Below are 72,089 nucleotides of genomic sequence, written 5' to 3'. Positions count from 1 at the left end.
TTTTCATTGAAAAATCACATTATACCACAAATATTGGGTTTATAGGAGTTTTCACATCATCACAAGTCTTATTTTCCAGTTCCAGACCTCAGAATTTCCACATTTTAGAAATACTGTGGTCAATCTGCTTCCCTTGCAGCCACATGTCTACTCGCAAGTGTGACATACATAGGTCTTGCTTCTTAATATGCTACTGACATAATTATCTCGGACAGTCCTTTGCTCCACAAATACTAAAAGTGAATGAATGACAAGCCACTCCAAATTGTACTGGTTGCTATATTATTAGAGTTAAAAATAATAAATGAAAGAATAAATGAATGATCATGCATTCAGGATACATTTTTGTAATAACTGGAGGAGCAAGAGTTGGATATTAAACAGTGTTATAGATGTGGCAGCATCGTTGCCATCGAGCTCACCCCCTTCCTGAAAACTCTTGCTTCCTGCTTCCAGGTCCTCACATGCCTGGTGTTCTCTGGTCTCTCCTTTCTTAGTGCCACCCCCCAACTTTGTGGGGGTTCTCTTTTACCTAACAATGGAGTGAACCAGGCTTCTTCTCCACATTCATGTATTAATAATTACCTAAGCACCTGCCTTACGAGGAACCCTAGAAATGACTGGAAGAATAAGAAAGTATCACTGTTCTCAGTGGGAAAGCAAGACCAAACAACTTCAGTACGATGTGGTTGTGATGTTACTCAAAACACTGTCAAGAAGAACTAGGAGAGCACCCAATGAGAGGGGTAGAGGTAGCAGAGGAGTGACTTCATGGCAGGGGATGCTCAGGAGCTTGCCAAACAAATTAGTCAAGAACAAGCATTCTGGATGACGGGAACAGCCTGTGCATGACATGTTCAGGAAATGGAAATAGTTTCCTCTTGTTGGAACAAAATACATGGAGGGCAAGTAGAGAGAAACAAAATTTAACCAGGGGGCATGGCACTGGGAAAGAAATTTTTGAGTGACATGAGCCATTCTTAATCTCAGAAGTGCCGCTTTGCCATTATGTCAAGAAAATTTTGGAGAGCAGTGAGGCTGATGTTAATGAGACCAATTCAGGGGTCATTTAAGAAGTCTAGGTGATATGAGAGGAGTGGAGAAGTAATGCACTTAGTCCTAAATATGAAATAATAATAATACCACACAATTCTTATATAGTGACTGAGACAAGCTAGGTGTTGGGCTAAGCACTCCATGCATATCTCCCAAACCCTCAGACAGCGCCATGCTCTATGTACCACTATTATCCCATTATACAGATGAAGGCTCTGAGGCAACAGTCCATGAGTAATGTGTCCAAGCTAACAAAGCTCTGCCTACCAGAGTCAGAATTCGAATCCTGGGTGTCATACTGCAAAGTCCTTGCTCTTACCCACCACACCATGCGAAAGTGGGAGATCTGAGTGCACAGGGTCAAGAAGCAGCAGTGCAGGGTTCAGAGGCACAGACCTGAGAGGGCCTGCTCTGATCCTCACCTGAAACAGTGATCCTCTTCCTGAGCTTCAGTTGAAACTCTAAAATCTTAAATTCTTAAAATGGATTTTTGCAAGATTACCACACGGAATAAGATAATGTATGTAAACTAGACCACCATACCTAGCACAAAGAAAGCACGGGTATAAATTGTAGTTCTCATTCTACAGAACATTCCCTACATTCTCCATATAGGTGCTCTTCACCAAGGCAGCAGAAATGGGTAGAGAGGTAAGGAGAAGCAGGGGTGGGCAGGACTTAGGGGACACAGGATGGTAATTTTGGGATATTTTCTATTCGTGAAAAGTATTTTCAAGGCAGGAACTAGATTATATTTCTTTTATTTCTGGCAGTTTCTGGCAAATACTAGTTTGTCAAATATGTGTAGTAGGGTTATAAATTTATTTTTGGGGGGGTTATAAATGTAATTCATAATTCAGTATTAATACACAAAGGAAAAGAAGTAATTCCTTTATTTTATCTATAGCTGAACTGTTCCCCTCACAAGCTCTCCTCCACAGGTTAATAGTGAAAAGCATTCAATATTGCTATTATCCAACATAAAGCTTAGTTGGATGCAATAGTTTAAACAATCCTTTCAGGGAATGCTGAGTCTCTTTTATAAAAATAATAATCTCTGCCTTTCCCATTGTTGCCCTGCTCCTCTTACCTCCCTTCTTTCTCTACCTAAAATAGCACACAGGTGTATGCTTCACGTCAGGATAAGCCCACTCAACACAAGACTGCCGGGAAGCAAGCAACAAGACAACAGACTCTTCAATATTCTCCAAAGCACTCGTTCTAAAGATAGGTCTGTTCACGTCCTGCAAGGCTGCTGTTCCTCCCTCCCCCCTTCCCCTCTCCCTGCCCCCTGTGTCTGAGGGTGCAGTCCTTCTTTGTCCATCCATCTCTACTTTGTGTGTTGGGATCAGCCATCATACTGGCTAAACTTCAAGGCCAAAAGAAAACTAAAAATTTCTCCCAACTAGTTAATAACACATCTCTTATTAAAGTTTAGACAACCCTGGATGTTACATGTAGCAGAAGCTGTATTCAAAGGTCTGTCAAATCCAGTTATATAAAATTTATCATAGAAATTTGGAAATAATTTATCTTTGGAATACAGAAGATTAAAATCTTAAAATGTAAAATAAATGGAAAGCGATCAAGTTATACCTAATCAATAAAAAATATGACTAGTTTTGAGGGGTTTGATGTGAGTTCTATGCATGTTGCAAAATGGTCTGCAAGAAAATTATATATAACTAGTTCTTTTCTTGAGGCAGAGCTATATGCATGTTTGTCTGAAATTAGCAATAAACTTTAAATCACACAAACTCTTAGGTTTGGGTCTGACATTTATAGGATATGGGAAGTCTTTAAGAAACACTTTATTTCTAAGTCAATATCCTGCTTGGTAGTTTCATCTTTTGAAGATGAAAATTGATTTTTCACAACACTGCAAATAGGCCATCCCCCTGCCCCATTACTATGAAGTGCCAGAAACACAGGCAAAACCCCAATCAACTGGCCACAGGCAGCCTCATGGTTCACCAATTCAGCATGATCTACGCAGGATGCCATGGTAAGGTGACTTTTCCAATGTTTTTAAACAATTTTTTAAAAGACAGGTAAATAGTACTTTTGTTACAAGCTGTCATAGTTATTTTACCTGAATTTTTATTTCAGACAACAAGGAAAAAGAATTGTCTCAGATCTATCACAAAAAAAACCCAGCGTGTTTACTTGTGACAAGCTCATTTCTCTATAAGGACTGAAGGATTAATAGTCATTGGGTCAAGTTTGAAAGCTGTTATTTAATTTATGAGCTTCCCCCCCCCACCAAAAAAAAAAGAAAAGAAAAATCAAAACAGAAGAATAAAAAGTATTTTTCTGTACCATTTTACTCTCATTGGAAGAATTGAGGAGATACAGCAAATGAAAATGTTGGGATATTTCCCACAATATGATACATGGAGTTTTTGAGAAGAAATGTGGCTCAGTATAGTCTAAGGACTCTCTGTCCCTGCCCTGCTGATGTTGGGTACTTACATGATTATACCAGAGATGTTCCACTTACAGTTGAGAGGTAGAAAGCCACAAACAAACAAACAAACAAACAAATTACTCTCTCCCTAACAATGAAAAATAGGGCAAATTAAGCTACAGAATCATAACTTTTCTAACCAGAGAGCTGACATCACAAAGCAACACAAGTCAATTGAATACAAAAGAATGACAAATTTTTCCAAAGAAAGATGGGACAAACTGTTCTGCCATTGATAAGGTATGGGGAAACCTGGTATGACAAAAGTAGCTTTGATTTCATAAATTTTTAAGGACAGAGTATGCATTAGCATGGCAGCTTAGAAAATTAGGAGCCCCAGACATGAGGACCCACACCCTCTTGCAAGTCTCCACTGTGTGACCATGAACAAAACGAAGGGCAGGATCAAGGAGCAAGAGCAGTGGCAGAAGTGTCAGGAAGTCAATGAATGCCACTTGGGACAACACAAGATTCCATCCATTTCCTCAGACCATTCTCTCACATGAAGCAAAAACTTTAAGGTATGAGGGCCACGGGAGGCAGGAAACCCTCTTGTCCCCATAGCACAGTCAAGATTCCAATGCTTATGGGGGAAAGATAAAAGCAAAAAGCCCTCTGTTCCCAGGGGAGGGGTTGAAAGGAGCAGGAAATTCTCTCCCACCCATTGCCTTGATAAGGAGATGGAGTGGAGGCACAGGGATGCTGAGAAAACCCTACTCCCAGGCTCAAGTTCAGAGAACCTTGCTGAAAATGGAGATGGGACATAAGAACCAGACCCCTCCCACCATGCATCCAACTCCTATCCCATCCCCAATTCTATTGGCTCCACCATAAACCTTGGGCCTAGTAATAAGCAATTATAGTCTACTTCTGGAGAAAGGACCAGAATGGCCCAGGTATGAAGGAGCTGTCCAATCTGAGGACAGAGCAGGAGCATTATCAAAAACCCTTCAGCACTGCAGGGTCTACTCTAAGCACAAGATAAGAGTAACCCACTGTTGGAAAAATTTGAAGTCCATAGAGCAATCATGGTTAACTACAGCAAAGACAAAACCGAAACCAACTCAACTATAGACTAGACTGACTCAGCCACAGTGATGAGGAAAACAACTTTTGTTCTTCAGAGTTGCTGCCTAGGTATTTTATAGTACAATAACCCTGCTCACCCTCAGAGTCTGGACATTTCAATAAGGACTTGATTTTAGGATATATGCTCTAAATTTCCACTTTAGTTTTCCTGGGGCAGCTTTTAAAATAGCTATTTAGAGTTAAGCCCACAAAAAGTTAGTGACTTTTACCCCAAACTATCTTTAAGTGATAGATTCTTCTATCCTGCTCTCAACCTCCTGCTCATCCATCTAGGACAGAGGATTGACCTTCTCCTGGCTCACTGCACACTCATTCCTCATTTTTGGAATCTGTAAGCAACGAATCTTATAAATTTACTCCCTTTATGTGGGTGTATTGAAACTGTGCCTTCAATCAAACTGAGTGTAGGGTTTTCACTTCCCCAAAGTGGGAGCTTGGATGCTAAGGGAACTAACTACTTGCTGACCTCGTGTGGGTGGCTTGTGCCTTTTCATTCACCTGGTCATAATCCGCAAAATCTTAATTAAACACACCAGCTCCGGCTTCTTAACACAACCATCCACAATAATGGCTTGACAAAACAAGAGGTGTATCCATTTCTGGATGTTATACTACCCAGTCTCTTCTGGTCTTCAATACAATGTCTGACATTCAATCAAAAATAATGAGGCACACAAGAAAGCAAGAAAAAAAGATGACTAAATAAGTCTTTGTCTTTATTAAGTTCCTGCTTAGGGGAGAAGACTATTAGTCAATAGCTAAAATGGATTATAACAAAGTACTATATTAGAAATATCTCCAAGTGTATTAGAAGTAGTACACATATAGGGAAATGAGTAATTATTTCTGCCTAGAGGGAGGTACCAGGGAAAGCAAATAAGAGACATTAAGTGAGAATTTGCCATGAGGACAGAAGGAATGAGCCTTTCAGTAGAGAAATTGCTGTGTGAAGGCACGGATGAATGAAGAGGACATGAAATATTGGCAATTTCACAGTTAGGCCAGTAGAGCCTCAGGGGAAAACAGTTCTCACATTGTTTGCTGCTTTCCTTATGGTGTCTGTGAATGTATATTAGTATACAATGCTAATTGTTCTCTGCAAACAGGAAAACAAATTGACTATATGCTGGGGGTGAAGTGATTCCTTACCACCAGAGTGGCCCCTAGAAGAATGATTTTTGAGCAGCCTCTGGTTCATTCATAAGCTGGTATTAGAAAGGTTGGGTTTTCTTGCCACTGGTGATTGCTGATATTTAATTGAAAAAGATACTCTTAAGTGATACTCAATGAAGCTCACTCAGCATCCCAAAGACAGACTATTCTCCTCCCTACAAAAAATTCATATTAGCATACATTTGAATAAATTTCTTACATTTCTCTAGTCACAGGAAATATACAAACATTTTTCTCCTTTATCTTTCTTATTGAAAAGTTGAATTAAGACAACCGTATGGCTTGTAACACTTCTCATTAATGGTAATTAGCTTCTGTATTTGAACAACATAAACATTCACATGTGTGTTTTAGAGAGATATAAAAATTATAACCTTTTGGAAATCACCCAAAGCTAAACTGTGAAAGCTTTTGATTACAAAGTACATTGAGGAAATGGCGCAATTGCACAAAACTTTCAATACAATTGGCTTAAATTGATTTTCAGTATGGAATTTAAACTCTCATAATATAGTTAGTGCAGTTTATTTATAGGCTGTCACTGAGCCGTTTGGGAAGCTACACAAATGCTATGTAATTAATCTTTTCGCTGCTCTCCATTTTTTCTGTGAGAAAGTTGACTCCCTTGGTGTAGATATACCCTCTACACAGATTAGGACAGAATGTGTAGATTCCACAGGGGCAGGGGTGCTGTGGAATATTTAAATCTCCATTGGTGGGGCATCTGGGTGGCTCAGTGGTTGAGCATCTGCCTTTGGCTCAGGTTGTGATCCTGGGGTCCTGGGATCACGTTCCACATCAGGCTCCCCGGAGGGAGCCTGCTTCTCCTCTGCCTAGGTCTCTGCCTCTCTCTTTGTGTCTCTTATGAATAAACAAATCTTTTAAAAAAATAAATCTCCATTGGTATCATTGATATTTCCTTCTTTCATCTAGATAGATAAGGATCAGGAACTCCAGAATCTGTACTAAATACTCGTTTCCTTATATATTCGTTGCAATCTTGCATTCCTTTATTTAAACCTGTGCCAAATAAGATGGAAATGCAACATGGTCAGGGAACACAGACTATATGCATATCCCTGCTTCTCAGACCTGCAGATACATTCCCAGGTGTGCAAAGTCGGCTGAGAGTTCGAGCACTAGGATAAGCATGAAGCATCTTTCTGGATCATTCATTTCCCTCAAGTATTTTTTGAGAAAACATTTTTTTTTGTAAATAAATGTAGTTACATCATGAGTTATAATGCAAATTAGAATTAGAATATTTGTATGATAAAACAAATGGTCTTCACCTTTGCCCGAGAATACCACTAGGCTCCTTGTTTATGCTCTTCTCCCATAAGAGGGACCATAGTGAATACTGTAAGAAATTCTGATAATTGCTGAGGTGAGTTAACAAAAGATGTATAGAAATCTAGAGGTATGGTTGTAGATAATAGGAGGCAGTTCTATGATAGTCATGATTCTTTAAGAGATCACAAGCATGAAGAAATGCATTAAACAAAAACTCAGCTACCATGAACTGCCCAACAAAGGAAGTGATGAGGCTTGAATTTCTGCTCAGCCTATGGTTTCTCCGGAGTCCCAGAACCACATGCCCTCAACAGAATGGATCAGATATCTTTTCTAAATGTTCTACATTCAATACCACCACCTTTAAAATGGGCATTCCAGGAAAAAAAAAAAATCCACAGTTCAATAAAAACAGCCCAAATAGGAAAAACAAACAAGCAAACAAATGAAACCCTGTCTATAAAATTTGTTTGAGCTGCCTTGAGGTCCAGATATTCTGATACCTGTTTTCCCACTCTAGATTGTGATGTGGCTCCCTGCCCCCCCCCCCCCGCCCCCCCCCCCGCAATGTCAACTATCTGACTCTCTGGCCTAGTTTTCAGAACATCCTTTGACACCAATGACCTCTCTCTACCACTGGCCTGTGATGCTGACTCTAGGCAGCATGTGACACCCGCCCCCCCCCCCCCCCCCCCGCCGACCATCTGCTCAGATACAGGTGGTGGAACTCCAGCTTGCTCTTTCCACAAGAGGACTTAGGGTGTTGAGCAAGACTCTCTTGCCTCTATAGATGGCCTGCCTCCACCTTCTTACCACTCTTCCTTCACTGAAGCTGCCCTGTGCTAAAGGCTGACTGCCCTCTGAGCTATGTCACCGTTGGGAAGTGCAGAAAACAGAATACCACAGGGGTCAGAATCAAAGAGAAGCCAGGCCTACTCCCAGCTTTCTGCTGTAGATGAACCTACTTCTCCAGTGTTCTCTGTGATCCAGGTAAACTAACCATCGTCCTTTCTGTAATTGAAAGAAGAGAAAAGGACACTTCTAAAAACTTCACATCAAGGTTATACCTTCTGGCAACAACACTACTACTAAAGCTGGTTAAACCATCAATTCCTTGAGGTTTCTATATATCTCTGGGCCTACTTTGCCTTTGCTCAAACTAACAGAGCTCTATTATTTTTCTACTTCAGTACATTGTGAGAATTGCTTAACCTTGGAATAAAAATTCATGAGGTGGTAGAGAGACAGCATTCATCAGAGGTGCCTGCGAAGGACATGCTTTGGGGGCCTTCCTGTTCCTTCCCCTAACTTTTTTTGCATTTAGCTCAGCAGGCAAGAAAATCATGGGGAAAAAATTTCTTTTACTGTAGAGCAGACTTAAGAGACACCCCCAGGCTTTGTATGCAATGCCTGATTCTGACAGTTTCTCCCTGCACACTCAGTGGGGGAGTGTGGCAGTCACAGCCCTTTCCCTTCCATGCTCAACATAGTATACAATACATAAAGCACTCTTCAGAAAATTACCTCTTCCAAGGTCCTAAATGATACCCTGGTGCCCTGTAAGAGTTGATTTCCATCACTGTAAAAATTAATTCACCTCATATAGTAAGCAATCTACTTCTTGAGAGTAATTTTGTTATAGGATCAAAGCCAATACTTGGCAAAAAGGGGAGATGTCTCTTGTGAACTCCACCACAAATGGTTCTTGAAGCAGTAAGGTTTTTTTTGTTTGTTTGTTTACTTCAGATACTATTTCAAAAATGACAATCATTATTATAGAATATTTTCAAACAGTTAATAAAAAGGAAACAAAGTCAATTTCTTGTAGGTGGCATATGAAAAGACTTTTGCTCATCTTTTTAATCACCGAGGACGAATGATATTTGGGAGGTGCAAATCAGAATGGGGGGGGGGGAGCTGAAGAAGAAGGGATAAATGTTCTGTCAGAGTGATTGGTGACCAAAAAAACAAAAAACATTGGCAGCCCTGGTGGCGCAGCGGATTAGCGCCTCCTGCAGCCCAGGGTGTGATCCTGGAGACCCTTATAGAGTCTCACGTCGGGCTCCCTGCATGGAGCCTGTCTTCTCCCTCTGCCTGTGTCTCTGTGTCTCTGTGTCTCTCTCTCCCTCTCTCTCTCTGTGTGTCTCTCATGAATAAATAAATAAAATCTTAAAAAAGATAAACAAACAAAAACATTGGAAAACCAATGAGTCTGTTAGAAAGGTAGAATTTGAGTCTTGACCAGAGGGCATTCATCTCCTTTGCTTTATGTAAACTCAGCCACTTCACCTCAACATCAGAGAACTTAGCTGGAAGATATCAGAACTGTCCAACTAGGGGGGCATAAAACCTGGGAAATGTCATAAGCACCTGTGGGAAAGATCGCTTGTAGGTTTTGGAAGGAGATTCAATCAAACATTCATTTCAGTTTCTCTAGAAGGCATATTCATTCACTTATTCTTTGACAGTCTTAGTAGAGCATTTCCTTTGTGCCAGGTCCTGTAGTAGGCTAGGAGGACATAAAGATGTGAGAGATAAGTCAGGGAGCAGGGCTGTGTCATAAAGGGCCTTACATGCCAAGATGAGAAGTTTGGATTTTCGTGTAAGAACAATGGAAATCATGAATGTTTTAGGTAAAAAAAAAAAAAAAAAAGATATAATATGGTTTGCCTTTTAAAATACAACAGAGAGATGTTGTAGGGAGGCGGAATTGGAAATAGCTCGTCACAAGTCCATCACTTTGGCAATAGGAAGATGTGTCCTAGAAATAGGTGAGACTAAGATTCAAGTTAAGTTCAATAAAAAGAGAAATTTTTATTGAAATTTTTCCTTTTTTCCCTTTTCCTTGAAAACCTCAACATTTGACTTTTTTCCCTTCTTTTTCCTTCTGTTCTCCCCCCCCCCCCCTTTTTAAATGGTAGAATCAATAAGTGTTTGGCTTAATATAAGAGAAATGTAAGCTTACCATAAAAACTGTTAAAATATACCAGTGTAGGAAAAAAAATGTAAAACTCTTCCTCCCTGTTGTAGTCTCATGCTGGGCAGATAATTATTTATAGTTTCGTGTATCCAGGATTTTAGTTTTATGAACACAAAAGAAGAAAAATATAAATTAATAATAGTGATTTGGTAAATGATCATCAGCTTGAAAAGGAAACTTGAAATATAAATAATGATCCACAATACGAAAAGAATTCAGTACTAGGTGGATATGGAAAAGGACATATGTAGGTAATCTTATTCAAAGTGTGCCTATAAGACCACCTGAGTAATTCCTGTTTTTTTGTGCATCCCAGTGAATCTCCAAGAATGGAGCCCCAAAATCTGCATTATAACGGACTTCCCAAGTGATCCCAGAGCACACTTAACTCAAGAACCACTAGCTCAAAGTATGTAACTTTTGTCTTAAACAGTGAACAATTATACATCTTTAAAATGGATAGATGTCACTTTAAAAATCTTTAATTTCCTTTTTAATTGTAGGAAAAGTGTTTTTTCTAATGGTTTATAGCCACCAGAACATGTTTGGAAGAAATAGTCATTGTCTTCCTCCTCTGCTCCATTGCAGAGGGACCTCAATTAGTCAACACTCCTGGCCTCTCTCTCTCTCTCCTCACTTACTCTTTCAAGGGAAGAAAGAGGAACTTAGCTGATTGGGAATCAGGAGGGAAGCGGCTGGCTACTTTCCCCCCAGTCCTGCCTGGCACTTTCTTTGGGATACCCTGCTGCAGTGTGGTTTTCTTCCAATTCCCTCCATGCCACAGGCTAAGTCAGAAAGTCTATGGGGAAGCCCAATGTCACTGGAGAGCTAGTTCATGTCCTTCACTTTTCCTTTCAGCAGTAACAAAGCAGACATTTAAGTCCACTTTCTATCTGACTTCTGTATCTGTCATCCGGCTCCTAATCAAGTAGGAGGGGCGCTATGTGCTGCTTTCACTGAACTTCAGTGCCATCTCAGTGGGTCATGGAGACTCGCCCTGCTCAGAGCCACTTAATGCCTATGCTATTCAGCTTATTTTAGTGCTATCTTCTTTTAGTGTTAAGTGGAGTCAGTTAAGTTCTACCAATGCACAAAAGTAAAAATACAGGCTTTTGTTTTGAAAGACAAAACTGTTAACTCACTCTGTAGTTATAGAAGATCATTTCTTAGATCTCAAAGTCCCGGATTAAAAAGGAAGGGATTCTCAAGGTATTTCAATAAATATTTCTGAATAATTCAGAAGGTGGAAGGAATGTGAAGAAGGAAGTGAGGAGAGAGAGCTCTAGCTCACTTTTTTGCCTTTCGATCTGTCATAAACACTAGTTTGGCTGAGAAGGATGTGAAAGTAGCATTGAATTTGGGTGATACACTGGTTCAGCCACTACCCAATACTCTAGGTAACCTTCAGCAAGTCACCAAACACTCAAATACTCCTGGACCTCAGTTTTGCCCAAAGGTCTTGGATCACAGCTGCTTTGTTATTTCTTCCACTATTTAACTACTTCCTGCTTCTGTGGGCTTGTGCAGGAGTCCTCACTGACAGAAGGCTATCCCCTTATTTTTCTTTGAATATAGGATAATTTTTAAATACTAAACTTTTCTCATATCAAGAGAGACTATAACTTCTCCAAAAGACCAACGACAGCAGAGGGTCTGCAAAATGTAGTCAATGAACATGTATTATGAAAAAAGACCTATCAAATGCAAACATGTTTTCTATAAAATGGCAACGTCCTGGGTGTTACAAGCTCTAGATCATGAACCAAGTGGTCTGAACTTTGGTGTGTTTTTTGTGTTTTTCTTTTGTTTAGAGAGAGAGTGTATGTGCACATGCTCAGGTGCAGGGTAGCGGGGGGGGGGGGGGTAGGCAGAGGGAGAGAGACAGACTTCCAATTCCAAGCAGGCTCCACACTCAGTGCAGAGCCCAGAGATATGACTCCATCTTACAACCCTGACATCATGACCTGAGCTGAAATCAAGAGTCAAACTTCTAACCAACTGAGCCACCTGTGTGCCCCAGGTTTCATTTTTTATATCAATTTATGGCTTAACTTTGAAACAGATACCTAGCATTCCTGGTAGTCAGAATAACAGTTTATACAAGTGAGATACAGTCATCTATGGGAATCAACAAATCGTTCTAACCTATTCCTATGAGTAGGGTAGAATAGAAATAAAATTGAGATAGGGGTTTTTGGGTGAATTACTTTGTCTCTAAGCTGTTTCTCACGTGTAAAATGAAAAAAAAAATTGGATGTGAATCCCTTTCACATTCCTTGTTTAAAAGTCTAGGACACAAGCATTATCTCCAAACAGAATTAGTCAGTTGTTTTCCTGTATCTCTTTGATGCTAGCATGTGTGGGTGTTGGAGCAGAAGTGGGAGGTTAACTTTGTAAAGCTAACATCCCAGAATTGCTTTCAAAATACAATTAAGTTGCTTGCAGAAACCTTCCAGTTGAAATCAAAGTACACTTAGAAGATATAAGATACATAAGATAGTATTATGCTTTAGTTAGATAAAATGGCCATGAAATAGTATTGTGCACTTTAATAACCAGGATTTTGAAAATTCTTAAAGTTCATAATAACTGATGAGAGAAGCTTTCAAAAATGTGTCCTCCCTGCTCCAGTAATGTGTCTTGAATTTCTGCATGAAAATGCTCGTTTCTTTGCCCCCAGGTACCAAAGATATGTCTTGTCAGCTTAAAAGATGGTTGGTGCAGAACTCAGAGTGAGCCCCCGGTGTTTATTTAAATAGAGCTTTTGATTCTCAAGCAATTAGCCACTCATGACTTATGACACTGTAACTGATGTCATCAGAGCAGCTAATTAAGTGTAATTATGCACAAGACACTCCATGATGCAAGGGACTCAAAGCTCAAACATATTTCCTGGTTTCTGGATACCACCAAGTTAATAATTTGGCTGAAATTCATCACAGTCTGATCATGAATCTGGCAATGACCCCTTTGAAGAACGCAACCTGCCATTTTTCCAAAAAGTTTAATTTAGTATCCCTAGCCTTTCCTTCGCTTTCTGCAATATTTCCTACACCCTTAATTAAATGAATCAGCTCTGCTACAGCCACTAGTTTAGAGTGATTAACAAAAATAGGCCAGTAGGTTTGTTTTGAGCTTATTTCTATTTCAGCCTAAAGCACAGGAAGTCTTGGGTAATGAGCAGCTGCTGAGAATTAGACTTGCCTGCCTTGATCAAGACTGTGGTGAGTACGCAAGGTGATCGCATGACATCTTGCTCTGTGTGTTCCAGACGTGGCTGGGAAATGCAAAAGGGGAATGCAAATGGGAGCACAGGGCTAGGGGAGGAGCTCAGATTTGAGGATGAAGCAGATCTACATTCAGATCCCTACCCTACTGCCTACTAGCTGTGAGACCTCTGACGGGGAGCTGAGCCCTCGGGAGGACAGTGTTCCTTGTCTGTAATTACAGATGATAATTCCTGCTTCAAAGAGTCATCGTGAAGATTTAATGAAAGAAACTGGTAGGATAAATAGTAAGCTCTCTATTAATGCCAGGCCCCTTCTCCCTATAACCCCTACCCTCTTGCAGGACTTTCCATTGCTGCTTGCATCCTGTCCTTCCCTTGTTCCTTTCCTTCCTCCCTCTGCTCCTGCCTTCAAATACTTAGGACCAGTAGAGAAGTCAAGTAATTAGTACTTTTACTACAATAAGTACATGGGTGGGTGGTTAGGGGTTAAGGAGAGGGGCAAGTAATTGGAAGGCATATTTAATCCAGTTCCAGAGCAAAACTTAGAGTGACCTGGGGGCCAGCAGTCAGTGATGACACGTGGATAACAGAGCTGGTATGTGAGGAGAGCATCATGTGCAAAGGCCCACAAGCCAGAGAAAGCCCAGAACTGCCAGTAGTTCTGTCCGGCTAGAGGCAAGGTACAAAAATGTTGCAGGAAGTAGGCAGAAGCTAGATCTTGAAGTACTCTCTAGACCTCGTTGCAGAATTGAAACTCTACCCAGAGGGCAACTAGGGGTGACTGCAGGGTTTTGAGTGGAGAAGAGACAGGATACACTTTGCGTTTGAGAAAGATGGTGGGTGACATACAGGGATTACTCAAGAAAATGAGGCCTGACAGGAGGCCTTTGAAGTACTCCAGGGAAAATATGACGGCAGCTGGACCCAGAGTCATTAGAATTTTTTATTATCCCTTCTTTAAATGAAGAACAGCGCTTGGGAACTTCTGTGAAGTGTCTAGCTAGTCAGATGGGCTTGCCACCTTTCTCACCTTGCTGGGTGCTATTTATAAGCATGTGCAGTTGCCAGTAGCATGGCTATATTTTCTTTTGTGACTCACAGTATTGAAGCTAGAGTTCTGGTCCAGCTGTTGAGTGCTGTGGAGCCAGCTACCCTCCTAGATGGTGACCGATGGCTCATTTCTGTGCCAAGAGAGAGCCTCCCTGACAGAACCACCCTCACAACAAACAAAGCACGTGTAACAACAGACTCGACTAGACTTCTCAAGAATCTATTCTATTATAGGTATGACTGTGCACTGTGAGTGTGTGAAGGGAAAGAATGTTTCACAAAATATAACCTTCCCACTTAAATGACCTTCCCTAGTGACTCCTGCGAGGACTTGGGAAGACCTATTAGCGTTTAATAAAACATGCCGCATCAATGTAGTTGAAGGGCAAAGTGCTCAAAGAATTCTAATGTCTTAAGAAATGCGCCAACCCTGACACTCTTATGAGAAAGTCAGTCATTTTAGAAGCAATTACTCTAAATTATAATTTTATGAAACTTCAAATTAGAAGGAATTGCTCTTTGGATGTAAAAAAAATAAAGAATTTTATACTTAATTTAAAAAATAACTTGCAAATAAAAGAACGTTTTCTTTGAGTTAATGGGGAAAAGGGGATTGCTTGGCATGTAGAACTGATGTTTAAAAATGTGCTCTTACATCCACATAAGTACAGTAACCGCTGTTATTCCGAGAAGCATAAGTGAATAGCAGGGGGCATCATTTTAACACTGGCAATTTTAAAAATTATTTGGGCTCATGGTATTTCTTTGCCAGAGAGCAATGAAGTGTGAAACCAATCCAGTGAAACTAGATAGATTGGGACACCACTACTTACATATTTTTACCAAGCATTCAACACGCAGACACCATCTGAACTCTATGGTTCAAGATCATAAATCCTCCTGTGAGGCTCGTTTGTTAATATTTGGGCTCATTTATCATCTCAGAGGACAACCACAAAGGAAAACACAATTGAATACAGTCGATCCATAATACTCACGTGTTTGCATTGAAACCTAATTTAAACAAAAAGAAACTTCCCTGTATTTTCTTCCGACTCCACCTCCATGCCCCCATAGGCCTTAAGAATGCAAATATATTTATAAAAGAGTTTCTACTTTTGTTCTCTTTTTCTTGCCTCTGACCATTTTATTAGGCTACCATTTGCCAATTAGCTATCACACATCATTTCCTGTGAGAAGTGCTTTATAAATAGGATCCCACCCAGTTGCAACAATGCTATGAAGTAGGTTGCTGCTGGGACTACTCTAACAGTATGACAGACTGGATGGCTTAAAACAGAAGTTATTTATCATTTATCTTTTCAATTTGTTTTCACTGGGGCTGTCCAGTGTGAATTTTCTCACAGTTCTGGAGGCGAAGAGTCCCAGATCAGGGCTTGATTCCTTCCAAGGGCTATGAGGATAGGATCTGTTTCAGGCCTTTCTCTTTGGCTTGTATTGGCCATCTTCTCCCTGTGTCTTCCCCTTGTCCATGTCAGAGTCTAAATTTCCTCATCTTCTAAGGTCATTCCTATTGATGAGAGTCCATCCTAATGTCTTTTTTTTTAACTTAAGCTCCTCTATAAAGACCCTGTCTCCAAATACAGTCATGTTCTGGGGTACTAGGCTTAGGACTACAACATACGAATTTTGTAGGGGACACAATTCAGCCATAGGTATTCTATTCTATTATATTCCCATTTTACAGCTGAGGAAATTTGGGCTTAGAAAGTCTGAGGCCAGAAAGGGAGTAAATTGTGAGGTGAATATCCTCTGGAGTCTGTCTGATTCCAGACAGTAAGCTCTTAATCCACCACCTGAAATAGCTCTCCAGCCCTGACCCCACCCTATGTCATATCTTGCCCCCTGGCCCATCCCTGGCCTCACCACTGGTATGAAAGTGTGTCATCTGATGAAGCAATACTGAAAATATTTTTCTGCCAGAATTAAGGAGAAATGTAAACAAAGGCACCTTAAATGCTTCTATTCATTATCTACTTAACATGGGATGATAATAAGCACCTTAGAAGCAGAATGTAAGAGAACTTAACCTTGTCATCTAGGAGCTTTCAATTACTGATGAACACCACTAATGCAAACAAGTTGAAAAGATGAATGATATAAAGCTGAGTAAATGTCTATATTAACTAGATAATGAAAGGATTTCCATTAAACAAGAGCAAAGAGATAGGTAGAGCCAGAAGGAAGCTGAGGGAGTTCCATATTTAGATTAGGCTGGTCTGAAGGAAATCTTCATCTCTCTTCCTATTATTCAAGAACAACTGTGGGAAGAGTTTCAGGGACCTCCAAAAATACCCAGTTTTTTCTCAATTTATTTTTTTAAAGCCTATTATATATTTTTGCATATTTTGTTCATGTTCACCTTCAGCAGGATGTTACTGTTACAAATTTTGTAAACATGGTCAAAACAAAATGGCATATTCACAGAAAACTTTAATTACTTCAGTCATGAAAATGAAGTCAAACATCAACTCTTTAAAAAGTTTGATTCTGAATTAAAACGTCAAAATTAGCTGAAACAACATCTTTCTAAGTGTTTTGGTCATTTAAAAGCAAATCAGAAGACATCTGCAATATCCTTACCAATATATAATCACTGGAAAATGATTGTTAGCATCATAGATATGTGAATAACACCTCTTTAATGAGTAAAACTTGTATTTCTCAAGTGATGCAACATTAGCCACAAGGTTTCTGGCTGAAGCTGGCTTTAAAGTGAAATTTGTACACAATCAAATGTTTCCATATCTATCAGAAGTTGATTTGGACAAAGTGAAAGGCTGATTGAACACATACCTTAACATCAATAAATTGTGTAGACCTCTCTCAGTCCCAACTGTGGGGTCATCCTCAGGGGTATGGAAAGTCAGAGAAAGCCATCCTTTAGCCTTGTCCCAATGAGTTACTCATATTGAAAATCTTAATTTTAGCCTATGTTTAGGGACAATGAACTTGATGTTGTTCTCCTCCCTTTCTTCCATGAAGATTTGTCTAAAGTGAAGCGTCATTGGTCCAAGTCACACCTATTATCATATAATAAAAATTTCTTATAATGTAAAACTTGTCAAGGAAGTATGGGTGTACAGGCCCACGTGTTTTAACGCATTCAAACCTAGCAAATAGCTTCAAGTTCAGGTGTACGAAGGAATATGATACATAGCTATGGAAAAAATAAAATCCAGAAACAAATATCCAGAAGCAATCTTCCATGCATTTCTGGGTAAGATTATATGCAGTAAAAAATTCAGCCCACTAAATGGCCTAACAATGGGTTCTTATCTTTGGAAACCATAGTGTTGCCCTCAAACAGTAATATATTTTCACCATTTCTCCCAATCCTACTGAAAAGCACAGTGACACAATTCCAATGCATATGTAAATAATTACTAAGCAGCAGATAATTATGCCCAAATCAATAGCTGGACAGCTGGGTTACTCTATGTCAAAACCCAGGCAATTCAATGAAAGCTCCCCTGAGAAATATTCTTGGTTGTTATGGTGAATTTTGCTGTTACTTTTGCATTTTGATTGATTAATACACAATGCACCTTGGCATATTTTCTATTTGGAATGCAAAATGCTAGTAACACATGAGAAGACTCAGTTGAATTCTCCTACTATTTCCTAATGGATTTTTCTTTAAGCTTTTAGAAACACACCAAAAATTTTAAGTTTATATCTTTAAAAAGACTTCACTTACATAATCTAAAAACAATATGCTAGTCTAAATTAAAGGACTAGTTAAGTGGATAGATGCATCAAAAAATTTCTAGCACATTCTTTAATATTGAAGGAAGGAGTTGATGATAATTCTTTGAGATGTGTAAATGTGGCACTATAAAGTATACAGTTAACTTTAGGATTGCTGCATTAGTTCTATATGCATTCATGGAGGACGTTGATGAATTCTGTACTGAGACAGTGCATATCATATGTTTGTTAACCTTCAAGGGGAATGAAGAAGAAAAATGAGAAGGGTGTTCCAAATATTAAAACATATTTCACTGGGCAGCAAAGATAGCTGGTTTCTACTGCAGTTTTCTTCTTCTGGCTTACAAGGTTCACCTCAATTGGTCTAGTGGGAAGAATTCTAACATTTTTTATACACACGTGTTCCAATCTTCCTCTCTTAACTCACTGCTCACAATCCTCATCCCACTTTCTCAGTGCCAACAGCCATACTTACTGTTGACAAAATGTGGTGTTTTGTGCTGGTAGCCTTGTGGGGATAACAATTTCATTTAACTTATGTGCTATCTCAACAAGACGGGTGACATTGATTCAGGGAAGTGACTGGAGTTTTATCAGCTCATCTCCAAGGAGGTACAGGACAGCTTCAACTAACCACCTTTGACTTCTTGTCCATGGACAATTCCATTGACCTATCACAACATGGACTACCACTTTCTTTAAGTACTCCTGGAAATTTCTATTTCATCTCTCTCTATATATTTTTTTAAACACACAAGGCCTCCCTCTCTCTCTCTCTCTGTTGGCTGCCATTTGAAATTATAGGCCTTGTGTCTTTTGATACTGGATCATTGTCAAGCTTGAAGGGATCTGGTTAACTTTTTTCCAAGGGCACCATCACCCAGGAAAACAATATATTCTTCCAACCTTCCTCACCCCATAGCCCCATAACTTGTCACAGCCCATATTCTGATTTGCATTGGAAATATAATTTGTAATTGCCTAGAAATTAACTATAGAATTTAAATTTCTCTTCCGGGATTACTAGAGTAGTCCAATCTATTTTGCTTCAGTTTCTATTTGACATGAGTATTTAAATGTAATTTTTTCATTAAAGAGATGATGAATGAAGAACATAATTTAATGGAGTCATGCCTAATAAAATGAGAAGGGTTTGGACGATAATTACTAATCGGGATTTTTTTCCAGAAAATTAAATGTTCAGTTTCTCTGTGCCTCTTTTTTTGTAGGTGAGAGCCTCTGCTATCTCATGATTCCTCTTGCAAAATATTAAAATGAAGCTGTTGCTGAAGAGTTGAATATAAAGTAGAATTTCCATATATCCTCAGGTATGTTCTCAGGTATTGGATTTTCAGAGGGAATTTATATCCTTTCACAATAGCACTGCCTACATGATGCTCCCTACCTCAACCTCATCATGATAAGGATGGGTATGTTCCCTTGGAACATGCTTACATTCCTGTCTTCGGTGTGGAAACATTTTCTTTTCATCCCCTCTTAGCTACTATAAAAGAACCATCTTTTATTCTTCAACAGTATCTCTGAATTGTGCCACTTAAACCATTTGCTTGGCCATGTTTTCTGGTCTCTGAGAAAAAGGAGATCATGACTTGGACTTGGTAGCTCAAATCTCTTGCCTTCTCACATCTTCCAAATAAAACAAATAAAAGGAGGTCAGAATAATGAGACAATGTGTAAACTAAGGTTCTCTGTGCTCAGAGGTTTTGCTTGATAAAAGTGTGCTTGTGTGTGGAAATGTGTCTTCATATCTGTAATAATAGGGCACTGTTTTACCTCTACAGACAATCAAAAGAACTGAAGTGCAGTTTCTCAAAACTAAGTCTAAGATTAAATATTCAAAGTACAAGTGAATCAACAAACAAGCTACTGTAACACACTCTGAGTAGAAATCTAAATCTCAGAGGACCAAAGCTCCTCTAAAGTCCTTTCTGAGTTCCCTATCCTCGATTTCTGGCCACTCAGTCCAAAGGATCAGGCTCTCTATGACCCAGTAATCAAACTGAATTCAAGAAGGGAAAGAGAGAAGTCCATATGTAGATGAAGATTCTCTGGGAAACACACACATATGCATGCGTGGGCAAACACACACCTAGAGTATAAAATGCTTCTAACCCTCAAAAGGTCGGAGGTAAGCAAGTCTACTAGTCCATCATCAACAAGGCCACTCAACAAAATAAAATGAAGGGTGCTCAGCACAATCAGCAAGAGAGTTTGTATCCAACTGAACTTGTAATACTAAACATTAAGCATCCAGCCACAAAATGCTGGATTTTTCCTTAACATTGATACACACATGTCTAAATTCTCTAGCTTGTCAATTCTTTTTTCTTAACCTCAATACCTCTCAGCAATAACCTTCACATACCATAATTTTCATTAGTGTGCCTCATCCCTAATTCTGTAGAAAATCTTTTATCACCAAATGCTTCTACTGCATCTCCTCTATAAATTAGTTCAAACATATGTCACTCCTTATCTATTACCCTGATCACGCTTGAATCTCAACAACCTCCCCAAATGCTCCTAGCTTCCCATCTATAGTTTCAAATTTTTGCGTAACTTAATCTTACCAAGCAGTCCTTCCTTTCACCGATTCTTTACTCAAGTTCCACAAGTCTGACCAAAATTTTAAAAATCAACAGACTTTTCTAGAGATTTCTTACATTTATTTCCATGTGTATTTTTCCTCTATTCATCTTATAGAGAAGCTTCTATTTTCTAACCCTCAAGTTCTATTTTATTCAAAGCCAGTTGAGCTAAGATATATCAGTTGGGGTTCAGTAAGCGTTTCCAGTTTTACCTTAATTTGATTATCTAAAAATGACGGTAGCAAGTGATCAAAATCAAAATGAACGCTTCTGTTTTAATACATAATCCAGTTATTTTATATCTTCTATATAATTATGTGTTTTATATGTGTATATACATGCTCATATGTAATTTTGAATCTATTATATATTATGCTTGTATAAGCACTTACAAATATGTACAGCACTTATAAATGTCTAATTATTTTTATCCTGCCCTTTAATGAAGGTGTTGAGATCAGTGTCTGAGACTCCTTGAATAGTGGTTTAATGTTTATTGTAACAATAAATGTTATTGTTATCCTACCTCTACCTTCCCATGAAGAGGCCCCGGAAACCAGTTTCAGTGAAGCTTACAGGAAGGAACCAGCTCATTGGGTTTAGCTGAACGTGGAAGATTCAGGGGATCTTTTTCACCAGCCAGAAATAATTATAACCAGGCCCATTAACAAGACTCTGCTTCCATCCACCTCCTTCAATCAGATAACCTTTATTTAATGTCCTAGGGCTGTGTTCTGCTGGCACTTGCTCTGGTCTGTTCTTCTTGTGAATTTATTAGCCAGGAATGTAATTTAATCTGTGATTTCAATTTCCCACCAGCAGATCACATTTGCCATTACCTTCCTTAATAATATTGTTTTTAAAAATATGCCAGTTGTTCTTTACGCTGTGAAATCATAGGGTTAAAACTATGGCATTTTTATAAAAGAATATGGTACACACTTCTAATGCACACTATCTGTTATTGCCAGAGACCATTACGTTTAGCAGAGTGATCACTTAGGTCTAGACATTTGCTGCTATACAAGTAAATTCCATGTGCTTGAGATGCAGAGGAAAATGTGGAGTCATGATGCTAGCTCACATGGAGTGATCTACCCAACATAGTGGTTTACACCATGGGGACAGCACAAATATACCACAATACCTGAAAAATCTGAATTTGGATTTCTAGACTCCTCTGGCATTTTTGCAAGACCCACAAGGAAAGAATTCCAACCATGTACTTACTTTACCATAGAAGAAGTCTGTGATCCAAGCTTAATCTCAAGACCTAATTACATGAAGGCTCAGTTCTCTCATGTCTAAAGAGAACAATGATTCTCAACCAGGATAATAATGCAGGATCAGATGGGGCACATGCATAGTTTGAAAAATCACATATATCATTATAATATCATCCCGTCTCTGGAAAAATAATCTTATTGTTTTAATGATACAAACTAAAGAAATTGGAGATTAAAGAAAATCAAACCAAAGGTTTTTGTTTTATTTTGTTTTTTAATCAAAAGAGACTCTGGATTTAAAATAGCCAAAAACAAGTGAATGAAATACTCTTTCAGATCTAAGACCTATGATTTCCCCCTCCAGAGAATAGATTGCTCCACCATCAGCATTTGGCACTGAACATGGAAGGGCTGGTTATTTCCTGTAATTAGTACTGCATATCAGCAGTAATAACAAATTTCAGTCTTGCTTTGATTAAATATAAAACATTTAATTCAAATATTAGTCAAACACACAGATAACACAAACATCCGTTCAGATCCTTGTATGACTTGGCTTCTGCTGACCTCAAACAGCCCCAGACTACCCCAGGCCTGCTAATCTTGAATCATGTAAATCACATTCTGAAATGTTTTAAAGAACTTACAACTTCTTAGTTAATAACAAGCTAACAATGTGCATCCTGTTTATCTTAAAATCACTCCTGACAGAGGAATGGGCTTCAGACCAGACTCACGTGGATTATCTCCCCAGTGAGTAAAACGTTTCACACTCAAACATTTAATGTTTAAAGATCAGGACTGTTAGTTAAATGAATTAATCTGGTGTGAAAACTATTTGCATTTTTAACATCATCAGAATTTCTTTCACCCCCAACTGTTTAGTACATTGCTTGTATGATTATAATTAGCGAGAGAGGGAGAAAAAAGTCATTTCATTCAATGCTAAATGGCATTCAAGAATTCTCCAAAGAACCACAGAACAGGTGGGTGGGGCAAGGGAGCCAGGAGGGCTCTCTTTAGAGACAAGGCATCCTGTCAGCAACGAGAAGCCCAGTGTCTTCTTAAGACAATAGTTAATTTTCCCATGTTTATCCAGTATTCAACCCATTCATCCAAATATTCTGGAAATATTTTTTGAGTCAGGCATTTTGCTACATGATGAAGGACATTAAGTCAAAAGAAACGAGTTTCTGATGAATGGGGCTGGAAAGTTAGTTTATCTCTAACTTGGGTAAATGAGATTCTGGGATTTTACCAGGGGTTGCTAGCAATCAGGTTCCCATGCATGTGGTCTCCAGCATCCAAGAACTGGCCTCAGTCTCTGCCTCCCCTACCATGTTTCTCTTAAGCCATGCCTGCCTTCTTTCCTCCTTTCTGTTCCCCAAACATGCAAAGCCCATTTCCGCCACTGAGCTTCTGCACTGGTGGATCCCTCTGCTGAAAACTCCTGCCTGGCACCATCTTTCTTTAGGTCTGAGCCTCCAGATTACCTCCCAGGAGTTCCATACAGCATCCTCTGTTATCTCCATCAGCTCACGATTCTCAATAATCTGGTTGACTTGTGTCCCTGTTCATGGCCTGCCTCTCCCACTAGAATGTAGATAGAGTCAGAGCACGGACCTTCTCCAGAAAATATCACATCTGAGTTAAGCTAAAAAGACAAGAAGGAGTTAGGAGAACAAAGGAGAAAGGAGAAGAGTGCTTTTACACATATATTCATTTATGCATAGAGATATGAAAGCACATAGGTGATTTGCTTTGAGATAAGGGACTTATGTTAAATATCTTTCTCTTACCCAATCTGCCGCAGTGGCCTTTTTACTACTCACAAACAATGGCAGGGCTGCTTAATGGAGCGCATGCTGCATGAAATTCCACATGGATTGACTTATGTACATTAAATCTAATCCACCTCACAACCCCATGATACACAAAAATTAAATATACTGCCTAAAGTCCCTCTATTAACATAACAGAGCCAGACTTCTGTACAAGCTAGTTAAACTCCACAGCTCTGAAGTGCCGAGCTGAACACCCTTCTTTATTGCATTTGGGCATTATAAGTTTTTAATAATACAACAAAACGTCATAGAGAGGGAGCTTATATGCTGGGCTCAGCCATGGTGCCAGTGGTAACCACTGTGCCGGACTTGGTCTCATCATGCTCCAGGCCAACTGGTGACTACCTCCCTGTCCAGGATGACTACCTCAGGCCCTAAGGGCCTGTTTACTTCAAGATGCCTGAACAAGTGGTGTCATTTCCTGTATTTGCTCTCTTGTGATGAAGAATGTTGGGACAAACTGGCTGAGCCAGCAACAGACATTCAGAATTTCACCCAAGTTAACTAGTTGAGTTGGGTAAGCATCTAGGAGCAGCAAAAGAGAGCCTGGAGCACAAGCCCACAATGAAGGGTGAAGGGAGGAGCCAAGGATGAAAATATGAAGGAGTAGAAGGAGCAGTTACACAAGTGGGCAACTGGGGAGCCCAGAGCAGGGTGAGAGGGTAAGGGTAACAGCTCAGGAAGAGCTAGCTCCCCCAGTGGACACCACAGACTGCTCACAGCCAGCCCCTCCTGCCTCTCCACAGGTCAGCAGGGAGTCACCCCCATCTGAAACCAGACTGGTTCGTAGGCATGTACATAAGGAAAACCCCTCCTGGTTTCTCCCAACTAATTTGATAATTTCCAGATGATCTGGAAGATGAGGAAGGGATGAATTAAGGGAAACAGAAATAGTCTCTATTCTTCTAATCTTTTTTGGATTACTTCTATAATATAGAAGAGAATTATTATAAGAAGTCTGAGTACACACACACACACACACACACTGTACCACTCTTTTTTTTTAAGATATATTTATTTTAGAGGGAGCACAAGTGGGAGAGACGGAGGGAGAGAGAGAATCTAAAGCAGACTCTGCGCTGAGCATGGAGCCTGATGTGAAGCTTGATCCCACAACCGTGAGATCATGACCTGAGCCAAAACCAAGAGTTGGACAGTTTACCAACTGAGCCACCCAGGCGCCTCTGTACCACTTCTCTTAATGTTCCAGTTGTGCCCCCTGCAAACTTCTCCCCTGGCCCTTATTATAGTTTTGAGTGTTTACTGGCTTGAAGTCCTCTGGGTGAGGACCCTGTCTTATTTATCTTTGTAGACAGGTAGCTAGCATAAAACCTGGGACATGGAAGATTCTAAGGAATCACTGGATGAGTAAGTAAATGAAAGAACTCCTATAGCTTTATTCTTTTAAGACAATGCAAATCGAAAGAAATGAGTTACAGTCTTCATTTCTATTGATAAGAACTTTAAATAGTAATAAATAGCAATATAATATCATTTAGGTATTTACATATTTAAGTCTTGATCCACTTATTACATTTGCTCTGTTTTCTCTAGGTATCAAGAAGCATCTCAATTATCACCCAAAATAAAGAACGATTTGAACATATGTATGCTATTGGCCTAAGAATAACTCAGGCATTTTGATTCCTAGAGGTTTTATGGTGAAAAAAACCCTAGAAATTTAAAACTGATCTAATTAAAAATATCTAATATAAAAAAATATTGCCAAGGAAAAATTTCTCTCTCAGAATATTTAACCAACCAAAAAATGTCAATTCAAAAAGCCACAGGGTTCTGTTCATTGTCTAGGGAGGACAAATATAACATGGTTCCTTATTCAAATGCCTCAGAGACTCATATTTATTTCATGGGTCAAATTAGCTGTGACTTCCAGTGGAGTAGAAATGTAAGAAGGAAAGCATCCGGGGCTGGAAGAGACAAGTCATGTGGCCTTCAAATTCAGACATGACAGAGGGCTGAAGTTGGTCTGTTATGGGCTGTTATTTGCAGATGCGTATGTCTGCCTTTGAAAGTCATTTTCCATATTATCAAAAGTAAATCTCTTACCATCAGAATACTTTTTATTGACTATCTATTAGTATAAGATTTCAGAGTTCCCAGGATGTCACTAGAGAAGAAAGCATCTTGCCTCACAGCTCTGATATTACAGAACATCACCTGAATTTTCCATCTCAGATTGGGTAACATAATAGATGCCGACTGCATACATCAACCAGGTTATTATTTTTACCACTAAAATCTTATGTTTGATGAAGAATCTTGGCCTTTCACAATCCAGACAGGCCCACAAACCACCACCTGTCACATTCCATAAGCAAAATCGTGAATATAGGGGAAATAAACGCCATTAAGTTTGTGACAGATTATGCCAGTCACGAGGGGCTGCTTCACAAGGAAATCACATGAAAGATTTTGTCTCCATCACCTTTCATGATAAATTTATCTAATAAAACTGAAAGAGGAGAATATTAGAAAAAGGAATTATAGGTTAATTGTTATCACATTACACTTTTAAAATGTTATCCCACCTGGCACCCCTTAACAGATGCCTCCTAAGCAAACTGTCACAAGTGAACAAAGAACTTTAATTTGCAGAGGAACCAACTCCACACTGTATTAATAAAGTCATTTCTTGTTGTCTCTTAATAATGAGCTGTCAGATGGTTTGCTTTGATTAAAACAACAAACTTCCTGCTATGAAAGGACCCTGTTCCATGTGAGACTCACTGCTTCCTCTTAGATGGGATGTTCTGAATCTTCCTCTCTCACTAACCCAGCTTTGATGCACCTTGCATGGAGTTCGATCTTGAAATCTTTAACAATCATTCCCTCCAGTGCATGAATTGTGGCCTTGTCGTGAGCAAAAGTCTTCATCGTGTCCTGTTATAAAGAGATTATTATTTATCAAGACCAGATTTCTAGCCCCCATTGGAGCATCCTGTTTCTCTCCTCCTGGGGCTGCCCCTCGCAGCCCCAGGGCAGGACAAGGGGCTCCGCACCATATTGCCTTATGAATCTTCCTCAAGTACCCAATTATCCCGCTGCAGCAGCATGTCAGTGTCCTGACAGCTGGGGGCCGCGAGCAGGCGAGTGGGGCGGAGGTGAAAGACAGGCCCCAGCACCCCCATTCGTTCTTCACTGCATTTCCATTACCATGGGCAGGAGAAGAGGCACACACAATGAAAGGAGTTCATTAGGGATGTCACGGAGGTCAAAGACTGCTCGGAAGAAAAGGCCGAGGTGAAAATTAAAAAAAGAAAAGTGCCAGCAGAGTCCAGACAGGTGCTGGGGCTCTTCCTTTGGAAGAGCAAGCCCCCTCTCCCAGCCCTTGGAGCTACTGGCGGAGAGAGGGCACACTCAGGCTGATTTTAATTGAGATCAATTTCACAAGTACCATCTTCTGCAAAGTCCTTCAATTGATTGAAAGCCAAATGAAGCTTTTGTAAGTGGCGACAGGTTTTTCTGTTGTCTCCCCTCTTCCCCCTCTCCCTCCCCAGCATGAGGATTTTCTGAACTTTGGGAGGCTCTATGCTAAAGAAAACATCAGTTATTCTGGGCCAATCTCTGCACGTGTATTTAAGAATAATTATTACTTGAGCTGTACTTCTGCGAACCTAAACTGTGACCCCCCAATTATTTATCAGCAGCAAACATTTATTAGTGAATCAGAAGCACGAAAGGGCCTGGAATTCTACTTGTTGCCTGGGGAGTGGCCTCTCTAAAACCTCACTGATTCTACTGGAGGGCCCCAGGACCAACACTGTGTCACTGGCTGATTGAATCTTAAAAGGTGTTTACTACAAGTAGTTAAAATTTAGAGGACCGGGGCAGCCCCGGTGGCCCAGTGGTTTTATGCCGCCTTCAGCCCGGGGGCATGATCCTGGAGACCTGGGATCTAGTCCCATGTCGGGCTCCCCGCAGGGAGCCTGCTTCTCCCTCTGCCTGTGTCTCTGCCTCTCTCTGTGTCTCTCATGAATAAATAAATAAAATCTTTAAAAAAAAATTAGAGGATGGATGTGGGACCCACACTTACCCAAATGATTATAAAGATCACTTGTGTCATGATGTGAATGCCATTTATTAACCAGGAACATCTCATAGCTAGGTAGATAATAAGACCTCATTGTTGTTTATCTAACCTTATCTACAACTCCACGCTTGACAGACCCCTCGGTATTTAGTTTATTAAACTAAATAAATGTTGACTCCAATAACAGAAAAAGACCCCGAAACAAGAAAAACTCACAGTATAGGATATCCTATGGGTAGTGGTGAACGGTTCCTTGCATTGAGTTCACAATAATAAGACAATTTCTATTGAACTGCATCATAATTGGTTTCAAGCTATAGAACAAGAGTTATTTATTGTAACTGTTGTGTGTGGGGTTGAAATACAACATACTAAGGGAACCCATAGCTACTCTTAATCTAGAGAATTTCATGAACAATAAATGAACAGATATATTAGGTATGGCTCTAAAGTATGTAAAGTTCCTTTCTACAAAAGTACACTAAAATCCTCCTGTTTCAGTAAGTTATCCCCTTCAAATAGTTATTGCAAGAATCAAGTGACATAATGTGGAAAATCATGAAGTTTCATACGCGGCATGCAGTAGGAGGGGTATGGTATGTGTGTATTTGTGAGAAAATATATATATGTCCTATTTATATTTGAAGACAATAAATTCATTCCAATGAGGCTGCAATTGTTCAAATTGCAATTGTTCTGAATTCCCTCTGAATTATTTTCAGAGCCTTCAGGCACATTCTCTTCAGTAAGATTTATGTAGTACTTAATATCTGCAAAGAACAATCTCAGACAGACTAGAAAAACTTCCTGTGACAATGGCCTTGATTTCTGAGTAGCACTGTCATTCAGGAGTGAGCGCAATAAAAAAATCTCAAGCAAGCAATCCAAAATACATCATTTGAGGTCAAGACAGAGATATACTCTATCAGACGAGGCTATATAGTTGCTTGGGTAACTTCCTGCCTAAAGCCAACTCCAGAAGAGGAGTTGCAAGACTGAGAAATAATAGATTCAGCAGAGGAAACATGTAGCCTCCAGATGACTGCATTAAACCCAACACTTATTTGGCCATGTACACCCTGGAGGTTGTGAAATACAGATTTTTATTACTTTATAATGAAGCCTCATTCTTATAAGTGACAAATCTAGAGTCTCTCAGTAAATCTGAACAGCTGAAACAAATTAATAAATGGTTAGTATATATGTTTATAGGTTGGAGAAGAAGAAAGACTCTAGGAGTTAGTGATTGCATAAAAGCAAGAAATTGGAAAGAGTGGTTGAGTTCTGCTAGGGAAGACTGCACTGTGTCTCTTTTCATAGAAATTTGCAAGCTACAAGGAGTCCTAGAGAGTATCTGGAGTTCTTGACCAATTCTCTCACTTTCAGAGAAGAAGCAAAGTTCAGGGAAATTAACTGCTTTGTCTAACCACATAGACTGAAAAAGAAGAATTGAAAAATCAGATCAAAGTCTTATTCCACATTTCCACTATACTTTGTTGTTCTAGAAATGGAATTTAAAGAAGCCAAATTTTTTAAGAAAAATTTTATTAAATAGTTACACAAATTCATATGCCTTTTAACACTACCTTTGGAAATCTAATAGCAGTGTATGTCTTCGTCAGCAAGAAACCAATAATGTAACACTATAACCCATTGGGAGGGCCATTTCTAGAAAAGATCTCTGGACATCAAGAGATATCTAGACTTTGGCCTTTCTTATTCTACTCTTTACTCACCAGCATGGCTTCAGGAGTAATAGGACTTCTTGTGGACTACTTCCTACATAGGAGAGAATGTACTGAAAAGTCTGCTTATCCACTTATAAATTCTTTGTAATTTTATAAATTTATTATTGTCATTTGGATTGGATAGAAAAACACACTCTTACTCATCAATGGTCAAAAATTAGTTTCAAATTGTTCACACAAAAAGCTCAATAAGACTTTCTATGAAAAAAATATAAACAAATATTCCCTCCCATCACAAAGAACTATTTATAAATATGATAATTCATTTGCCTTTTTAATTTCTGTAGCTCAAATAAGTATAAGTCTGCATTAATTTACAAATAGCTAAATAAACAAAGTCTTTCATTAAAAGAGTCATAAATGTACCAAAAGAAATGTCACAGAGTAGAGTTTTATGCAGATAAGAGTTTACTTGGAGAGTTATGATTTAGATTTAAAAAGATAAGCAATCCTAATTTTTCTTTTTTCTTTTTTTTAAAGATTTATTTATTTATTAATGAGAGACACAGAGAGACACAGGCAGAGACACAGGCAGAGGGAGAAGCAGGTCCTCGCAAGAGCCTGATGTGGGACTCGATCCCAGATCCTAGGATCATGACCTGAGCTGAAGGCAGCCACCCAACCACTGAGCCACCCAGGCTTCTTAATCCTAATTTTTCTAATAATCAAATTATTTCACTTGTTACATATGAATATACTTATTTATATTTTAATATGTCTCCAATAATATTTTAATTGAAATGTACACCATACACATATTCTTCTATGGGATGAGAAAATTTTTAAACAGAGCAATGTTTTCTAAAAAAAAAAAAAAAGAAAGCTCCAACTTGCAGATCTCAGACAAAATATGACTATCAAAGAAATTGGATTTTCTTTCAAATCCCAACATTCCAGATACCACTTGACTTTTCAGAGTACCTTTTTAGGAGATGAAATAAATGTAAGGATCTTGGATTTAATCTTACAAGTATTGCACTATGAATTTGCCACATCCCACCTCACCGACAGTTGTATTTCAGAAGAAAATGAAATCATTCACCATATCTATTTCATAGAAAGTCTTGTAGCATCAGGAAATGGAAGTATTTTTTACAATAAATCATTGCTCTCCTAAAGCACCAAAATAGCTTCTCTCTTTCCAAAATTGCATTACTGCTACTTATAATATGTTACCATACAGAAATACTGGCAAAGACATGGGACTATCTAGGAAAATGATCCACTTTGCTTCCTTTTTTGAATCCACTGAATTTGATAAAAGAGAGAATTAACACATATAAGCATCTAATAGCTCCTATGCTTTATATACATTTTCCCATTTAGTTCCCTTACCTGCAAGAAAGGTATTATCACCATTTTACATATAAGGATACTGCTGCTCAAAGAGCTTAATTAGAGTCTCCCAAGGTAAGGAGCTGGTGTGTTGTGGAGCTATGTCTGAAGCCCATTCTGGGCTGACTCCATTTTAGTACTAAACTAATTTACAAAAACCTAATGGTAGAGTTTTTCTTTAGCTTTCAACAGTTTCCAAGCCAAACACCTTGCCTTTGAGACCTTGTTCTAGGCTTGCCCTCTCTTGTTCACTGCCTTTATGGTAGGCCTCTTTGATCCAGAGATGGATTCTGTTCTGCTCACCTTTCCTGCTGATCCTCATTTTACTAATTCTTTTAGGACTGTCGACAAATTCCACCCCATTGGATCCAAAGGCTAACCTAAGACATCAAACAAGAAGAGCATTACAAAAAAAGAGACTACTCTGAAGACTTCAAGAGAAATGTGCCCCTCCACTACACATGAATCAGAATAGAAAGAATCTCAAGTTGGCCAGGATGATACCTTGAGCAAGCAGAGCTTTTTAGTGCCTCACAAACTCCATCTAGTAGGCTTTTGACTAGGTTTCTCTTTAAAGAATGAAGCCAGAATTTCTACCTTTGGTGAAAGTAGATTAACTTGTTACAGACAAACTATCCCACTTGAAACATTGTGGAAAGCTGGACACATCCACACAAAGACACACACACACAATTTTTTAAGTAATGGGTAATTATCAAAACAGCAAAGACTTGAGGAATAACATCTCAGAGACTAAGGAAGCAAGGTTTTCCCCTCGAGGCATTTGATGAGGGACTGAGAAGCCCAGAGAACTTCTGCCAGTCTGAAAGAGTAGGACTAGCAGAAATTGGATTCTGAAGCTCACTGGATTCAGTCGGGAACTCCTCCCTAATACAAAATTCTACCTAAGAACAGATGAAGGAGAAACAGGTCAGTACTCACAGAGCTAAAGCCAAACTCCAGATCAACTCAATCTTCCTTTGGCTTAAAGTCACCTTTACCTATCTTAACTGCTATCTGAAATAAAAGTCCATTCTCCACATTATACTATACTATATTCGGCAATAAACAAAATAATATCAAAAATTAGGAGATAAAACTAAATGAAGAAAAAACAGAATTGGTTTTAAAACTGTGTATGCATCTGTACATATATTCATACATAAAGATGTCCTTTTTCCCAGAATTTATCTATAAATCCAATGCAAATGCAATTAAAACTCCAGTATGTTTATTTTTTATTAGATCAATAGGTTGATCCTAAAATCCACAGGGAATTTTTTTTTAAGATTTTATTTATTTATTCATGAGACAGAGAGAGAGAGAGAGAGAGAGAGAGAGAGAGGCAGAGACATAGGTTGAGGGAGAAACAGGCTCCATGCAGGGAGCCCAATGTGGGACTTGATTCCGGGACTCCAGTATCACGCCCTGGGCTGAAGGCAGGCATTCAACCACTGAGCCACCCACGCATCACAAATTCACAGGGAATTAAAGGGGCCCAAATAGCCAAAAATACTATGAAAAAAAGAGATACTGTACTGGGTACTAAGACTTCTTAAAAAGGTATAATAATTAAAAGTGTGTGGAATTGGTACAAGCATAAACAAATATGGACATAATAGACCAGAAAGATATTTGTGTTTATATGGGAATGTGATTTATTATAAAAGTGATATAGCACAGCAGTGAAGATAGGATGACCTCTAAAGTCTGGGTCAACTGGACCTTCATAGAGGGGAAAGTACATGTTGCCCTCTACCTTATCTCATTATAGAAATAATTCCATGTGATTATAACTTTAAATATGAAAGACATTGTAACAATACAGCTTTTAAAGATATATAAGAGAATACCTTTATGACCTTGGATTTGGCAAAGATGGCTTAAACACAGAATAAAAAGCACTAACCAGGGATCCCTGGGTGGCGCAGCGGTTTGGCGCCTGCCTTTGGCCCAGGGCGCAATCCTGGAGACCCAGGATCGAATCCCACGTCGGGCTCCCGGTGCATGGAGCCTGCTTCTCCTTCTGCCTATGTCTCTACCTCTCTCTCTCTCTCTCACTGTGTGCCTATCATGAATAAATAAAATAAAATAAAATAAATTTAAAAAATTTAAAAAAAAGCACTAACCATAAAGAAAACAGTTGATAAACCAGGGCACATTACATTGAAAAATGCCATAAAGTACTGAAGAGACAAATCACAGAAGGTATCTGAAATATATAACTAAAAAAGGTTAATTCCCAGAATAAATAAAGAATTCCTATATCTTCAGTAAGAAAAAAGACAAATTGCCATTTAAAAAAGGGCAAAAGAAAGGGGTAAACACTTTACAAAAGAGTATATCCATGCAACTAATAAATATAGTCCTCTTTTTCCATGGTTCTAGTATCTGTAATTTCACCAGTTACTCAACAACAACTTCAAATTTCAGTAATGACGGTTAATTAACTCTAATTGCATGAAATGAAAACTTTACTGGTAGCTCTTTAGCCAAGAGTCGTGGCTGTGAATAGTCATGAATCATGACCAATCACATCACTTCTTTCAAAGTCTGTTAGTGGCTGGTCACTATGAATGTGTTAGCTCTTTTGCACACAGACAGCAAAGCATGTAATTGTGTTGCTTCCTTGTAGCCCAGTTACAAATGTAGATAATGCTTCACAAAAAAATTAATAATCAAAGAGGGAATTGGTCAACTAGAGAAAGTACAGAAAAAAAGAAAAGTTATAGGAAAAAAGGAAGAGTGATCATACTGAAAATAAAACTAAAATTTAATGTAAATGGAGTTAAAGAAGAAATAACTGATCATGAGAATGTAGATATGACCACCATCTGAGAGACCTGAGATATGCAGCCAGAGGAACTCTGTGAAGGCAAATTTATCCACATAAATGAAGAAAGTGGTTGTGATGCAAAGGATTAAGATCTCCCAGAGGAAGTAAGTCCAGTAAAATACTTCATATTAAAGGACCTCTTAGGGATAGCTCACAACATTGGAAGCATGAGGGGTAAACTACTGGAAGCTGATCCAAACTGATAAAGGCATGTGATAAGTTGCCAAGGCAGAAAAGCTCTCTGTTCCGCATTGTAAACCAGACAGCGAGAAGGCAAGAACTGCACAAACTATTCTTATGCAGCTTTTTAGAAATAAAATGCCTTAGTTCTTATATTTTAATTACAATGAATGAAAGAAATTTTGGTTTTACAGGTTTTTTCATTCCCCTATGCATTTATAACCCACAATAAGAGAGGTTATTTTTTAATATGTTGACAAAAAATTAAGGTAACAAAGTTAAATGGTTATTTTCTCCATTGATCAATAATAGAGCTTTGCATAATTTTATCTTACACAATTATGTTTATAGTCCTGCAATACTGTGCAAAGCAAGAACTGCTCTGTTTAGGAAGAAGATTTTCCATTTTGTGAGTCATCTGGAAAATGAAAAGACTACTACATATGTACCAGAATGCTTAAACCAAAACAGGATAGTGATACTAAATGTTAGCCAGGATGCAAAGAAATTTGAATTCTTAGGCACTATGGATAATAGGGAAAACTGGTTCAAAACATTTAGAAAACCTTAGCAGCATCCACTATTACTGTGCGAATGTAAAAACTATTATTAATAGTAGTCCAGGGGTAGTTCTGAAGTGGCCTGGGAAACCCTGAAGGTCTTTAAAATGCTCTCAAGGAGCCCATGAAATCAACAATTTTAAAAATAATACTAAGACATTATGTGCCTTTTCCTCTGTTCTCACTTATACTAATCATATAGAAGACATAGCTAGAAAACTGTAGGCACCTTAGCATGAATCAAGCAGCACCATCAAATTGTAGGAGTTGTCATGGTATGGTCCTCTGTCATGCACTCACTTATGGTCAAGATAAGAATGAGAAAAGGGGTCGGGGGAAGAGGAGAGAGGTAAGGGAAGGGAAAAAAGGGAGAAGTAGGCAGAGGAAAAAGAGGAAATCAGCTTCACTTAAGAATGTCCTTTATAGGGATCCCTGGGTGGCGCAGCAGTTTAGCGCCTGCCTTTGGCCCAGGGCGCGATCCTGGAGACCCGGGATCGAATCCCACGTCGGGCTCCCGGTGCATGGAGCCTGCTTCTCCCTCTGCCTATGTCTCTGCCTATGTCTCTGCCTCTCTCTCTCTCTCTCTCTGTGTGACTATCATAAATAAATAAAAATTATATATAAAAAAAAAGAATGTCCTCTATAGGGATGCCTGGGGGGCTCGGCAGTTGAGCTCAGGGCGTGATCCCATGGTCCTGGGATCGAGTCTTGCACTGGGTTCCCTGCATGGAGCTTGCTTTTCCCTCTGCCTCTGCCTCTCTCTGTGTGTTTCTCGTGTATAAATAAAATCTTTTTTTTAAAGAATGTCCTTGATAAAGTAATAAATTAGCTTGTAATGCAGTTATGATTTTCAAATGAATATATAAAATGCATATTTTATTCATTTATTTGACAGAGAGAGAGAATACAAGTGGGGGTGGGGGAGAGAGAAGCAGGCTCCCCACTGAGCAGGGAAGCCAATGTGGGCTCGATTCCAGGATCCTGAGATCATGCTTTGAGCCGAAGGCAGACATTTAACTGACTGAGTCACCCAGGCACCCCATAAATACATATTTAAAATATTTTATTTGTTTTAATTTCTAATACAGCAATACCAATAGATAAAAGTGGCAGGGGAAAAACATCTTTAGAGTCCTCAATAATAATATTTTTTATCAGGAAAAAGGGTTCCTGAGACCAAAAACATTTGAGAGCCATTCAGGAAATAATGTCTCTGATTACTTTGCACCTATGTCATTTACATGTCAGTGAGCCCCTTTTTAAGGGTTTAAATCTTCTGAGGTAGTTAAAATATTACTTATTCAATCAATTTTGTTTATAACTTTTATTTATCTTGGTAGACTTCTTAAATGGCACCCAATGATAAAGTTCAGTCTAATTTCTGACTCATGATCAGAATTTCCCATTCCAAGTCAGACAAGGGTATTGGGGTGAGGTTACCTCCTTTCTAATTATTCAATGAATAAAAATAGGGCTTGAGGGCAAAAATAAGTGGAAGTTGTTACTTGTCATTCAAAAATAAGTATCTTCGGTCACCACAAACTGCATTGAAGAACTAAACCGTTCCACACCCCTGCTGCCCCAATATATTTTTCATTTAATCTCTACATGTAGCTTTAGAATAGAGGTTACTGCATAAAATGAGGTACATCCATATGAAAGTATGATTTAATAAAAACTTACTCAGTGTCTCAAAATATATGAACAACATGGGCATACCAAGTGTTAGGTCAACTCTAAGAACTGGTAAGAAAAACAGTACATAAAAAAGATTTTAAAATAAAAAGAACAGTAGGTAATTATCTGTCATTCTTAGCATCTAATTCAAAACCTATTTATTTTGAGTTATAATTTTATAAACTTAATATTAAGCCAGGCTCTAATTCTGATTTTTAAATATATATACCTTCATTAAAAATAGCTACATAGCATGGGCTTCCAGTGTTAATCTGGAAATGAGAGCAAAGTCCTCTTTACATACTGCTGACACAAGTGTGAGATGCAAATATGAGGCTTCTGGATTCTGCAAAGTGCTTGAGGAAGTGACTGGAGCTTAGGGGTAGCAAGAAGGTCTCTGGACCAATTCTGGACCAAGCAAAGCCCAGACAGTCTTTTAATTCTGGCTAAGATAGATTAACACGCATCACATTTACTCTCCCACTTGAAATAACTAAAGATTTGGACAAAATACATGAAACAATTTTCTAACACTAGACATTAAACAATGAAGGACATTGATCCCTGTGAGATGAGAAACAAATAAGATGAGCCCTACAACTATTGCAGCTCCATCTCTAGTAAGAATTTCCAGGCCATGATTCAAAGAGGGGAAACCCACACAGAGGATGATGACTCCCCTAAACTGAGGACACAGAGATGAGAGTTCACTGAGGCAAAGGCAGCTAGAGTTTGCATAAGGGCACAAGAGTATAAAGACTGTACAGGAAAAAATAAAAACTTGGGCAATTTGCAGTGTCCCCATGTACTCTTTAGCTGAGTACTGATCAATGCATGCATGTAATAAAACTACTTAAAGCCAAAAACAAAAAAATAAATAAACTCACAAAAGGATTAGATAGAACCTTCCTCGAGACTCAACATAGGACTGGGAATAGATCTATTCCCACTAGCCAGAGGAGTACACCTCATAATCCATGGGGCATTGCATTCAGTGCTCAGAAGAGTTTTGCCTAAGTGCTGGGGTAAAATTACCTCTAGAATACCCACTGATGAGGTCTACATTAACAATCTTAAAAGCTTAATTGCAAATCATACCAAAGCTCAAGATACTTATATCGTAAAAAAAAAAAAAGCAGCATATAAAGTAAAATGCAAAATGTCTGGCCTACAATAAAAAATTACTAGGCATTCAATGGAATATTACTCAGCTATTAGAAATGACAAATACCCACCATTTGCTTCAACGTGGATGGAACTGGAGGGTATTATGCTGAGTGAAGTAAGTCAGTCGGAGAAGGACAAACATTATATGTTCTCATTCATTTGGGGAATATAAATAATAGTGAAAGGGAATATAAGGGAAGGGAGAAGAAATGTGTGGGAAATATCAGAAAGGGAGACAGAACGTAAAGACTGCTAATTCTGGGAAACGAACTAGGGGTGGTAGAAGGGGAGGAGGGCGGGGGGTGGGAGTGAATGGGTGACGGGCACTGGGGGTTATTCTGTATGTTAGTAAATTGAACACCAATAAAAAATAAATTAAAAAGAAAAAAAAAACAAAGATGCAAGAAAATAGGGTCCATTGATGGATAAAATTAATCAAAATCAACACTGAAATGATACAGATGATAGGATAGTAGACAAAGACATTAAAAACAGTATACCTATATTTGATATTATCAGTAAGATAGGGGAGTGATTGAGCAGATTAAATAGAGACATGGAAGATATAAAAAACCAAAACCAAAACAAAACAAACATTTCATGATGAAAAGCATAGTGCCTTAGATGAAAAACACAATGGATATAATGAACAGATTAGTTATTACAAAGGAAGAATGAACTTAAAGACACAGCAATAGGAACTACACAAAATGAAACATAGAGATAAAACAGATTTTAAAAAGAAAAAGATAGAAGTGCATCAGTCAGCTACGTGGTAACTTTAAACAACCTAACTAAAAATGAATTTGTAGTTAAAAATCTTTCTACCAAAAATAAATTAATTAAATGCCATGCCCAAATGGCTTCACAGATATTTAATGAAAGAAGTGATACCTATTTTATATCCAGTCTTCCAGAGAGTTGAAGAGTTGGGAATACTTCCAAATTCATTTTGTAAGGCTATTATTACCCTGATGCTAAGACCATAAAAAATAATTACAGGAAAAGAAAAATACGAAACAATATCCTTCATGAACACAGATGCAAAAATCCTTAACTAAACTTTAGGTAACAAAATCCAATAAGATATAAAAATGATAATGCAGCATGACCAAGTAGGGTTTATCCCAGGAATGCAAGACTATTTTAACATTCAAATGTCATTCAACGTAATTCACCATATTAACAGACTAGAAAAACCATATGACCATCACAATAGATTCAGAAAAAGCATTTAACAAAATCCAGTAACTATTTTTGATTAAGAGTCTATACAAAGTGGGAATAGAAGGAAACTTCCTCGACCTGATAAAAGGCATCTACAAAAACCTCCAGCTAACATCTTAATGATGAAAGACTAAATGCTTCCCACCTAAGGTTAAGAAGAAACAATCTGCTCTCACCATATCTATTCAACATTATAATGGAGGTTCTAGCTGGTGCAATATGTAAAAGAAAAAAATAAGGCATCCAGATTGAAAAGAAGAAAGTATGACTATCATTGTTTGCAGACCTCATATTTCTCTGTGTGCAAAAGTTTACAGGATAATGACAAGTCTGCTAAAACTAATCTGTGAGTTTAGCAAGTTTGCGAAGTATAAGATCGATATATAAACATTAACTGGGCAGCCCAGGTGGCTCAGCAGTTTAGTGCTGTCTTCAGCCCAGGGCCTGATCCTGGAGACCTGGGATCGAGTCCCACGTCAGGCTCCCTGCATGGAGCCCTGCTTCTCCCTCTGCCTGTGTCTCTGTCTCTGTCTCTCAGTAATAAACAAAATCTTTAAAAAAAATAACTGTATTTCCATATATTAGCAATTATTGAACAGCTGGAAATTGAAACTAAGAATGCCATTTATGATAACATCAAAAAATGAAATTCTAGGTTTGGTTTGTGTCTGTCTTTTCTGTTGTCTTGTTTCTTACATTCCACATATGAGAAATAGATTCTTAACTATAGAGAACAAAATGATGCTTACCAGAATGGAGGTGGGTGGGGTGATGGTTAAATGGATGATGGGGATTAAGGAGTGGACTTGTATGATGAGCATCAGGTGTTATATGGAAATGCTGAATCACTATATTTTACACTCAAAATTAATAGTAGACTGCATGTTAACTAACAAATTTAAATAAATACTTTAAAAATTTTTTAAAGATGAAACTCTAAGAAATGAATCTTTAAAAAATGGGCAAGATATACTCAATTAAAATTGCAAAACATTGTTGAGAGGACTTGAAGAATGAAATAGAGAGATGGTTATGGAATGGAAGACTTAACAATATTGTTAAGATATCAATTCTCCCCAAATTGATCTGTGGCTTCTTTGAAATATCAATTAAAATTTATATGAAAATACAAATGACTAGAAAATCCAAAGCATCTTGAAAAAGCAGTTATACTACCCAATTTCAAGATTTATTATAAGTCTACATAGTCAGGGTACTATGGTATTATCATCAAGATAGACAAAATAATGGAACAGAATAGAGAGTTTGGAAATGGATCCAGAGTACATGGTCAACTGACTTTTGAAAAAGATTGAAGAGCAATTGCTTAGAGAAATCCAAAAAAACAGTGCAGAAACAATCACATATCCATATGCAAAAATAAAGTTTCACCTGTTTTATAAGACATTCTATTATTACTTTAAAATAAAATTTCATAGGGAAAATATCTATTTGAGGTTCAGCAAAGATTTCATGGGTATGACACCAAAAAGACAATCAACAATAACAAAATAAATTGGACTTCATCAAAATTAAGAACTCTTAAAGGCAATATGACAAGTCTACTGCTAACATATTGATGGTGAAAAGCTGAAAGATCAGGCATAAGACAAGGATGCCCACTTTGACCACTTTTATGCATAGAGTATTGGAAGTCCTAGCCAGAGCAATTGGGAAAGAAAAAGAAGTAAAAGTCACCCAAATTGGAGAGAAAGAAGTGAAACTATTCACTATTTGCAGATGACATAATACTATATATAGAAAACCCTAAAGAGTATCAAAAAAAACCTGTTAAAACTAATCAATGAATTTGGTAATGTTGCAAGATACAAAAATCAATACAGAAATCTGTTGAGTTTCCACACACTAAAAATGAACTAAGAGAAATTAAGTACACAATCCCACTTATAATTGCATCAAAAAGAATAAAATACCCAGAAATCAACTTAACAAAGAAAGTGTACTAAAAGTATAATACATTGAGGAAAGAAATTGAAGAATATACAAATAGAAAAATATTCCATGCTCATGGATTTGAAGAATATCAATAAATGTCCATACTACTCAAAGCAATCTGCAGCTTCTATGCAATCCCTATCAAAATTCCAATGGCATTTTTCACAGAACCAAAACAAAAAAATCTAATATTTGTATGGAACCACAAAAGATCCTAAATCATCAAAGCAATCTTGAGAAAGAACAAAGTTGGCGATATCACACTTCTTGATTTCAAACTATATTACAAAGCTGTAGTATAGTATTAAATACTGTAATACTGACATAAAAACACATAGATCAATGGAACATAACAGAACCCAGAAATAAACCCCACATATATACGATCATTAACTTATGACAAGGAGCCAAGAATATACCATGGGGAAAGAACAGTCTCTTCAATAAATGGTTTTGGGGAAACTGGACAGCCACATGCAAAAAGAAAAAAAAGAAGAAGAGAGGAGAAAAAAAAAGAAACTGGAACATTATCTTATACCATAAGCCAAAAATGAACTCAAAACCGACTAAAGACTTGAACATAAGACCTATAAAACTCCTAGAAGAAAACATAGGCAGTAAGCTCCTTCATATAGGTCTCAGGTGATCAATGTTTTTAAACTGACACCAAAAGTAAAAGCAACAAAAAAATTAACAAGTGGGATGACATCAAACTAAAAAGCTTCTGCACAGCTAAAGAAACCATCAAGAAAATAAAAAGGCAACCTACTGAATGGGCAAATCATATTGCAAACACTATATCTGATATGGGGTTAAAATTCAAAATATACAAAGAACTCAAACAACTCAATAATACAAATAACTACAACAAAAACAATCAGATTAAAAAATGAGCAGAAGGTCTAAATAGTCATTTTTCCAAAAAAGACATACAGATAGCCAAAAGGTATATGAAAATATGCTCAACATTACTAATAATCAGGGAAATGCAAATCAAAACCACAGTGAGGTATTACCTCACACCTGTTAAAATGGCTATTATCAAAAAGACAAGGAATTCCAAGTCTTGGCGACAACATGGAGAAAAGGAAGCTCTTGTGCACTACTGGTGGGAATATAAATTGACTGGTGCAGCCACTATGGAAACCAGTAAGGGAGATTCCTCAAAAAATTAAAATTAGAACTACCATATGTTTTAGTAATTACTTCTGAGTATTTATCCAAAGAAAACACTAACAAAAATAGACATACATGTCACCATGTTCATTGTAACATTATTTACAATAGTCAAGATATGGATATAATCTAAGCATCCATCAATGGATAAATGAATAAAAAATGGTGATACACACACACACACACACACACAGAGATATGGAGAGAGCTATGTCATTCAGCCATAAATAAGAATGAACTCTTGCCATTTGCAACAATATGAATGGATCTCAATATTACGCTAAGTGAAATGAGTCAGAGAAAAACAAATACCATATTATTTCTCTTATATGTTGGTTGGGAGGGTGAGGGGAACATACAGAAAACAGGTGAGTGGTTGCCAGGAGAGGTGAATGAGGTGTAAGAGAAATGGATGAAGAGGGTCAAAAGGTAGAAAAATATAAAATAATAATAATTTTATACATTGGTTATCTGTTGAAATGATAGTTCTTCAGGTATACGGGGTTAAATATTTTATTTTAAAATATTTATTAAAATAAAATATTCAAAACTATCCGAAGGGAGTGTAGGAAATATCTTTATGATCTTTCTTGGGAAAGATTTCCTAAACCGATACAAAAAGTACAAACTATGAAAGATTATGAAATTTTACTGTATGAGTATTGTAAAGGGTAAAACTAAGCTAGTTAAAAAAACAAATGACACATTGGAAGCATATATTTATAAGATATAAAATAAAGGATTAGCATCTTGAATATATGTAAAATAAATTTAAATGGATAAAAAGTTTAATGGGTCTAATAGAAAAATGAGTTGAGGATATTAACTGTCAATAAACAAATCAATCAATAAATAGATTTCTACTCAATTGTATAAAGAAAATGTAACTTCTTCATTTCACATAATTCACTTCATCCTCCCTACCAGCCTCCACCTTACTGGTCTGGGTGATTAGAGGGTGGGAATGGGGAATAGGGTTACTACAAACTTCCTGGATAAGTGAACCTCAGATATCTAATTCACCTTTAGATAATATACTCCTCAAACTCCCCCCACAAAAGACCCTGACCTTCAAAGGAAGAAAAAATATTATTTGATGCACTGTCCTTAAGAAGGCAAGAAATTCAGAAAGATTTCAGAAAGATTTTCAACATAAATTGAAATCTTCATTTAACCGACTGATCAAAGAAACCAGAATCCAGATCACTTGAGAATTCTCATTAAACAATGACCTCATCTGTAAAATGAGAAAGTTCCATCAGAAATTCATTCACTTATGTAGCAAAAACTTATTTAGTTCTGAATTTGTGCCAAATGCTGGGTTTTAGAAACATAGATATGAACAAAACTAAGTCCCTACATTCATGTCAGTAATAAGTCAGTAGGAGTTAAAAAAAAAAAAAAAAAAAAAGGAAAAAGAACCCTACTCTTAGAAACTCATTATGAGATTGAAAAGTTAGATCGGGTGGGGGCGGGAGAGTGCAAATCTTCCATCTGCTAAAGGATTTTAATTCACAATACATAAAGAACTCAAAACCCAATGACAGGAAAACAATCTAAGTTAAAAATGGACAAAATATTTCAACAGACTCCTCACCAAATAATAGATACCAATGTAAATATGTACACGAAAAGGTATTCAACATCATTATCCATTAGGGAAATACAAATTAAAAGTATAATGAGATTCCTCTACAAACCTATTTGAGTCTCTAAAAAGTCTGACAATATCAAGTGTTGGCTAGGATGTGAAACAACTAGAACTCTTACCCACTGCCAGGGGGAATATAAAATGACACAATTGTTTGGGAAAATAGTCCAGTAGTTTCTTTTTCTTTTTTTTTTTTCTTTTGGATTTATTTATGTATTTATTTATTTATTTGAGGTGAAGAGGGGCAGAGGGGGAAGGAGAAGGACAAGCCAACTCCACACTGAGGATGGAGCCCTACACAGGACTTTATCTCAAAGCCCTGAGATCATGACCTGAGCCAAAACTAAGAGTCAGATGCTTAACCAACTGAGCCACCCAGGCACCCTAATCCAGCAGTTTTTTATGAAGCTGTCCATACCTTTTTCATTTGATCCACCCATTCTACCGCTAGAGCCTCTGATCTTACAAATATGTGTGCATAAGTGTCACAGAAGCTTTATTTGCAATAACCAAACAATGCAAATGCCCATCAACAGATGAACAGATAAGTAAATTTCATTTATATAGCCATATAATTGTGGTTTAGATATAGCCATACAATAGTATAATATTCACCAATAAAAAGCAATGAACTATTGATACATGCAATAACAAACATTTAGTAATGATGGATATGGTCATTATCTGGATGTTGGTGATAGTTTCATGGGTCAAAATAAACATATGTCAAAATAAACAATTGAAAAAAACGAGTCAAAACAAGAAATAGATTTTAAAAAATAACTTTAAAAAAAGATCTTTTTTCTTAACGATTTTTATTTATTTGAGGCAAGGGAAGAGCAGCCTCGGCACAGAGCCTGACATAGGGCTCAATCCCACAACCCTGAGATCATGATCTGAGCCAAAATTGAGAGTCAGACACTTAACAGACTGAACTACCCAGGCACCTCTAGATTCTTAATTATAAAGAACAATTAGATAGTTACCAAAGGGGATGTTGGGGGGGGGGGGCGGCAGGTAAAACAGGTGATGGGGATTAAGGTGTACACTTGTGTACACTTGTGATGAGCACCAGGTGATATATGGAACTGTTAAATAACTAAACTGTACACCTGAAACTAATATAATTCTATGCGTAAACAACTGGAATTAAAATTAAAACTTAAAAATAAATAAATGCAAACAAACTACAGTGAATACAAATAAATTATTGTACACTTTAAACATGGGCAGTTTATTATATGTCAAGTCCACTTCTATAAGGTCTTAAAAGGCTCAGCCACCGGTGTGAAGAGTCCCCTTCCATAAACTTCCATTTCTCAAACTGCTCTTTTATGGCTTCTTTCTTCCTGTCAGAATGTCTTTTTATCTTTCAGTGTTTGAATTTGAATAAAATTGTTAATAAGGGCAAAGAACAGGTACACATTAGGTCTGGGGTCTCTCTGTCCACTAGAAAAGAGAGCTTTGATAGGCTTTAAAAAAAAAAAAAAGCAAAAATATAAACCTCAAAAAAGGAAGAAAATCATCCTGATTTATTACTCATGTTACAGCGAGCGATCTGGCAAGAAACAAAACTAGCAGTTAATCTGCCAAGCAGAAAAAATGCAATCCCTTTGTTGGTTGTTATGAAGCATTCGGCTGTTTTATGGTGGGAGTCTATCAAATTCAATACATTTTACATGATTGCAAATTCCTTAAAATATGAAGATGCTGTAACGGCGTAACAATGAGGGACTGAGATACTTTGCAATAACAAATTTTGTTATTCTTTGTAAAATCTACCATTTTATTTTTAACAGTAATGACACAAATTGCTATCAGTGTTACTTTAATATAAATGAATATGCGAGCTTTAATGTGCATATGAAAAGATAAGAATTGCCTTCTTTCAGAAGTGTAAGTCAGGCATGTAAGGTAAGGAAAGAAGACAATCTTCTGGATAAAATGCATCTATAAATATCTATGATAATTGACGATAAATTACACATTCTCCTGCCCCTACCTCTACCCGTCAGTGCTACGCCCTTACCAAAGATGTAGGATGAGAACAGATTGTACCATTCTTTATCTTTTCTGCATAAGCTCTGTTAAATGCAACCCTAAATGGAGCAGCTATTTTCAGGTGTAATATAAGATGCCACTTGGGACATGCCAAGAGTGTTTCAATTATCAGGAAGTAGCCTCGTCTGGAAGTGGCTTACTCGCTCACTTTTTGGTTGGACCTATAAGGTGACCATTTATAACACCCCTTACCAGCTATGACTGAGCCATCCACAGCGCCCCTGCCCTCTGCAGGGCTTATGTCCCCATGGCCTCACCCGCAGGTCTCTGCTTTTTTCCAAGCTGTGCTCTGTCACCGGACACCCTTCCTGCCTCCTCGATGACGTCATCCTGACCCAGAACTCTTCTGCTGCTCATCCCATCCCATCTGTGCCACTGTGAGCACTCCACCCACTCTGGGTCTTTCAATCTCAGTCTCTGTGTTACACACTAACCACTGAAACCATTTTTCCTTCTGGTTTCTTACATTAACTGTGACTTCATTTCTCTCAAGCTCAAAACCTCATCCTCCAAATTTTCCTGGTGCAGCTCTTCTTTCTTCAAAACCCCGGCCAGGAGGGTCCTCCTCTCCTGCTGCCTTGTGCCTCAGTGCTGCTTCCAACCATCGCTCCCAGATCACCCACTGCTCCTCCGTGGACATTCAGGGCACCTGTGGCACCATTCTCTCCCCTTCCTCCACCTTATTCACAAACTTCATTTCTCAACCATCATTCTCAGAGCCTGACTGCCTCACCATCTGGGAAAATCACTCCTCCATCACCTGCACCTTCTAGGGTCGCCTAGCCTGATCTCACACAGGAAAGGCCAGGGTCACACTCTGAGATCACTCTGCTCGGGGATTCTAAAGTAACTGCTGCTAATCACCACCGTTGACTGTCCACTGTCCCTTCACGTCCCTGCCACTTTCTGCTGCTAAACCTGAGCACAGATTCAGGGTTGTTAATACGATCTATGATCACAATCAGCAAAATGAAGATATCCAGCTCTCTGGACTGAAAGGTTGACATCGTTGGCAGCTTTGAAGATCTGGCTTATAAGCTGAAGTCATAAAAATCATGAAAACAGCCCCTGTCCTTAAGAAAGAAAATCCTCCTTTTGATTTAGCAAAGCAAGTCCATCTATATGCTAATTTGAATTTTTATCAGGCCCTTCGCCATCTGGCTCCAACTTCCTTCATTTCCTACTCCCACTCCTTCCCCCTCAATCCCTCATCCCTTCCTACTCCCGGAGCCTTGCCCCTCCAGACACCCCCAGGTGGCTTCCCTCCCAAGGCATGTTGCGCCTGTGTTCATGGTCCTCTCTCTACCAGAAGGCTGGATCTCCTCTGGAAATTTCTCTCTCCACTTTCATCAAATTTAAATGTTACTTTTTCTTTGAATCTTTCCCAAGCTCTCAGGATTTTTTATTCCTAATAAACTATTTATTGAGTGCCTGAACCATGTCAAGCACATTCTAAGATTCGGAGATTCATCCTGGAATTACCTTCTGCTGAAAAGAAACCGATAATTAAAAAAATATATTAATACATGTTACAAACCAGGCTAGAAGAATGAGTGCTGAGAGAAGGGGAAAAGCAATAAAACAGAGTAGTTTGAGATGCCCCCACCGAGTGGGTGACCTTTGGGCAAAAATCCAAAGGGTCTGAGAAGTAAACTTGCAGCTGAAGGACAGCAAGATCACTGTTTGCAGCTAACATTTTGATGTGCAAAGTCGGATTATGAATTCTGTGAGGATAGAGATTAGTTTTTACAGATGTTTATGCCTCTAGTTTCCAGAATGGTTCCTGGCCATCTTGTAAGGGTTGAAAATGATGTTGGAATTGAAATTGCTACCTACAGCATACTCTACTTCTCCCTGTCTGGGTACATTTCACATTTTCAGGTGACTTTTCTCAGAAGTAACATTACAAATAGGCAACTGAGTGAAAGACGACAAACTTTAATTACCATGAAAGCAACACACCCCATGCTTTCAGCACTTGTTGTAAAATAAACAGTGCAAAGGTAGAACTGTCTTTCATTTGATATATTGAACCTTAAAGCTAAATTCTTGGCCTTCACCACCATATTTACAAGTGTCTAATAAAATGTAAAGGAAATTGATTTCTTTTGCATGGCATTTCATTAATGTCAATGACCAAAAGTTTCACGCACTACATTATCCTTAATGTACAGTGATTCACAGCAGTACTACATTACTGGAAAAGTCACTGTCGGTGTAGTCTGAATGGATTCTGGAGGTAACAGTTTTCCCCTTTTATAAAAATATCCTAAGTTCTATGTTTCAATGATATGGCTAAGCCAATAAATGGCTACAATACTGATCAAATGCAGCAAATTAAAATGAGAACTTAGTGTGACATAGGTCATGTGTGAGTCTCCAGAAGAAGCTAGTGACCAGCTGACAACCATTCCACAAGGGAAACCCTCGTGGAATGAATTAAAGTGACTCACAGAAAAGCACAAAAGCTTATTGCTACTGAGATGACATCATTGAAGAGTAAAACTATCTCTAGAATATCTGTGTCAATTACATTGTTGGGGAAGCAGTCACGTTTTACAGTGTGAATGTGTATTAAGCACTCACTCAACAAGATGACCTCAACAGTGAGGCAGAGGGAACACATGCAGGATGGGTCTTTTGCATTCCAGAACTTTTGGTTATAATTCCAAAGGAAGCTCATGAACATAGACTGGAACCTTGCTTTCATTATAATTAAAGCTTTTAGTCCCCTTGTTACCATGACAGATTACCCATAAAACCTAAGAGAAAAAGAATGTTTTATGTATGATTCCTATATTACTCTCTGAATGTAATTGTTTTTGCATAAACATTATGGTTTTTATGTCTTTGAGGGTTTTTGTCACAGTGATGGGAAATACATAAGGTTCTTTCTACAAGCCAATCAATTAGTAGTGGCTGGCCAGATCACTCTACTGAGAAGAATGTACACCAAATCTACTATCAGCAGGCAAGACTGCTGTGATCAATTATTAATGTCTGCCTCGGGCTAGAGTTAATGTTATAACATATGCTATTCTTGTTTTCAAAGGATGATAATACATTATTGCATGAAGCACACATGGTGATAGGGAGAATCTAGCTTGAGACCTGAAAAGAAGGATGAACCAGCAGGAAGAGAGTAGGCAATTGTTTTATCCAGCTGTCCTTCCTCACTTGCAGACTCTCCTTTTGATACAGTCTCGTGTTTATGTTTTTGCCTGTTTGTTTGAATAAGGCAGGTAATTCCTTTACAAAGTACAAACTAGCTACTACCTCTCAGGACATGAAACAGTGAGAGAATGACACTGTATCTGTTGAGGTTCCATTAAGACAGCAGAGTCTATTCTAAATATTTCACGCAGGAAGAGATTTTACGCAAGGTTCTAAGAGAGTTCAACAATGTTAGACAGTCATGGGCATAGGGTATGGAGTTGCTCTGTGCCATCCCAAAACCCAAGTTAGAAGAAGTTGGGGATGTAGATGTAGAGATCATCCATCAGATGTTTAATGAGGAAACCCTGATATGAGCGTGTGCTAGATGTATGCCACTAATATTGGCTTTCAGGTTGGTGCTCAGAAGGGTGAAAGGTGGGTGGAAAGATCTGAACTTTAAGCCTAAGATGGAACTGATGGGCTGCAGGTGGATCCTGGCTCTGCATGACAGCCCCAGGCTCATATTGTGCTACAACGGGCAGACTGGATGTCAGCTGCAATCCTCCAGCCCCTAATTTGCTCTACCTCCATTATCCAGGAAAAGCTTAGATGGTCTTATATTTCCTACCAAAGTCTGTTCAAGGACCTCTGGGGCTATGTAGTACTTAAGCAATGACTATCACAACCACTATCCCTCTTTTCCCTCCTACCCAAAGAGGACAGAAAAGAGTAGTTTGCAGTTTACATTTACAGCACAACATTCTATCATTAGTGCACTCATTGAATAATTATGATTAAACACGAATTTAAACTACGGTTAACCTTTCCTAATAATTATAGAGCTTAAAGTGACCTTGTACAATATAACCATTTTTATTCATTGTCCAGATACTTGAAGACCCCATGATGTTTTTTTCTTTTTCTGGAAAATTGACCTCCATTTTCTTTTAAAATCCCTTTCCTGCATAGATCAAAGTCTCCATTTCCTTTCCATCTTTCATTCATGTTGCTCTTGCTGAGTGTCCTAGATTCAGGTGAGCTTCACTGCAATCCCATCATTGAGAGCTTGATATTTAAGACTTTTTTTCTTTTAATATTGTTTTCCCTGTAGATTTCTAAATAATCAACATTTAAGATATTTCTATAAGAGTCTGGACAAGATAAGAATAACCAGGATTATGGTTCCTATTTAACATTCTGGGAGTTCTACCCAATGATAATGAGTGGCAAAACCTTGTGTATCATAGGAAGAGAAGAAGCAAAGTTTTACTCAGTTTAAAAAATCTGAGACAAAAATCAAATCATGGTATACTATTTGGCCCAGTAATAAAAATGTTAAATACTTCTGATAGTGTAAATAGTGGCTATTGGTTTGAAAAAAACAAATTGTGATGTATGTTATTTGAGAGGAATTGAGGGAGCAAAGGAGAGGAGTTTGAAAAGTGAATTTTCATCCAGAAAATCTACAGAAGCTGATATATTGAAAAAGATCAGTATAATCAGGACATTTAGAAATACAAAGAAAAATGCCAGGAAAAGAATATCAAAAATTGCTTAAAGTAGTAGCTTCTGGGGACAACAGATGAAGTTAAAGGGCTATGATAAAGAGACTGACTTTTTTCATTATCAGCCCTTCAATATTATTTACTATGGATTTATTTAACTATGCACCTATATATCTTGGGTAAAAATAAGTCACGATTATCCATACAATGAAATAGTATGTATGCAGTTGCTCCAAAGAATAGGGTACACGCCTATATGCTAACATGAAAAATAATCTAACATATAGTAAATGAAAAAATATTCATGTTGCAGACTTTTTAAAAGGGACGGAGAAGCATTTTCTCTTCATACATTTTACTGAAATTTTTACTACGACATGTATTATTTTGTAATTAAAAAATAAGAACTTCTTAATCCAAGAAAATCCACTGAACATCTGCTGAAATCAGTGAAAGTGTCTAGAACAAGGTAAACAAAGACAGTAGCTTTCCTATGTGTCTCTAACAATCATTAGAACATGTAATGTGAAAATGTCCCACTCACAATGGTGACAAAAAACATAAAATACTAGCAACAAGACTGATAACAAATGTACATAAGCTATAACATTTTATAGAAAGTTACAAATGAAAACATGTTAGTGGAGAGGTTAACCATGTTCCTGGTTGGAAAATTCAATATTGCATACCCATAAGCTCTCCTAAAATTAGTTTATAGATTCAATGCATACTGCAACAAAAACCCCAATAGATTTTCTATGGAACTTGTCCAGCTGATTCTAAAATCCATCTGGAAGAGTAAATGTGCAAAATTAGCTAAGAAAATTCTGAAAAAGAAAAACAAAAAGGGCCTTGCTTTGCTAGATATCAAACACATTATAAATTTCCAGTAATTTTTAAAAATGTGGCATAAGAGCAGGAATGAACAAGATGATGAATGGAAATGGGGAAAAGATAAGCAAGCAATTCACACTTGCGCAGGCTGAAGGACACATGAAAAGAGGCTAAATTTCTCTGATCATAGGAGAAATAACAATTAAGCAACGAGCTACTTGTTGCCCAATTTGTTGGAAATGTTAAGAAAAAAAATAATACTGAAATCTGGAAGATACATGGGGAAACTATGTCCCCATATGCTATTGTTGTGAGGAACTTGTTGCAGCCATTCTGGGGGCAATTTGGAAATCTAAATATTCAATATGCTTAAACCTTGACTCAGAAATTCTATTTCTAGAACTCGGTCATGAAGTTATATTCATGCATGTGCAAAAGAATATACATGTACGGTAATATCTATTGACAAAAAATCCTGGAAATCATCTAAATGTTAATTGTTACGTTAAAGATTATGAATTTTGTAGCCATAAAAATAATGAGGCAAAAGCTTGTGTATCATATGGGCAGATAACCCAAGGGATACTTGATACTGAGAGCAGGAAAAGCAAATTGCAGAACATTATGGATAGCAAGATACAAGTAATTTATAATCTATAAATGTACATATGTACACAGGAAATGGTTTGCAAAAACATACATCCAATGTTTAACAAAAATTCCCTCTGAAAAGGAGAATGAGATTGGCATAGGACAGAGACAAATTCACATTTTACTTCACATAGTCTAGTATAAGACTGAATTTTTTTTTTCCTTAGGGCAGAAATGTTTGCATCCATTTGTAATTAAATACATTTTCAGAGTACAATATTAAAAGTATTGTAAGCCAATATACCAAAGGAAAAAAGCCTATGTCAAGTATATGTTTATCATTTCCTGTGTAAGTTGAAATTTTATCAACTGGACTTATTTTTTTTAATATTTTATTTATTTATTCATGAGAGACACACAGAGAGAGGCAGAGACATAAGCAGAGGGAGAAGCGGGTAGGTTCCCCATAGGGAGCCTGATTCGGAACTCCATCCCAGGACTCCGGGATCATGCCCTGAGGGGAAGGCAGATGCTCAACCACTGAGCCACCCAGGCGTCCCACCTGGACTTTTTTGTAAGAAAGAAAAATTACAAGTAGTACGGAATTGGAAAATTAAATGTTCAATTTTCAATTTAATCATTACATTTTGGTTTTTCTTTTTTCCCACTATGATATTTAAAGTTTGTATGGAAAAGAATAGGGAGAGAGAAGAAATAAGGAAAATATGAGCAATTCCACAAGATGTGCAAAAAGCCCAATTGTATTCTTACTGCATAAAGTGCCCAGTTGCCTCTCCCCACCTGAGAGTGGTGGAAAACAGTGGCCTTGAAAGCAGCCTTTGGGTTGTCATAATACAGACAGATGGGAATTTGAGCCTGTGTAGGTCCTAGTGCATGGAAAGCACCTACAGCCTCCCTTGCGCATGCATGTGCAGAGACATGCATACACCCATGCACGCACACACGTGTGTACACACAGACACTCACACACAGTTGCACGTGACAAGACGCAGACGAGACCAAACCACCCTCTGCTCTTTTTCTTAGCCCCTTTTTGGATTTTGCCATAAAGATGTTCCAAACCAGGCTTTGCCACTACATCTTCCCCTATTACATGCCAATGCCTTTTTGTAAAACTGCAAATCGCCATCCAAATTGTTAGATGTGATTATTTCCAGTTTCTGCAAATTACTTTTTAATGCCTTTCTTCCTTTCTCTAATCAACCCCTTGCCATAAAAATAAATAAATGTTAGGAATTTAAATTAGACAACCACCAGCACCCCTTACCTAATGCTTCATATGTGAGAAACCCCGCACAATACACTGTGGAAAAACACAAGCTGAGTAAGACACAGGCCTCACTCTCTAAAAGCCCTCATGATGTCACAGAGAGGACAGCTATGTCAACAACCACTTTACTATCAGGCTGCATCCCATAAAGGCTTTAATAACAGGGCAGCTCATAGGGAGGAGGGTGATTTCTAACCAGATGCGCTCCAGAAGGCTTCATGTGGAAAATGACATGTCATCTAGGCCTTGAAAAAAAAAAAATGGGGGAGCAGGATATTCCAAGAAGGATCCATGTGACAAAAGGCTTAAGGGTGAGCACTGTCACTAATGTGGTGGTGAAGCTTGATGTGGAGGGAAAGGAAAGGGGAAAGGAGGCACACAGAACTGGGAATCATTCCTAAAAAGAAAGCTGGAGCACAAGTTCTCAACAACATCCCAGTAAACGTCTCCTCTTATTTGAGGATTCTCTGTGGGGGTTTTTTGTTTGTTGTTTTTTCTGGTTTGAGATTTATTTCTTGCTTATGAAAGCCAGATAAAATGAGGATCTCACTATATTTGCTAAATTGGCCATTTTGAATTTAAAAAATTAAAACTTAAAAAAAAAAAAAAAAAAAAAAAGCTTTGCTATTCCCAAATCACTTCTTTTGTAATGTGATCACAAAAAAGAAAGGTGATTCCCACTTCAGACACAGAGGGAGAGTGTGGCTGGTTGGGGCTACCAGGGGAGACATTACAGTCCTCCTTGGGTTTCTAATGCAGCTTGGGCCACAGGGGAGAGGAAGCCAGGGCCCAGAGCTTTCAACAGCCAACGGGAAAGCAGAAATGGGCATATGCCCTATTCTTATGGGCTGACTATGGATAAAGTCATCTGGGGACTCTCTGGAGAGCTTTTTTATTTAATGTCCTATTCTCCAAGTCCACATAGGCATCCCATTGAGCTGGTACAAACCTGTCCCATACAATTCCTTGTTTTAAGGCTGAGGAAGGCAAATTTATTGAATCACGTGTAATGAAAGTAAAAATTAAAAATGCACACTTTGAGAAACTAATAAGATATTAAACAGAGGAAAAAGACCATCCTTTCACAGTCTCTGCTTAAATAAGCACCCTAGGAGGGCAAAAACACACAGAGAAGTGCAAAAATAGTTTAACTGTTAATTTCTGAGATTTCCACAGGAAATGCTATCTTACAGGATTCTCAAAAGAATTATTTTCACACTAGAGATACCTCCTTCATTGAAAGATAGTATCACATCAAGGACTGTCTCGGCAAAAATTATGTTAGTTGACCTTTCAGGGACCAGCAGCTGTAGAAATGGTTTCTGTGGCTGGTTAAAGGCGCCGAGTCCAAAAGCAGTGGGGAGTCACCCTGTAATTATATCGGGCCTGAATCCTGACCATGGAGTTGATTGGTGAAAGGTACACAGTAGGAATTCTGCAAGCACTTGTTGGCGGCCTGATCTTCACTCATCTGTTGTCCATCTTGTCTAAAACAGGGTTCTTTTTCTCTTCTGATTATAAAAGTACTTTGCTGTCAATAGCAAACTTTTATAAGGTACAAAAATATTCTGAAAGGGAAAGAAAACTCACCCATAATCATACTATACAAACATAACAACTTTTCATTTTGAGATTTCTCTCCTTTTTCCCCCTATATTATTCCAACACTTTCAAAATGTTAATTTATAAGATACATCACAGGTTGTATCTGACTGGTATATATAAAAAAGAGACCTATATACATGAAGTGAAAAAAAGAAGCACCCTGGAATAATCGTATAAACTACATTAAACTGTGTTTGTAGATTCAGTTGCTTAAATTTTATCCCCAAATGAAATAAAGGCAATACAGTAGAAAATACAATAAAAACATTATTTTAGGGGAAGATATTCATTACCAGAACCATGTTCCACAGTAACAGTGCAAATGCCCATTCTAGTTGAACAAGGTTGAGTGATTCCCCACTTGTTTCCCTACAATCTTGGGACACGATAAAGAAATTGCTACCTAAGTACATTTTATAAAGGTTACAGTAGGCCAAACCCAGAGAACAAAGGAGATAAAAAAACAATAATATTCAAAGCAGCAATGGAAAGCAACATAATTTAATTTCACCAGCAGATGTTTGCTTGGTGCTATTTGTTTTTGTTTTGTTTTGTTTTGTTTTTTTGTGTTTTTTTTAAAGATTTTATTTATTTATTCATGAAAGACACACACAGAGAGAGAAAGAGAGGCAGAGACACAGGCAGAGGGAGAAGCAGGCTCCATGCAGGGAGCCTGACGTGGGACTCGATCCTGGGACTCCAGGATCACGTCCTGGGCCAAAGGCAGGCGCTAAACTGCTGAGCCACCCAGGGATCCCCCGTGCTATTTGTTTTACCTTTTGTAGGATTTAGGAATTTCTAATTGCAAAAACCCCCCAAAAAACAAAAAACCCAACCAAACAAGCCACCAAAAATCTAGATACTTCATGCTTTTGCATTTTATATACATATCAAATATATATTCGATTTTCAATTAATTCTGCAAATATTCAGTTCAGCTGTGAGAGATTAGAATGAAATGCCAATTAAATTTACACATGATGTTAAATGTTTCACAATCTGTGTTTCTATTTATTTTTCATTTATGGAGATCCTATTTGTGGACTATTAGCATAAACGTTCACTTAAAAAGAGTCCTTCAAAAAACACAATTGGCATATTTCGAAATGTAATATATTAGTATTTTTCTATGACAGGATCACAAACAAGTACATCTATGGGTATCAGTGAGAAACAAGTATGATGGAGGAAATCTTTCTGCAAAGTACATGGACCTCAAAAGTATCGGGACAAGTTTGACCCACTCAGAAGATGGCTTATAGTATATTTATCTCTGCTGGTCTCCTGGAGTTATAATGATTACTGTCAGCAGGGATGCCCTTTCCTCTGGCAGAGCTGACACTGCTGAGTACAAATTAAAGGGAAATCAGATTTTTAGTCTCTGAAAGGGTGGCAGGGGTGGGGGAGGGGCGAATCTTTCTTTCCATACCTTTCTTCTCACTGTTTTGAGTTTGTCAAGGAGACTCACACTAGAAAATTTAAACAGAGAGGATGCACACTGAATGGGCAAGTTTTCATTATGGAGTAAAGTGGTGTGAGACAATTACCCACATCCCTTCAGCTTTCCTTACCCATTACAAAGACAAAAGATATGAACTCCAGTCCTTCCTCAGCTGAAGTTTGTTCTCACAGCTTCATCTGTGAGAACTCCAAATGCATTCTGTGGCAATCCCAAAAGACAAAGTGTGCAAATTTCGTAAAAAAAAAAAAAAAATGGATTCCACATATAAAAAAAACGCAGAGAAATGGATGAATGAAACAATTGCAGAATTCTTTATCATGGGAGGTTTTTGTATTAAGGTTTCAAGATTCCATTGTGGTAGAAACAGTGACATGTTTTCAAATCGCTGATGAAAGGCTTAACATAAATGCAATGATTCATTCTCATATTCATGTTTCCCCAGCTTCATGATAATTCACACTAAAAATGAAAGTCAACCCCTATTCTGACTAAATCCTTAATTGCAGTGAGGTATGCTAATGTGGTAATGACATATTATCAGTTGTTGCTTTTACAAAATATCCTACAAGACAGTTACTAGTATACTGTGAAATATTAATAATTAAAAACAAATCACACTTGTCAAAATAAATACATCTGTCTATTACAATATCTTTGTTTCTCCCCTTGCACTTGTTTTCTGAAATGGCAGGTGTCAAAGTGGGTCTTTTTGTTGTAGGACATGCACCCAATTATGCACACTGTTTAGAGGGGGCCTGACAGCAGACTAAAATGATTAAATGCAGGCAAGAGTGATGTAGCAATAGGGGAGAATTCTTTGGAATTCTTCTTCTAGGATAATCAAAAGCGATTGAGTGGGGCCCAAACTTCAACTGTTCCATCAGTGATACTCAGCCCAAGCCTTTGGACCCTGAACATTCCCATCCATAATAGGAGCCTGGAGTGAAGAGTACTGACACACAGATGTGCCTTCATCAATAGGTGAAGGAGATCATTATTCTGAGAGGAATTTCATTTATTACACTATTTGCCGCATAATTCAGTAACCAGGTTGTTCAGGTTTCATATTTAACTTTTAAATCCTTCACTAATTCAAATAATTTTCTTACGTAACAAAATGGAAATTAACCATTTCCATCTGTTTCTAAGATTTTATTTCTTCGTTGGTTTTCATTTTAAGAGTAAACGAGAGGGCTAGCTTACAAGTTTAGAATGAGGCCCTTAATTGCCAAGCAAACCAGAGTGTCCCAAGGCTTGCCTAGGGCATCCATCTCTGAAAGAAGATAGTTATAACGTCATTTGTTTTCTGTTCCTAAAGTTTGATAAATTACAAATGGGATGGATTTGAGCTGTTTATTTGAGAAAGGTAAGTCCATAAAATACTATAGTTCTTTCATCTTTCACTTAATTCAGATCATTACACCAAGGAAACACCACTTACCAGTAAGGATAGCTAATCTGTTATTCCCATCCTCTCCTTCTTTAAGACTATTATATGGTTGGTCACCTGCCCTTCGCTTCTGTTTCTTCCCACTTTTGTGAGGATGTGAGACATAAAGAAGGGGAGGAAATGAGTGGAGGAAGACCATTCCTCAACCTACAGAAATGAAGGGGAAAATGGAGAAACCAGGAACTTAAATGCGTGGCAAGCCCCCTTAGTTAAAAAAGTAGAGTAAGTTCCTGTTAGAAAATGAGAACACTCTGGTTCATCTCAGCACTATTCCTTCTAGCAAGTCCGTTTTCTGCAAGATGGGTTTTATTTTGAGAACAATTAATAATTGACGACTAACAACTTCTTTCAAGATATGATACGCCCATATTTCTCAGACCTTTGAGAACTTTTACAGAAACATTTGCCTTCAAAAATTTAAAATGTTGTCTTTCTTCCATCACAATATAAGGTGTGCTTTCCCAAATATTTTAGGTAATTACTTCTTCCAAGTAAAAACAACATTTGCATTTTCTATATTTTAAAATTATATTCTTCAATAAAAAGTCTGAGGGTAAAGTCACAAATGCAAATGCATTTTAATGGTGACACTTATTAGAATCTCAAGATTCCATTTTTTTTTTTATGATTGTTCTTACCTAGTGGGTAATGGGAAAGATTGGCCAATATTGCTCCTAAAGGGAATATACATATAACAGCCTATTGCCATCCAGAACATGAGCCCTGATAGTCAATCTGGAAATTTATATCCTCCTGATCCCATAATATAGGGACAAGTCTGCGTATAACCTCACTGAGTACCCTGACAGGAAGAGTGACCTCAATGAAACTTGGAAAATAAGGCTTGAAAGACTGTCCCAAAGAAACCTTGACCTGATTTCCCAATTCCTACAGATCATGAAACCTAAAGGGCTGAGATGGGGTAGTAGACCTTGGCAATATCCTGGCACTAGGTCAGCCTGGTGAAGAGACAGGGTGGCCAGAGGACAACGATCTAGGGAAGGGTGGAATCCTGTAAGTCACTCCGGAAATCCTGTTTTCCAGGGCGTGCTGAACTTCAGTTTTAGCAAAACCTCTACCAGCATATTAGACAACATGCACTTGCATGTAACATACTGTATGAAAAGAGATACAGGAGATGAAATAATTGAGACGTTCACACATGTACAGTTCCCATTCTTGCCTAAGCATCCTTCCACAGGAGGAGCTGGGACATGTCAGCATGTCATAGGGACAGGCACATTTCTAATTCAAGGCCTTCAAGACCCATCAGCTCCGCAGCAACCTCAAAGCTTCCTGTCAATGTTGTTAATGGCAAATCTAAGCATGTGAGTGTCTTCGGTCAGGGCACTCCTAATAGCAACGTGATTGCCAAGTGATTGAGAACAATCATAGGGAGAAGACAGAAATGGCCTATTAGGACTTTGTGGCCATCTCCCCTCCCTCCCCACAGAGCTGCTTTCTCTCCATAGGCACAACAGAGCAGTGACCTACAGGAGGGGTACTCTATAGCTTTCCCCAGTTCCATGTCCAGCTACAAGTTCTGAAAATCTAACACTGGGGGGAGAAATGGGAAATACACCCTCATACTATAAATGTGTACCCTACTGCTGGGTATCTCCAGAGATTTATTCAATATAGCTTATTATATATACTCTAGATGCTATTTCTCTTATTTTTAATAAAAGCAATTTAACAGAAATTCCTAAGTGGAGTATAGTCATTCTCCTATACTGCAGGGGAACTGTAGAAAAAAATATGCTACTTCTTTTCTTGATCACCTTTAAAATTCTTTTATCTTTCTAATGAACCACCTTTCTATCTTTCAGACCATCCCACCTGATCCAGAGGGAAGTTAAGCTAGTAGAGCAAGCTGAAGTTGATGTGAAAAAAAAAAAAATACAAAAATACACATACAAATCCTTTTGTATTTATTCTCTTCTCTCAATTACATGATCTTTTGGGGTCATCATTGATAAAGCTTCGCTGACAGCAAAGCAATCCATAGTAAAAAAATTCACAGAACCAGGGATTGGGGGAAAAAAAAAAAAAAAAACCCAGACATGTTCCCAGGGCCAATAATACGGAAGTTATTATTTTTGTTAATGTTCTGATAACATATCCTGCTTCCTAATCTTATCTGATTAGGAAACTCATTTCCCCAAAGAATATGTATTCTATTAACCTATTAACAATTCAAAGCACATCAACTGTCACTTGCCAATTTTAAAGCTTAAGTCTTAAAGATTAACTTTTAAAGCTGTTAGGAATACACCAGTGTACATATTTCGACCCATTACGCTCACAATCTTTGACGTTTTCTATATGAACTGGTCTTTAGGAAGGTGTCTTCTATGCTCATTCTTTTATTCTGTATTAAATGCTTTTAATCCCAGGGTCTACCTACTTTGGTAGTTTGGGTTCTGCAGTAATTCCCACTCATTAACTGGGTAAATTACATCTCTGTGCCTGTTTCCTCATCTCTAAAATGAACACGGTGATCAAATTAGCTGGTCCCCAAGAGGGTTCAGCATGTCTCTCCCAGAACACTCAATAGATGGTGGCTATTACTAGCATCATTATTACATGTATCTGAGGAAGATTGAGATCAAGCCCCACAAAATAAACATGATCCTCATTCACCTTTGACCCCATTCTTACCTTCATCCCTTGTGCTCAATGAATGGTCTCTTCCACCCACATTCTGACTTAAAAGTGGGGAAAAAAAAACATATTATCTCAGCAGGAGAGGACAATCTGGCTCTTTAATTTCTCTAATCCTCCCACCTCAATTAGCAAATCATTCTAAGTGCAGAGGTGGGCTGAAAACTGCGAAGGTTTTTAATGACCACTCTTCACTTTCTCACTAAGGTTTGCTACATTTCGAGATCAATAGCATCAATTATCCCAGTTGCCACACCAACCATCATTTTGTGGGAAAAGACTCAGGAGAGACAAGTCCACATTTAAACTGGGGTCTCTCATCTTGGGCACTACTAGTTTCGGCGGCTCTAAATACAGCCCACACCTTCTGCAGTTCACAGAAAGAGCTACAAGAGAAAACTGATCCTCAAGCTATCTTACTAGCATCCTCAGAAACACAATTATAGTGAAATACATGAAATGTGCCCAGCATCACTGGGCTGGGCTGGAATGCTGGGTTGCTGGGTAGGTGGGTTCCTGGAGGGGCTTCTGAAGAGAGCCCTGGACAGATCCTGGGGGCCGCAAGACTAGCCTGAAAGGCTTATATGATGTGTTCAAACAAAGTGACAAGGGCTATCTCCTAACTGCTGTGGAAGCCCCGTCTGGATCCATGAGAGAGTGATTTCCTCCCATTTTTTTTTTCCTCCCATTTTTAAAGATCTTTAATTGAAAAGTAATTTTTAGTAACTCTAAAAATGCAAAAATAAATACAGAACAAAGAATACCCATCTACCCTTGACCAGATTCACCTATTTTTGAATGTTTTACCTTATTTTTCACTGCTCTCCCTCTTACCCATTTCCCCCCTGAACTCTTTATTTTTTAATAAAGTTTTTTTTAATATTTTATTTATTTATTCATTAGAGACACACACAGAGAGAGAAGCAGAGACATAGGCAGAGAGAGAGAAGCCGGGTCCATGCAGGGAGTCCGATGTGGGACTCGATCCTGGCACTCCAGGATCATGCCCTAGGCTGAAGGCAGGTGCTCAACCGCTGAGCCACCCAGGCATCCCCCCAACCCCTGAATTCTTTAAAGGTAGATTGCATACCTCCTTATCCCTAAAATAGTTACATATATCAAGTCCTTAATCATACAAGAATAGGGGAATTCTCTTACTTTTTTTGGGGGGGGGGGATTCTCTTACTTGGTGACAGTACAGTTACCAACTTCAGTGAGTTACATGAACACCGTTCTCCAATCTACAATTAGTATTCCAAGTTTTATCACTTGTCTCATATATGCCTTTTATCCCCATTTTTATTCCCTGCCCTCCAGTATAGGATCTGGTCTACAGTCACATTACTTTCTTTACCTGTCATGTCTTGACAGTGTTTAATCTGGAACATCAAACAGTCTTTTATAATAACTTTCAACATCTTTTACAGAATTGACATTTTTGAAGAATATGGTTCCCTACACCCTCATGTATTATTTATTTTATTAGAACATTCCTCACTTTAAGTGTGCCTGCTGTTCCTCACAAATAGATTCAGGTATCATTCTAGGCCAGAACACGGCTTAGGTGATGTGTCCTTCTCAGTGTCATAGTTTATTGTGTACAATGTCTCATTGATAATGTTCATTTTGATCATCTGGTCAAGGCACTGCCCAATTTCTAGACTGTAATACTACTATGGATTTTCTTCCTCACCATTAATAAGCAGTATGTGGGAAGACACCAAGACCATACAAATATCCTCTTCCTCATCCTCAAAATTTCTCTCTAGGGGTACCTGAGTGGCTCATTCGGTTAAGCCTCGAACTCTTGGTTTTGTCTGGGATCATGATCTCAGGGTCATGGATCAAGCCCCAAATTAGGCTCCATGCTCAGTGGAAAGTCTGCTTGGGATTTTCTCTCTCCTTCTCCCTCCACCCCTCCCCATGCACTATCTCTCTAAAATAAATGAAATTTAAAAAAAAAATTTCTCCCTAGATTTAGTGTCAATTGATGATTCCTGCCTGACCCAATCTTTATCATGACTTTTCCAGCTCCTGCACACCCTCTGCTCCTCCCCATTCATCACTTAGCCCTCAGCATTCTACTGGAAGCAGGACCCTCCCTTCTCCCCCATTATTATATTTGCCTTTTGGTGACTGGTCGGACTGATGAATTCCTATTATTTTTAATGGTTGGTAATTCATTACTGCCCTTAATTTATGTTAATGCTCACAATGTCTAAGCTTTGGCAGGAAAACCCCTCTTCATGCTGGTTTCTATGTCCTTGCACCCAACGAGTAGTTCCTTCCTTTGTGGTAGAGCAAGAAGATTCCATTTCTTTTACTCATCCTACCCATGTCTTGCAACCAGTCATTTCTTCATCAATCTCTGATTTCTTATAGTAGGGAACAGATACAGAACTAGGAGGGTCATGGCTACCGAGGTTTTTCCTTCTTGACATGTCTAGCAAACAGAGCTCAGAAATACATGCAGATATATACATACAGATACAATTATATACAAGTACAAATTATACGTGCATAGATGCATAAAATATACATTTTATAAATCATGAAGTCATCCAGATACTGCCAGACTTTACATATCCCCACGGGGGTGCTTCCTCGTCTTCTCTCATTCCATATTTGTGCGTCTATTCCAGTGAGACCCCCAAAATCAACACATTTACTTATCTGCTCATTCCTATAATATCTCGAACAAAGCTTGAAAATTGCTTTGCCCAATCCCAAAACAAACATACTAAACAGGGGTAAGGATTTGTTCGCAATTGCCACTCCACCTATCTTAAGATTGAGGATATATAATCAAATTCTGTGTTTCTATGATACATGGATCCTTCCTTCTTTTTCCTTTCAGTGGGGTTAAAATGTTCATTATGAAATACTGTTTCATTTGTTGTAGCTTGCTTCCAATTCTTACTGATTTTATTTTCTGAATTTGTATGCATTAACATGCTTTCAAAAGCTAAAACATAAAAAGATACACTCAAAGAAGTGTTCTTCCCTTCCATGTCCCTTCCATCCTATTCTCTACTCACCACTCATAGACAAACAATTTCATTGTGTTCTGGTTTATTCTTCCTGCGTATCTCTTAATAAAGATAAACAGAAATATGTATGCTTTCTAATTTTCGCTTCTTTCATACATAAAAAGCAGCTTTCTATGTCTTGGGCACATAGCTTTTCTCATATAAGTATATATACTAGAAATCACTCCATTCTAGAGGTCTCCTCATAATTTTTTTTCACAACTACAAAATGGTACAGTGTGTGTATATACTTTAGTTTAGGCAACCAATCTCTATGCTTATACACTCTAGCTCCCAATATTTTGCAATTACAACAAATGCTTCAATGAACAACCATATGCATATATATTTTTGTATTGTTGGAAGTTTATCTTCAGGGTAAATTCTTAGAAGTGGGATTGTCGGGTCAAAAAGCAAATGCACTTATTATCAAATCCTCCTCAGTGAAGATTTGTACAGTTTTCTATTTCCATCAGCAATCTATGAAAGCACCTGTTTCCATACAGCCTTGGCAAATAATGTATTCTCAAGCTTTTAAATTTGCCAGTCTGGTGGATGAGAATTTTTCAGTGTTGTTTCCATTTGTATGTCTGAGTGAGTGAACTTGGACGTCTTTTCATATGTTCTTTTTGTGAGTTGTGTCATTTGCCAATTTTTCTAAGGGATTTTTGTCTGTCTTCCCTTAAGTTTTAAAAATTGATTCCTAAATAGGGATATTAGTCTTTTATCTGAGATAAGTGCTGAAAAAATTTTCTCCTAGAGGCCACTTGTCTTTTAATTTCTTTGCTTACGGTGTTTTCCTTTTTCAGTGTTTTGTTTGTTTTTGACCTGCAAAGCTTTTATTTTTTGTGCAGTTTTATCTTTTGTTTTATTGTATTAGAATTTTTAATAATGACTCAAAAGCCTTTCCTCACACCCAGGTTTTAGAGGGATTCAGTCATGTTTTCTTCTGGTATACATATACATTTATTTATTTGTTTGCTTGTTTGTTTATTTATTACTTTTCGAGCTCTGAAGCATTTGGAGTATATTTTTTTTGTACATGGTAATGAGGAATAGATCGAATTTTACCTTTTCCAAAGTGGCTATTTTTAGTTGCCTCAACACGAATTTTTATACAAAGACCTATTCATGTGCATGATTTAAGATACTACTTTTATTATATTGGATTTATCATGGGTTATCATGGAGTTGTATTCTGTTCTAGTGGCTTCTGTTTTATGTAGGCAGATGCTGTATTTTTTGGTGCACAGATATTCATAAGTGTTATAAACACTGTAGAATATGGCCTCTCATGTTATAAAGTGTTTTCTCTTTGTCTTATTTAATGCTTTTTGTCATGAAGTTCACTTTGTCTGAAAACCTATAGAGTTTTGCACTTATGTGATTTTAAATGTCACATTCATTGTACTGTATGATTAACACATTTTTTGATCACTAGCACAGCTTTGTACTAGAAAAGTACAATGACAAGTAATTAATTGGATGCATGATGTGGAGAGTTTGCAACCTCTTCTGTGTACATAGCATGGCAACTCTAGAGAATTAAGGAGATACTGCAATTAATAAGTTATATAAATGTACTTTTGCATTTTTTGTGGTGGCTATAATTACGTATGGTAAGAGTTGATTTTGTTACACAAATTCTAAGTAACATAGTTCCTTTGAATATCTTTGTCTAGAAATTTGTTTTTCTGTTCACTTGGCATTATTCAAGTTTCGAGAAGCCTAAAGATCTTACAAGAAAACTAGGACAAAATATATATGTAGGCATCGTTATTGTTTCATAAGGGAAGATTTACAGAAATAAAAATAATTGAATTTTTCAGTTTGGAAGAGACTACAAAGGACAAAAACGAGGCCCAGCAAGGTGACAGGGCTTGCCAAGTCACACAGCTAGGAAGCACAGGATCACTCCCATCACGCAGGCTGCTTCCCCAGTGAGGCGCTCTTTTCACGCTCACATTAGTAATTTCTGTTGGCCTCAGAGTGCCATCTCCACTTTGCAAATACCTTGACAAACAGAGAATGTGTGTGCCCAAACAAGCCTATACGACACACGTGTGTATCTTTTTGTTTTTTTTAAATCAGGCCACTTATATGAGAAATGAAATATTCAAAGGGCACCAACCTCTGCTTTAGGAAAAACAAAAACAAAAACAAAACAACAACAACAAAAACAAAAAAAACAACAACATCAACAACAAAAAACATCAACAACAAAACCATGGGAAGGGAAAGAAGAAGACAGAGGGAACAGGTGAAAATGGACTCAGCTCCTGGAAACAGTCCCCGACTGCCATAAGGACGGCTAAACAGGTGGGTAAGCCTGCGTGGGTCCCTCTGGGCGCGGGCTCGTCCCTCTGGTCCCTCTAGAGGAGCCGATGTGATCGCCCTCGGGCCCGGGGCGGGAGGTGGAGGCGAGCCAGCAAACGCGCGGGTGCCTGCACGCGGGTGTGCGCGCGTGGATTTTCAGGACAACTAGTCCAAGCAGCCAGACTGAAAATCATTCGGAGGTAAAAGCTGTTAAGAGTCATGGAGAAAAAGAAAGAAAAAAAAAAAAATCTCGCCCGCATGCTGGAGCTTCCTGCTTACTCGCAGGCACTTAGAGCAGAACCCAGCAGCAGGACGAGCCCAGAGCTGAGGCTAATCAGGGGGAAGAAAAACCGTCCCCTAAACCTGCCCCAGGGGAGCCACAGCAGCACCCTAGAAGGGTGTGTCCTGGGGCAATGGAGAATTCAAAGCCCCAAGAGTCACTGAAACTGTGCCAGGTTTCTCTCACTCTCCCCCCCAGTTCCAAACCCTATAAATCCCAGGGAGCTTTTTGTGCAGAGAGAATTTCTCAGACTACTTAGAAGGTAAATTCATACATTTATAGGAAGGCATGTGATGATGGTGTGTTTATGCGGGAAGGAGGAACAAGGAATCTAGTCTAGTTTCAAGGGAGAAAATTCAATGAATTTTCACATCACCACCTACGGACCCGGACAATGCCTCCTGGAAAAATAAACACCGAGCCTTTCAGGGTTTTCAGACTGCAACGCAAAACTCAATTATATATTTTTAAAATCCCTATCAAGACTGTCTCATCCTGCAGGAGAAAGTTCCCCTAAGTAAAAGGAATTGCAAATGTGAACAAAAAAGGGGGGAAAAAAGAAAAGACAAAAAAAGCTCATTACTGAATCCTCAGTATCAGGAGATTCTATTCTAAGCTGTTTATTAAAATCTTCGCGTCATTCTCGATTGCATCTTCCAGGCTGTGATCAGTGTTGTAAAAGAATAGGAAGAGCATGAAGTCTCACAGGCAACTCCTCTTCTCCACACCCATGGGAATATCTCAGAGCTCACAATGGGTTAATAAAGAAGCCCCCGATTCTTGATCTCGTGGATAAAGAGCTCACCAATTAACAAGCCCACAGGAAAGCACAAAGCAGTTTCATATCAAAACAGAAAAGCCCTGCAATTTGCAACTGTCCAAGAAATGCATGAGATATCAGTAAATAATGGAGAGGAGTAGAAATTTCAAAATAGGCTCAGTGCATATTTAAAAGTGCCTTTTTCCAGATAAATAATTCTAGATGAACAATTTCATACACACAGAACATTTGAATAATTCCATAGAATCCGTTTTACCAGATCTTTCTGCCTAATTACAAGTCTTTGAACCAGACAACGGTACTTGAAAGATCAATGCCTGGCTGCACAAAGCATATATAAAGCGTAATTAAGAGGACTGCTCGACGGAGCAATAGATAACATGCATATGGATGTGTGACGTCTTCACATGTACACACTTCATATTTGTGATATGTGCAGTTGAGACATACACTTCCACTGTCCTAAATGTCTCTGGCTGCCATTTTGTAATGAATCGAATAAAATGGAATGTTAAAAAAGCAATGCAAGCAAGCTTTAGATGATATTCTTATTTGAATTTCCGGGTATAAAGTCAACTTAAACTGCATCTGGGAGTATTTATTTCTGACCACTATGTTATTTCCTATTTAGATCAACATTTGATGTTTCTGGGAAATATGTGGGTTTTAAATAGGTGCCATAATTTGTTCAACTCACTTCTCATTTTCTAATGTTAAATTAAGACAATAAACCATTAGTACCTTGGACTACTCAGAAGGTATATTTATACTTTTCAGGAAGGAATATGGCAGAGTGTGTATTTAAGTGTGAGCATTTTGTTTATGAACTAGGAATGTATGCTTACTCTCTAGGAGGCAAGCAAATGGAAGTCACAGATATTGGGTATTCTCAGCCCTCAGGCAGGTCTAATGAATGTAAGAGATGACAGGCAAAAAAAAAAAAAAAAAGGCATCTAAGACATTGGCTGGCAACAAGGACATAAATAATAAATAGTAAATTAATGTTGACCCAGTAAAGTGACAGGATTCAGCAACACATTAGATAAGAAAAAGTGTGAGGAGTCAAAAATTGTGGGAAAATGAAAATTTATGCCTTCACTGTTGGATAATAGACTGTTAGTGTTGTAAAGAGCCGTAAAAACAATCTGGCCCAATTCTCCCATATTAAGGAGTGGATCGGATCAGAGACACGAGAGGCCACTGAAGGCCATGGGCTGAAGAGCACCTGCCTTCTTCACCATTTCCACTGAGCCACAGTGTCTCCACTGTCTGGACCCTTCTCGCCCAGTGAACTTGTGTTCATTAGCACTACAGAAAATTAATGGGAGAAAATAGCAGAACACATCAGAATCTCTACTTTGTTATTGCCCTTTCTTATCTGCATGTTTCTGCTAGATTGAGAAGAGAACAGCAATTGTTATACAATGGTTTATTTATAATAGGGTAATAATAATGCTTATTAAATCAGAGACATATCAGAGACCTTATGATGAAACCAAATGGCTTTTAGTGCAATTAAATAAAGGACATGTAACCAGAGAGATAACATACTTTGTATATTTGCAATTAAGGAGAAAAATACAAAGTAACTCAATAAGAAATACTCCTTTGTCTTCTTTTCTCTTTCTGCTCCTACATGTTGGCCAATTAAAATGTAGTTATTACACACTTTTATTTATCAGTATTTTCAGACAGCAATGGCTACTAAATAGCAAAAAGTAAAATCAAATCTGTATTTTTGAATAGCGAAGGGATTGCTCATTCACTGCCGGGGGTGCTAGGCTGGGGTGGGAACGGTTGAGCGAGAGTGCTTTTGACCCCTGCTCGCCCATGGGCCCTGGATGAAGGAGGCACCAAACACTTTGGTCTTCGGCTTCCTCTTCTAAAACACTGACACAGTTGAATCAAGAATCTCTAAGATTTCTCATAGCTCCCCTATTCTTTTTTTTTTAATTTTTATTTATTTATGATAGTCACAGAGAGAGAGAGAGAGAGAGAGAGGCAGAGACACAGGCCGAGGGAGAAGCAGGCTCCATGCACCGGGAGCCCGACGTGGGATTCGATCCCGGGTCTCCAGGATCGCGTCCTGGGCCAAAGGCAGGCGCCAAACCGCTGCGCCACACAGGGATCCCCTCCCCTATTCTTCCATTATTCTCTCTCTTATATTTTTGTTCTTCATCTGAATGTTGAATACTCAAAAGCAATTCTCAGAGGAGAAATATTAACAGCAAGGGAGCAAGTTATAGTGGCTACAGTATGTCAGGATTGTGTGTGAATTTCAAGGATCCAAAGGTTCCTTGTCCCCAGGACACGTGTTGGACTATAATCAATTGCAGTGTTTAACCAGAGAGCTGTAATTATAAAACAGAAAGAATATTAGACTTTACTAAATTTGATTTTTGGCTGAAAGTCTCTTTGCCAATTCCTTTGGACAATAAATTCTGAAAGTGGTGTTTTATATCTCCCAGACAAATGTTTCCTTCATGAAAATGGGTGGGGATGAATGAATTTCAAAATGTCATCATTTAAGCTACCATTTATTCTACTCTATTACAAATTCAATAACCTTGAACCAGAGTTAATAGAAATTCATGATAAGTAATAAAAATCAAACTGGCCTCAAATTCCCATGGCTTCAAATACTGCCTATAAACTACCAATTCCTCAATTTCTCTCCCCAGCCTAGATCTCTCTACGGAGTTCAGACCAAAATCACACAGACGACATCTCCACCTGGTGCCCTATGGAACCTCAAACTGCGCAATTATCTCCATCACCTGCTTCCCTCCTTCCCAAACCAGCTCCTCCTCCAATGTTCTGTGTTTCTGTGAGTGTTTCCACAATCCAGCCTGGTGCCTCAATTGGCTCCATGACACTCTCCTCTCCTTTGCCCCAAACACTGTTGATTCAGGCTGGTAACTGGGTCTGAAACATCCCAATATTCCCTATGAGTAGCAACTTAATCCAGCATTCTAAAGTGCAAGTCTGATGACTTTCCCACCAGAAGCTCTCATCCTCCTGAGCCTTTTGCAGGCTCCTAATATCATCCCATATGCTTTGTTCTCTTTTTACAGTCTTTGCATATCTCATCCCTTTTTAGTGGGAATGTCCATTGCTCCCTTCTCTGTCAGGCTAACCCCATTAATCCTTTAAAACCCAACTCAGCCCTTCTACTGTTCAGCCTCAGCCTTCATGGACTGACCATTTATCTTCCCATAATATGATAGGCATCTTTCTACCACAGTCTGCACTGCATGGCATTCAACTGCTCTTGGACCGAGACCAGAAGAGCAGAGCTGTGTTTTATTTACTTTATTGATTAATGCCTGGTAGAGAATAAGTGTTCGATAAATGCATTGAACAAATTTGTATGTGGCAATGGGTCTATGAAGGGGGTAATCCCAGTCCAAGTTACCTGAGACAGTCCAGGTACATCCTGGTTGTCCCAGCCTAATTATTCATTCACAAAAGTATCCAGCTGTGGACAATAAATTATATGGTCACGGTCTATTGGTCAAAATAAAAGATAAACGTCTAGCCTTTTTAATTACCAATATCATTTAAAAGACTTGTCAATACATCCAAGGGAGAAATCTGGGAAAGGCGACCACTGAACTATGTTCTTGCCCAGGTGCTAAAATTTCAGATGACTTTTCCCCTCCATTTTGTTTTTATTAATTGACTTTCCTTTCATTCGTTGCATATGCATCACAGTTACAAAAATAAATCTACTTCGAAAAAGTCACCGTATAATTTATTTCTTGTGAATTTTTAAAGAATATTCAGCTCTATCTTTACAGCTATGGAAAATGCCAAGATTCTTCAAGTTTTAAGTCAACTAAGCATATGACAAGATGGTCCTGTCATAAAGATAAAGGACGTCCGAAGTCTGTGATTATATTCACAAATATGTCATCCAAACCCTCATTCCAAGAAAAATGAAACGGAGCTAAAATAAAATAAACAGTTCTGGTGGTCAGGATGCCAGAATATGCAGACATTTGGTTTGAAGCTGCTGCACAGGCTCGGCTTCCACAGCTGGGTGATGAGAATACATGCACAGACCCAACTTTCAAAGAGTAACAGCATATGGAAACCACAAAATGGAACATAAACATTGCTAATCAGAATCCAACAGAGGTAATCTAGAAAACATCCTCTTGTGTGAATATGCTTCCACAATCCTTTCTATTTTGCAGGACCATGGCTCTTACTAGTTCAAAGAGCTAAAGCATAATGGAATGTTAATATGGAAGAAAAGTAATCATGTTTCCTATCAAGTTTTTATAGTCATTAAATGTATATGGCAAAGCATCAATGGTCAAGAACTTTTAACCAGTACCTAAATATAGGTTAATAGTAAACTTTCTGATCAGGGTACAATTCCAAATAAAATTCCAGACCAATTACATTTAGTTACCTTCTTCTATTTTCTCTCTGACTTGCAGCTGCATCAGTAAGATAACAACACAAGTCCATGTGTTCTGCCTAAATGGAGGTATTTAAGAAATCATCTCCAGCTCTGTAGATCCATGGTTGAGACTGTGGCTTACATCTCTTCCAGAGTTAAGAATTTCTTTTTTTTTTTTTTCAGAGTTAAGAATTTCTATCAGAGGAATGGTTAGTGGGTCTTGTACATCAGCTGGAAGAGGAAGGGATGATGATGGAATACATATTGGCCTGCCAGAGGCTTTGACCTTTTGTGGCTGCAGACTGGGAAATGTAGCAATGCTGTTCACAGTCTACTTCTCTAAAACAGATAGAAAGCTGGCTTCAGAGATAGAAGTTTCACCCACTAACCAGAATCAAGCTAACTAACTGATGATATGGTGATATGAAGTTTCAGAAATGTGTTCAAATCCTGTCATATAACCTTCATCAATTTACTTTAATCTCTTCAGGAATTCCTGCAGAACAATGGGTTTGGGTAAAATCAACAGTCTATCACCTAAATTATAGAAAACTATATTTAAGATAAGATCAAAGGATATGTTTTCATCTAAATTTCCTCTTGGGAGATGAATCTAGCTTGATGGCAGGGATATTCCACTTGTTCGGAGTGACATCCTGTCAGGGCTCCAGACCCTGATGAGAGCCGTGTTCAGTGAATCACAATATATCTGGGAGAGAATAGGCTTCTTCTCAATACCTGCCCTCTTCCATACTTTCCATGGCATTCTACACACTTCCAATCTTTCGTCCAGCCCAGAATGCTCCCTGGAGTGTTGGATCGGTATCACCAACTGAATTCTGGGAATTTCATCTTGAATATCCCACTGTAACTTCACACTCAGACTCAACTCATCTAAATCAGATGGCTTAATCTGCAGCCCCCTCAAAGCCAGTTCTTTCAAACTCTGAATCTTTTGAATAGTTTTACCATGTGCACAACTAGCAAAGCAAGAAATCTTCACCTCATCTTTGATTATCCTCTCTCTCTCTCTCACTCCCTGGATCTACTTAGTCACCATTTTGTTGTTGTTGTTGTTTATTCTACCTCTTATATGTTTCTTGGATCATCTAATGTCAATTCCATGTCACTAACCTGTTTTGAGTCACTATCCCCTCTACTGGATTACTCCAATTAGCTTCCCATAGGTCTCCTTGCCTCTGTTATCACCTCCATCCCCAGTGAGCTTCTCAGTCTGATGTCTCCACAGTGATCACACTAACATTCAAACTATCAAGTCATTCCCTGGTTTAAAATTTTTTTGTGTAAAATGAACTCAAAATGGATTCAAGGCTTAAATGT

At 38.2% G+C, this 72,089-nt stretch overlaps 1 long non-coding RNA gene across 2 annotated transcripts; it reads right to left on the bottom strand.

The window, feature by feature from the left end:
• Nucleotides 1-26,381: 26,381 nt before the first annotated feature.
• Nucleotides 26,382-52,805, bottom strand: LOC111095675. 2 transcript variants are annotated; one of them, XR_005353070.1, is made up of 2 exons: nucleotides 52,748-52,805; nucleotides 26,382-26,649 (listed from the first exon to the last, which is right to left on the bottom strand). It is a non-coding gene; the product is annotated as an uncharacterized LOC111095675 (long non-coding RNA). The 2 variants fall into 2 exon arrangements; XR_005353069.1 differs by lacking the exon at nucleotides 52,748-52,805 and adding an exon at nucleotides 32,792-32,852.
• Between the last annotated feature and the right edge of the window lie 19,284 nt (nucleotides 52,806-72,089).

This window comes from Canis lupus, chromosome 1 (assembly GCF_011100685.1).
Source record: "Canis lupus familiaris isolate Mischka breed German Shepherd chromosome 1, alternate assembly UU_Cfam_GSD_1.0, whole genome shotgun sequence".
Taxonomy (NCBI): Eukaryota; Metazoa; Chordata; class Mammalia; order Carnivora; family Canidae; genus Canis; species Canis lupus.
This window is presented reverse-complemented; position numbering and strand designations above follow the sequence as displayed.